This window comes from Notechis scutatus, chromosome 1 (assembly GCF_049901735.1).
Source record: "Notechis scutatus isolate UNSWTSFEM ecotype Mainland chromosome 1, rNotScu1.2, whole genome shotgun sequence".
Classification (NCBI taxonomy): domain Eukaryota; kingdom Metazoa; phylum Chordata; class Lepidosauria; order Squamata; family Elapidae; genus Notechis; species Notechis scutatus.
The window spans coordinates 70572320-70628793 of record NC_142009.1 but is presented as its reverse complement, the minus strand read 5'-3'; the positions used below and the strand labels follow the sequence as shown (position 1 = coordinate 70628793).

General features: G+C 37.4%; 2 protein-coding genes across 4 annotated transcripts; one reads left to right on the top strand and one right to left on the bottom strand.

The window, feature by feature from the left end:
- The first annotated feature begins 924 nt into the window (after positions 1–924).
- EXO1 (exonuclease 1) lies at positions 925–23023 on the top strand. The gene is made up of 14 exons (XM_026669319.2): positions 925–1033; positions 2296–2476; positions 3639–3758; positions 4598–4721; positions 6395–6532; positions 7854–8066; positions 11057–11244; positions 11745–11841; positions 13951–14179; positions 14595–14838; positions 17232–17709; positions 18220–18318; positions 21311–21498; positions 22760–23023. Exons 2-14 carry the CDS (start codon positions 2316–2318, stop codon positions 22905–22907), a joined length of 2427 nt encoding a protein of 808 aa, XP_026525104.2. The 5' UTR covers positions 925–1033; positions 2296–2315; the 3' UTR covers positions 22908–23023.
- MAP1LC3C (microtubule associated protein 1 light chain 3 gamma) lies at positions 13007–39140 on the bottom strand. Of its 3 annotated transcripts, none has more exons than XM_087967360.1 (5): positions 38576–38867; positions 38153–38208; positions 37783–37889; positions 35805–35989; positions 13007–13594 (listed from the first exon to the last, which is right to left on the bottom strand). In XM_087967360.1, exons 1-5 carry the CDS (start codon positions 38634–38636, stop codon positions 13578–13580), a joined length of 426 nt encoding a protein of 141 aa, XP_087823486.1. In that variant the 5' UTR covers positions 38637–38867; the 3' UTR covers positions 13007–13577. The 3 variants fall into 3 exon arrangements, with proteins under 3 accessions (XP_087823486.1, XP_087823491.1, XP_026525102.1); XM_087967365.1 differs by lacking the exon at positions 13007–13594 and adding an exon at positions 26143–26349 and having other exon boundaries at positions 38576–38784; XM_026669317.2 differs by lacking the exon at positions 13007–13594 and having other exon boundaries at positions 33402–35989; positions 38576–39140.
- Between the last annotated feature and the right edge of the window lie 17334 nt (positions 39141–56474).

Below are 56474 nucleotides of genomic sequence, written 5' to 3'. Positions count from 1 at the left end.
TTCCTTGATGTACACTGAGAGCACATGCACAAAAGACAAATTCCTTGTGTGTCCAATTATACTTGGCCAATAAAGAATTCAATTCAATTCTATTCTATTCTTTGGCACATGCTTGACTAGTTGCTGGATAAGAAAGTTGGCAAGGCTGTGGAAGAACAGAAGGGGTAGAGAAGAGCTAAATTGGATGGACAGAATTAAAGAGATTGGGCTCTCCTTTAAAGAATTATTGGGTTGTTGCTGCAGATATATCAGCATGGCAAGCACTGATCTGTCATTTATCGGGAATCAATAAGGCGTTAAATTGGTCTTCATCCAATTAACCAATTTAGGCACCCAGATTTTCTGGTTCCTGGAGTTTACCAAGAGGTTTGTAGATTTAATAGGTAGAAGGGTGCTTATTTATGAGATTCATCTATTGCACTGGTCGATCAAAGCAGACTCTAGGTGGCATACCGATACTAAATATTGAAAGCTCACAAAATGACAGTACTGATAAAAATAAAATAATCAGGTTAATATGTCCATCCACGACATCTTTTCCACCACTTGCTAAATGAATGTTTCTGTGCTGAATTAATCCAACTGCCAACGTTCACACATATTAAGCCATAAACTAAGCGAGATTGTGCCATACCGACCCATTAACATGACATCTGCATTTAATTTCTTGTTCTAACAGAACTAAACAGAACTCCAGTAGTAACCAACAGCCGCGCCATAACTTTACAAAGAGAGAATCCAGCCTCCCAAGCCGCCTCCCACTGCCTCGCGCAAAGAAAACGCTTGCACTACAACGCCCAAGATGCAGAGCGGTGAGCACCAAGGCTCGTTTCGACTTTTAGCGCCGCCTCGACTTTCCCTCGTTCTCGCGAGGAGGGGCGGGGTCGAGGGCGTGGGCGGGGTGGGGCTTGGGAAACGCGCGCGGGTTGAAAGGTTCGCGCGCTGGGTTGGTTTTGCCGAGTGGCTTAAAGTGTCTGTCGCCGGGTGACGGTTCGGCGCTGCCCCGATCCCAGCAGTTGCGCTCCTACATCAGGTACCGGGAGGTGGTGGGGGAGGGGGAGGGGGGGCGCAAGAACGGGCACCTCATTTTTCGTTCTCGGCCTTTGGGTTTCCCAAACTTCAGGAGCTGGGCGAGATAGCGTCCCTTACATTAAAAGGACAGTGAGATCGCCTCCCGGGATATTTCCAACCCAAACTACTGTAGATGTTACACATAGAACCCACTGCCTGTGTTTTAGTAAAACACACACACACACACACACAAGTTGCGGCTTTGTCTCTTTCGCCAATTGAATGCAAAGAGATTAAGCGCTGGTTGTCCTTTGAAGTCAATGGCGCGAGTAAAGAAAGTTGATGGGGAGAAAGAAAAAAAAGAAAAGTTTGCAATCTTTTATCTAGTGACCTAAGGTCTTCCTTAAGTCCATTGTTTTCAGCGCCATTTGCAGGGTTCTCCAACCTTGGCAAAGCTGGCTGAGGAACTTTGGGAGTTGAAAGTCCACAAGTCTTAAAGTTGCCAAGGTTGGAGACCCCTGAAATTTTAGAGCGCATGGCTTGCTGCTTCAGAATCTGCAGTTCTGCTGAAAACTACTTGTAGAGGATGTCTGCTCCAAAGGAAAGAATTTATCTGCTTTAATACATTTTTTTCTCCCCTCCTCCTTCTGAAGAAAGGGTTAATAATTTGTATTATTTTAGAGGTTTCGTTTAAGCTTGCATAGGGTTCTTTGGTTCTTTTAGGCATCGGTGGGATAAGGATAGTGAAGCAGGGAGAAATATCAACTTCAGTTACTCAGCAGCTTTCCGAATAAGTTGAATAGCTGTCACTCTTTGCTTAGATGTTGTGTTACTGCTAACCACCACCCCACCATATACTAAGTTATATCAAAGGATTTTGGAGAACATGAAAAGAGAGAAAACTATGAATTAGAGAAATGTGTCTTGCACCTGTAGCAATCTATTGTCCTGAAAGTTGATTCTAATATCACAAAATCCTCATGTATCAATTCTCAGCACAAGTAAAACAATTCTCAGCACAAGTAAATGTGAATGCAAGTTCTGTTGGTGCCTGCTACAACATACCAGTTGCCAGTTACTAATATTATTTTATATATTATTTTATTGATAACAATTTTCCAGAATTAATCAAATTAATACACCTTGGTGAGGGTGTAATAGAGCCTCTTTTGCGCTAGAGGTCTATTTGGAAGTCTTATCGATGTGTGTGCTGTAAAGTTTCCTGCCCCAGCTCAGGAACAATTACGAATCTGTTGGCTTTGTGTTTCTTTACTTTGCTTGCAGAATTCAACTGATACGATACAATGGGGATCCAAGGTTTGCTCCAGTTTATCAAAGAGGCAGCTGAACCTACTCATGTAAAGAAGTACAAAGGACAAGTAGTTGCTGTAGACACTTATTGCTGGCTGCACAAAGGGGCCTATGCATGTGCAGAAAAACTAGCAAAAGGAGAAGCCACAAACCAGTATGTGCAAAACTATTTAAACTGATAGGAGTGGTAAAATAGTTACAGATGTGGTAGGGGGAGCCTGTAACAATTTTTAGCCTTCAGGTTTTAACAGGCTTCTAGACCAGCTGGAAGGCTGCAGAAGGCTTTTTTGTGACATCACCGGGGAGGCCACACCCATTTTCAAAGATTTGGGGGTGCTTAAAACTGGATATTTCTGCATTTTAGCATTTCACATGAAAATTCAAGTTGCCGACCTTTGGTGATTTTGCTGCCAGATTTCAATGATATGCTTTTAACTGTTCTTACCAGATTTAAAGGGCAGCAATTAATCTTTTTCACACCCCTTTAAGTTTTCATGCTTCTTTATGTGTTCTCATGCCCAAAATTATGGTAACAAAAAAAAAAAACCCTCTGTCATTTTATCATCAAATTTTTGGCACAAACTTAGAGTGCTTTGGATTACAAATGAAAGATGCACACAGGTTGAAGATGCACAGCCTTATAATCTCTTTAAGCATTTAAATGGATTTGATGGCCTCTTCTGAGGCTGATAGGTTGTGAATTTTAATCCTAAATCTGAAATAGAGTTCACTGTACAGGAAAGATGGTCTCATTCTGAGAGCTACTTAAATGCTGCCCACCAATGTACTCCATCAGTAAGAAAGATTGGAAAGTTGAGCATATTAAGTATGTTGTTAAATGCATGGACTTAGAAAAATAATAGAACTTAATTGCTTTTTCATCTTAACTGCTTGTAATAATGTTAAACAAATGATTTCTAAATCCCATTTAAAAATAGCAATAGTAAATAGTTATGAATAATCAGTCGATGCATAGGATTACAGCCTAAATTTTAAAAAAAATGGAAAAGAAGATAATCTTTTTTTAATCCATAGGCTTTTCTTAAATTAATATACAAGATGAGATATTTTTCTCTAGTGTGATGTGTTTACTACCATTAATTAAGTCAGGTGACATTCTTTATTTACTTCTTTAAGCTAAGTATCTGACTTAGCACAAAATATAGTTAGTTACAGTGATATAAACTGCAGCCATGGCTGATCTTGTTGCTATCCTAATCTAGTGGCAATTTTGTTGTTGCAAGTGGAAGTTGGCATATATTATGTTTCAAGATGTCATGACAAATGTATGAGGCTGGTGTTTTTTTCCCCCACAGATACGTAGTTTATTGCATGAAACTTGTTGATATGCTTTTATCATTTGAAGTTAAACCAATTCTGGTATTTGATGGATGCACTCTGCCTTCAAAAAAGGAAGTTGAAAAAACAAGAAGGGAGTAAGTTATGTTTGTGTATACTAAGAAGCTGGGAATGTTCCTTTTTTATCTTTCCAACCCAACAGAATATTGGAAAGAAATTGGGATTTTGTTTTCTAGCAGGATACTACTTCAAAAACAAAGTTGGACCAAATTTGGTAAGAAGGGGCAAATCAGCAAAAGAAAGATTGAGATCAAAATGGGCTGGTTCTGACTGGGCATTACAGAGAGAGAGAAAAGTCCCCAAGGCATCCATATGAGTTGGGAAACATGTGTATGTATCTCCCTACTATTATTAAGTAATAACAATGAACAAGAGCTGTGATGACTCAGTGGCTTAATGACCTGACACTGGAGTTGGTCTCTGCTCCAACGGTACAAGTCATAACACTTCATGTCAGGTTGAGCTTCCATCACCAGTTGGTGCTTCATGCAGGCAGTCAAATTCCTGCCCACTCTGAACCTTTCCAATTGTGGCATTCATTTGTGAGGTGACTGGAGTGGGCTACGTATGATGCTGCAGGAAAAGCCACTCATCTTTCTTTCTGGTATAAAGACTTTCTGTGGTGCACCTTGTCCTACAATAGAGCTGGTAAACTGGCAGCCAAACTATTACTCTGCAATAGTATTATGGTCTTCTGGCTAATGTAACAACACCATATGCTAATAATAACAGTAATGAACATATTACTGGACTTTATATTGTTGACTATTGTTGTCTTTTATATCTGATTGTTAAGTTTTTATATAATAAATCTAAAAAAATGTAAGAATGTTTTTGGAGAGAATAGCACAATAGTCTGCTTACTTGTTATGAATGTGAGACTCTGAAACATTGTACTTGTTACGTTATTTTGAAGAAAACGACAAACAAATCTCCTAAAAGGGAAACAGCTGCTCCGTGAAGGGAAATTATCAGAAGCAAGAGAATGCTTTGCTCGCAGCATTAATGTTACACACGCAATGGCTTGTGAAGTGATTAAAGTAAGTGTTTATATTAGCAGGTTCCCTACTATGAATTTCACTTTCCATGTCTTCATTAAAACATTTGCTGTAGCTATCAATCTTAAGCTTGCATAACTTAGTTTGGAGCAACACAAATGAAATGTGTTTATTCTATTGTAATATTTTGTGGTGTATTCATAATAAAAGATATAATTTGAGACAAAATCATTTTTCCCCAATTACTAAATTAAGAAGTTTGCTATCATAGCTGGGGGAAGTATCTATCTCCACCCCACCCCATTTTTTTCTATCTGGGATACATATAAACCTAATACTCATCTGATTAATCTGCACTTCAGATGTCTTTCTTTTTTAAGTGCAGGTGTGATCTTACATTACTAAATGAACTAAAAATCTAGGATAACATTCTTCTGACATCTAGTATTTAATGCAGATCTCATTTAGATGAGATCTGTCTGCAGTCTAAAGTGTACAATCTAATCGCTGTTTGAAAGATTTGTGAGAACTATGTGCATTGCTATATATCAAGGATCTTCAAACTTGACAGCTTTAAGACTTGTGGACTTCAACTCCAGAATTCCTAAGCTAACATGACTGGAGGAGGAATTCTGGGAGTTGAAGTCCACAAGTCTTAAAGCTGTCAAGTTTGAGGACCTCTGCTATATATGAACATTTATGGACCATTAGTAACCTAGTACCTAGACTGGGTTCTTTTAGAACTGGAGGTGTGTGTAGGTTTACAAGGATGGCAATCGATAACAGCCTTTGTACAGTCTCTTCATTTCTCCTCTCTCCCTTCCCCCCCATATAGATTAGACCGGGAACATGTTCCCCAGCAAGGAAGTGTGTGTCTCCCTCCCCAAGTTTCTATGGGCTAAGTGTGTGGAGAGAAAATATTTCTGTAACCAAATAGTAAAAGCTGGTTCAAGAACTGGAAAAGGACAGGTAGTCTTCGACTTACAACAATTTGTTTAGTGACTGTTCGAAGTTACAACGGCACTGAAAAAAGTGACTTATAACCATTTTTCACATTTACGACCATTGGAAGCCTCCCTGCGGTCACATGATCAAAATTCAGATGCTTGGCAACTAATATTCAGGACGGTTGCTGTGTCCCAAAGTCACATGATTCCCTTTTGCAGCCTTCTGACAAGCAAAGTCAGTGGGGAAGCCAGATTCATTTAATTGTGTCACTAACTTAACAACTACAACGATTCGCTTAGTGATTGTGGCAGGGAAGGTTATAAAATGGGGCAAAACTCACTTAACAAATGTTTCACTTGGCAACAGAAATTTTGGGCTCAGTTGTGATCGTAAGTATAGGACTACCTGTATAGAGAGAGCAATTCATGAATTCAAGAAACAAGAAACTGGGGCAAAAGCAGTTGGATTAGATTAGATTAGATTAGATTAGATTAGATTAGATTAGATTAGATTAGATTATAGAAAGTTGCACCTTCAGCATGTGATTTATCCAAGGAAATTCAGTTTGAATATTGTGCCTGGAGTCCTGGAGACCTAGTATCTTTGTCCTAAACTCAAATACTAGCTTTCCAGGATCCCAGTTGCAACATTCAAGTTGCATCTAGCAGGTGAACTGTTCATTTATTACAAAGTTGTTTTATATGTTAATGTGTTGGTATTGTGATGAGCGTTTTTAATGTTGTGTTACTGTTTTTATTGGTTTGCAGGCTGCTCGAGCCCAAGGAATAGATTGTCTTGTTGCACCTTATGAAGCTGATGCTCAGTTAGCTTATCTGAACAAAGCTGGCATGGTTCAAGCTATAATTACGGAGGATTCTGATCTCCTTGCTTTTGGATGCAAAAAGGTAGGTAGTCCACATGGAAAAGCACTCCCTTGTCCTATCTGGTTCAGTGCAGGGTCTTCACTTGCTCATCGGCCTTTGCATTCCCTTCACTTGTCAGCCTTAAATATAGCAAAATGTTGTATCTTCAATTAGTTAAGGCAGACTTGAACAACCAACCTAAAGAGCCAGCAACATGGTTTAGAAATTGGGAGCATGCAATTTATACAAACGAACATGGATGCTTAGACTTCACTTTTTTTCCACATATGGGAGAATTTGCTTTCATATGCTTAGATCCAAAACTTGATGTTTCTAAAGAGAAATCAAAATTGTGTGTGTTTGCATATGAACATGTGCTTGTAAATATATGTGTGGGGCTTGAAATATTCAGTTTTGATGTTATCCTTACAAGAAGGTAGGTGACTATTATGTTCAAAACAAATCATTTATTAAGAACATTTAGGGAGTTCATGGCAGAAGTGAGAATAAAACTGGGGACTTTTGATTTATGGTGCATCTCTTTGCCACTACTTTGTACATCCTTTCTGCCCTGAACTTAGAAGTATTTGTGATAAGGGCATGTAAAATAGAATGTTCTACTAATTGCTATGTAATTAATGTTTCATTAGACTTAAAATTAAAATACAATGGGACTCTATTTTTTATTTATTCCAACTGTAAAATCCTCCAAAATCTTGCATCAATTAACTTAATATTTCCTTACATAAAAAACAGGCCAATAGCTTTTCTAGTGTGCAGTGCCAACAGTACAAACTGTGACCCACCAATTTACATGAAATGTGTATTTCTGTTCTTAGTCCTCCTTCTGCCATCTGCGGTATGAGGCGCCCACAGCATTGTATACTATGTATAGTATATGCAAAGTTTTCAAAACACTATAAAAGTGTTGTGTAAGCATGGTTGATATTTGTCGATATCCCTTGGCAGGCATTTGACAAAATGATTTTCAAGAAATATTTCACTACATATGAGGTGAGTGAGATTAGGTTTTCAACTGTAGCAAAAAGAGAAAGAAAAGATTACTGTATGTGGCTGCACTCATACCCTTAATTTAGATAAATGTTGAGTATATTGATACTAGATAAATACTAGATAAAATTAGTAATGTTCAATAGCCACTATTTCGTACATCATCTCTGTCCTGTATTTAGAAGTGATGGATGGGTTTTTAGGGCAACCAAAGCCCTTCCCTTTTTGCATGCACATTGAAAAGGCAGAAGTTTGAACACCCGATCCTACCTATCATTTTGATGCTGTTGATATACCTGGTGGATGTTCCGTGACTATACATATTCATTCTTGATTTTGTTTGCCTTTCAAGGTGTTCCTTAAAATTGACAAGTTTGGAAATGGCTTAGAAATTGATCAAGCTCGCCTCGGAATGTGCAAACAGCTTGGGGATGTCTTTACAGAAGAAAAATTCCGTTACATGTGTATTCTTTCAGGTTGTGACTACCTTCCATCCATTCATGGTATTGGCTTAGGCAAGTCTTGCAAGTTGTTAAAGATAGCCAATAACCCAGATATTATAAAGGTAATGTGTTTTTTGCATCTTGATTTATCTTGTATTTCCAACAATCTCTATGAATAATATGCAAAATCTGTTCTGTAGAACTTCAAAATGGTGCTTTCTTCTTATGAGGATTAAGGAAACAACCCCTTGAAGCTGCTTTATGAAACAATACGGTTCCCTGGATTCAAATGGTGGAGCTTCAATAGGAAAAGTGTGTTCACCCGAGAAAAACATTTGATTTGGGTTCAATGCCATGAATTCTCCCTCTAGTAGTTCTTCCCGTTTCAGAATCTTATTTTAAATTCCATCTCATGTTAACATTTTCAAAACCTAATTTCCTCACTTCGTTCATGATGGTAAAAATAACTCTACTATTCTTGATTCTGAGTAGATAATGCATTAGCAGGGAAGCTATCAAGGTAAAAAGTGAAAGTGGTTAGAATGAGGGGGGGGGAGTTAGACTAATTGTTGGTAGTCCACTTAAAGTGCCACCAAATCTCAGCCTAAGAGCTATCTACATATACTTTTAATTACTGCCACATCTGCTTTATCTTCAGCAGACCATCCTAGACTTTATTTATTCCAGCTGTTACCAACACCGAGTTATTCAGAGAGGCTCTATGCTGGTTAATTTGGCATCTTAATTTGCCATCAATTCTCAGGCAGGAGTGGGCAATCTGTGGCTCCTATTGAACTACTGTATTTGCCGGCGTATAAGACGACTTTTTTGCCCTGAAAAACATGCCTCCAATTGGGGGTCTTATAGTCGGTCGTCTTATACGCCGGCAAATAGTAATTGGGAAGCACTGCGGCTGCCCGCGGCTGAGGCACTTTTGCGCACCGTGGAAAGCGAATCCCGTGAAGCCGAAAGGAGCAGCCAGCCTTCTCCCAGCTCCCAAGGAAACGAGGCTCGCACCGCCCGAGCTCCGCTGAGGTATCCGGCTGGGGCTGTCAGGAGTTGTTACCGCTGGCGCGGCTCCAGTCCGCGTTGCCTCGGGAAGGAAAGGCAAAACCAGGAGCCGCTGCTGCCATTGCAAAGCGCCGCCGCGGCTCTTCCTTTTTGCCTTTCCCTTCCCGAGGCAACGCGGGACTGGAGCCGCGTGAGCCGCGCCAGCGGTAACAACTCCTGACAGCCCCAGCCGGATACCTCAGCGGAGCCCGGGCGGTGCAGCCTCGCTTCCTTGGGAGCTGGGAGAAGGCTGGCTGCTCCTTTCGGCTTCACGGGATTCGCTTTCCACTGTGCACAAAAGTGCCTAAAAAAAAAAAAGTGCAAAAGTGGAAGGCGTTGGAAGAGGGGCGAGTATATAACAAACTATATTTTGAGTGGAAATGTTGGGGGTCATCTTATACGCCGGGTCGTCTTATACGCCGGCATATACGGTATATCTGTATCCTGTATCTCTTACAATTAGCCATGTAGCTGTGCCTGCTAGAAGTTCAGCATCATCTGCAATACAGCTGGTTGCCTACCAGCATTCTGTGGCATAAAAGCATCTCAGATAACAGGTGTAGTTCTGATGCCTTTTCAGAGTTCTTTTAGGCCGGTTGTCACTTAATATGTATGATTGTAACTTTATCGCTTGTATCCTTACAATTTATATTGACTGTTTCCTAGTATGATTTGATTGCTTATTGTATCCTATGACTATGATTAAGTGTTGTACCTTAGATTCTTGACTCTTGATGAATGTATATTTTCTTTTATGTACACTGAGAGCATTTGCACCAAGACAAATTCCTTGTGTGTCCAATCACACTTGGTCAATAAAGAATTCTATGATTATTTTATAATAAATAAAATGATTATTAAAATGAATACTATGATTGTTTTATAATAAAAAAGGCCTAACCCCACCCCTTCTTATCAGGCCCCTAAAGTAGAAGAAGCATCTCATTAAATTGAGAAGGCTGCCTTTTTGCATAACCTTGGATGCTATGAGACAGAAGAATCTGTAGCTACAATTGATAAATATTTTTGTCACAGGCTGCAGCACTTTGGATACAAAGGGAAAAAGATGCTTGGATGATAAGCAGGTTGTACTTGTTGGCATTTCCTTAAGTAGCCAAGTCATTTCATAGTATCATCAGCTGTATGCTACAACACAGTTCCAGGAAAAGATGTGGCAGATATTACGTGCACATTCTCACAAGCTCTAAAGCATCTTTCCCCCCTACAACTCAGAAGTGTTGCACAATCCGCAGCTAAGAATTTTCCTCTGAGGAGTTCAAGGTCTCCCATGACGGATGTCCCTGTTGCTGTACATGCAATCTAACTCGGTATAAGTCATTAAGTTGGGATGGGTGGGTTTTATATTTATCGGGTATTCAGGCCATTGACTTAAAACATTTCACAATTTGCCTCACAACAACAATATGTGATGATCTGTAAGAGAAGTATATGGTTGTTTGTGTTGGATAATAATTAGTGAAGGTCTTTGGCTTTCACAGCAAATTCCAGACTAGTCAACACAGTGTCATCTACTTGTTTCTTGTCACAGGATAGTAGAAATTAAAATAATGACATGAAAAGTGTGGCTTGGATCTGGAACTAATTTTCCTTATTTCCCACTTGACCCTCCTTTTTTCATCTCTTTCTTTTTCTTTCTCTGTCTTGTTTGTTTTGAGCAGGGCAGCATAAATACACCTCTAAGGGATTTTTTAAAAAGTATTTTAATATAATTTGACAATGATAACATATTTTGGGATAAGTTGCTGTCACTGACAATCGTATCAGTGCTTTGGACTTTGCATGAAGAAAATCTAGAACATCTGGGTTATGAGAAAGGTTATTTTCTAAAGTCCAAAGCACTAATATGTAAATTCATAAAGGTATTAGTTTGGCTATTAACTTGCTTTCTGAACATCTGTTTCTAAGATCATTAGTGAATGATATGATAGGAGGACAGATGATTATGGAAATTGTTCCATAATTTGACTAAAAAGATTATTAATGAGTTAAGCACTTGTGTTTGCTATTACTCATGAGCACTATTTGTTTGTTTTCCTGATAGGTCATTGGAAAAATGGGACAGTATTTGAAAATGAACATTTCAGTATCCGAAGAATACATACAAGGATTTATTCGTGCTAATAATACTTTCCTCTATCAGTTGGTTTTTGACCCAGTCAGAAGGAAACTTGTTCCTTTGAATGCTTATAAAGATGATGTTGATCCAGAAACTCTAGTTTATGCTGGAAAGTATCCTTTATCAAATAAAAAATGTAATATACTCTGAGGGCATAAAAATGTCACCATCAAGTTGTTTCTATGTCAGTTGGTAAAATCTTTAAGCACTGCTATTGCAGAAAAGGAATTGTTTCTAGATCAATTGCTATTTAGATTTGATTTGGCTTATGTTGATCCCCTTCAGAATAGTATTAAGCTTGAAAAAATAGTAATGCTTTTTCAAATAATATAAGCCATTGTAGGAAGCCTGCCATTTCATAATCTCATTGAAACCTCCAGGAAAATGAAGTTGGGATTAGGTTATATGCAGTCTTAATCCCTCGGCTAGCTATTAAGTTATTTAAGTTTATATCTACTTAAAACAAAGGGTGAAGTTTGTTTTTCATCTGTTGTAAAACTGCATAAACATTTCTATGTGAATTGTGCAGAGTTATGAACTCCATAAAAATGAAACTATATTTTAAAAAAGTTCTAATTAAAAGAGGTGCTTTTTCTGAGATTGATTCACTTAGATACTTTGATGATGGGACTGCTTTTCAAATTGCACTTGGAAATAAAGATATTTTCACAATGGAGCAAATTGATGACTACGATCCTGATGTGTCACCGGTAACATTTTGTATCTAAAAAAATATTTTAATGATCTATCAAGAACAATTTTGTCCTTGTGTTTTTGCTTGACTTTGATCTCAGACTTAGATAAATCTGAAGTATATAGAGTTAGACATTTTATGCCAGGATTTGATACATTGTACTAAAAATCCTGTATCAAAACTACAATTTTAGATGATATATTAGTAAACAACCACTTGGAGGCACTACAAAACTATTTTTGTCCTTGTTGAGTCTCTTCAGGCATTAGTATCCTCTGCACTAAATATTCTGTATTCAACCCTTTAATGTGATTTGAATTGACAGGACTTGCCTGTTAGATTTGACTTTATAACTATCTTCAGTTGGTTGTCAATAGCCTGTAGGAAAGGAAGTTTTATGGACGCTTTGCTGATAAGACTTCTTTTTTTCTGAATAGTCTCATATTGGAGAATTTTCTGATTTTGTTGGTTTGGGCCTCATGTGAGGCCTTTTTTGTGATTTTTCAGAAATCATGGAAGATTAGCATAGTGTCAGAAAGAATTGGAGGACAATTGTTCCTACTTTCAAAAATAAGAGGAAAAGGACTCGCAATTTTAATTGATATTGATACAGGCAAAACTCCAGGGGAGACTATTAAGCAGTCAGTTTAGAAAATTGCTTTGAAAAACACCGTGACTTTATTAAGAATAATTATGCCAAGCCAACCTGATTTCCTTTTTTGATAGTATCCAGTTTAGTTCATCACGGGATGAGGCAGACGTAATATAACTTGACTTCCACGGGATGTGGCAAAATTGGGGCTGGTCTATTCTATTTTTGGATGAATACAGAGTTAATTAAACATTTGTACCCAAACAAGCATATATTGATGGCTTCAGTTTAAACTGGAAGAAAGTTTTGACTAAAATCCTACAAGTGTAGGTCCTGTGTTGTTCAGCATCTTTATACATGACTTAGGTAAAGTACATAAAGGTACCAGATTTGCAGACCACCTAAAGGAATAACAAATCATTTTAGAAAACAGTAACAAGATTCAGGGATGAAATATACTGTATTTCTGTGTGTTTCAATATTCATCTTCACTCCTCACAGATGAGCATTTTGCTTTCATTAAACAATTCTTTATCAACATTGGCTTTGAAAAAAGGCATAACAGTCTCTTCTGAGAATAGATATGTGTATAGTTGAATTGACATAACATATTGACGTTCTGTTTATTATGATAAAAAATACCACACAGCAACACCACATATATTATTGAATAGTCCATTCTATAATATATGCTGTTCAGAATTCACATCACTCTTGCTAATCACTCCAGCTATTCTATAGGAAAGAATATGTTCTTTTTAATTAGTAAACGTTCAGAAATCGTCCAAAAAGTTGCAAATTTTAGCTCAATCTTGATAAATACAGGGAAACAGTATATACATAATTATTTCTTATTTCTCATATTATAAAACAATTAGCTATAGATTGTTAATATTTTGTGTCACCATGTGCTTTGTTGTTCAAATTCTAATATAAAATTTTGGTTAATGTCAAAAATAAATTTAACTATCAAGATTCCGGAGAATCTTGACAAGGTGGAGCAATGGACAGAAACACAGCAAGATAAATTTCATCAGGACAAATGCAAACTCCTGAGATCATATTTGGCAACAGTTCAGTCAGTACAAAAGAAAGTTCTGGATGTCTTTGTAGAACATAATCTGGAGACGAGTTGACAGCTGCAGGACATGTAGCTATTTTCAAGTGGCTGGAAAGGCTATTGTATATAAGACAATACAGAATCGTTCAGAGTTAAACCAGTTTTGGCCAGTACATAATCTAGAAAAACTAAAACCATTGTATAAGTAAAGTGATTATCATATAGGCAACTGTATTTCAAGAGTTTCCCAATCAGAAAGGGGTTAAGGCACATATGAGTTGAAAAGACTGCAACAGCCAATCTTTTCGGTAGACTTGATCATGTCCTAGGTTCCTTTTGTTCAGTGTCCAATGGCAAGGTACCAAAACATGTTTGAGAAAACTCTAAACTAGTTATAAAGTTAGCTTCAGTGTAATTTAGAGAAACAGACAGTAATATAACTTTATGTTTTTCTTTCTGTTCTTTTGGTATAGTCTGTACTACCAAGAAGCCGCAGCTGGGATGTCAGTTACACTCATGAGAAGTCATCCTATTTAAAGAGTATTTGGAACCAGGACTACAAACCCTGTTTTACTGCAAAAATTGTCACAAATTCAACACCTTTGCTAGAGAAATCCACAACCCGAGGACTTGAGCGGCTAATTAATTTAAAAGGACTCAAACTTCCCAGCAAAATGCTAGTGGCAAAAAGACCGAGGCATGGTAAGATTGCTACATTTAAAAAACAATACCAACACACACACACACACACACACACACACACACACACACACACATCATTGTTCTAGTTTTACCTTTAGCATGTAAATCTTGAATGCTCAATACAATGGTTAGGAAAAAAATAAGCATTTACCCATAGTATCTTTCTTAATTCCTTATATGTATTTTCTATATATCACCCAAAGGTATCACTAATAGTTAAATATGTTAAAACAAATATAATTTGTTTATTTCTTTCAACTTTTCATTTTTTCTTTTTCTCTTTTGAGGTATAAATAAATAAATATGTATAAATAAACTAGTATACAGCTATTTGTTTATTATATTAATATCAAACTATAAACATGCTGATGTGGATCTAGTATAATTGAACTTAATTCATCTTTTATATATTTAGAAGAAGCATCAGAAGAAGAACTGTTAAGCCAGTATTTTTCAAACTCAAAAAAAACCAAAACAGAAAAATGTGATGAGAACCAGCAACTTTTTAGTGGAACATCTGCAGTCTGTGCTTCCCAGGACGCATGCAAAAATAAGGACAATTCTTGTGTTCAGCCCAGGCGTAGAAATAAATTTGCCACTATTTTTCAGAAGGAGACTGAAAATAGTGGTGCCGTGATTGTTCCAGGAACCAGAAGCAGGTATGTGTCTTTAAATTGCCTTCCTGCAATTTCAGTTATTTTTTTAAAAAGAAAATAATATTTTTAAAATCCTTAAACACTGTCAGCAGAATCAAATAGTCTAATCAGGACTACACAACATATTATCAAATATAATTAATATCACAGCTACTTTATTCAATATGGAGCTCTCCAGGTGAGACTGTGTGCTGGCTGAGAATTCTGGGAATTGCAGTGTCTACATCAGCATTTCTCTACCTTGGTAACTTTAACGTGTGGATTTCAACTCCCAAAATTCTCTAGCCAGTAAGCTGGGGAATTCTGGGAATTGAAGTCCACAAACCTTAAAGTTGCCAAAGTTGAAAAACATTACACAATTAAAGCCTTAAGGACACCTGATTGCTTGACATGTCAAAAAGTGACATGAGGGATCTACCTGTCAGCCCTTATAAGAATCTATAGATATGCAGTCATTTTTATGGACTTAAATGTCAAAGCATTTAAATTACAAGTTTAAGATAAGCTAATGAAGCAAAGGATGACTAATGATGAGGATGTGGCCATAAACACCTCAGGAATATTATTTTTTAAAAGTTAACTGCATAAACAAAAGTTGCCACTGTTTGATGGCAGTTCAAATACAAGTCAACTTTATACAAACAAGATTTTACTTTGATTTCTTCTGAGGCAACTTCCAACTGAGATTATTCTAAATATTCTATATTGGGTTATAGTTACTAAGTACTTTGCAGACTATGTGAACAAGTTCCTGTTACTCGATCTCTAGCCCCTGCCTACCCAGCAGTTTGAAAGCATGCAGTATTGTGAGTAGATAAATGGGTACCACTTTGGTGAGACAAAAATAGAGGCAGGGCATTGTGACATGAGGGAAGGTGAGAATGGAGGAGGAGCCCAGAAGAGCCAGCAACCTGAGCACCACAAATTGTTTCGTATAAAAGCTAGTTCAACCCCACAGTGCACCAAGGATAGATGTGCAAGTACAGTTCCAAACAAAATGAACTAGTGGTCTAAGCTTTCAGGACTGCATTGTGTCTAGCATGTGTAGATTTCCCTGACACTGTATACCATATGATGAATGAATAAATAAATAAACGGTGAACTACCAAAATGTGCAGTTAATTTAGCCTCCTTTTTATACCTTCCTTGCTCACTGCCAAAATACAAGTTTGCATACCACTTCCACAAATGTATTTATTTTGGCAGGACTGAGCAATAGAGTTACTGAGGAAAAATAGTGCAGCCCTTTAGTAGTTTGCCATTAATCATTCATTTGCTGAAGCACATTTCTTCTACCATTTGATTATTTAAAAATTTGCTCTTTTGGTAAAAAAGAAATGCTTGACTTCATTAGATACAGGCAATACTTTCTCCTGTTTATTTATGGTCTTATATATTCTGTGCATGAAAAAAAAAGATTCTGAAAATATTATTTAGCTTAGAACCACAAAATATTTTTTTCTTAATTGTAAGAAATAAACAAAGACTATGCCACCAAACACTAATATGCATAATACGTTCGTGTAAAGCTATTTATTCACTATAGAATGGACCATATAATGAATTTAGAAAGCATGTTTCACTGTTCTGAACCTCAAAGATTCTAGTTATAATGCAATTATGACAAAATAGATTTGCATTTGTGTTGCAATGTGTTCGACATAATTATTTGATTCATCTCCTGGCTTTCTGGCTGAATGACATGACTTTCATGCCTTTAGCACCTGTGTTATATATGCATCATTGGATTCATAGATTTTTTTAACATTAAAAATAGATATTAACTAGCATGTTTTGACATATTACATTAGTAAAACTATTGAGAGTGGTAAGAAAGCATAGATCTAGAGGTAGTTATAATTCACTAATTTCTAATTATTTCAGCATGTCCATAATTTTAACATAAGTTCATAATTTCCTTTTTCAGTTTTTTTTATAGTTTTTATATAGTTTTTTTTTATAAGACTATAACAGTGGCTAAGACGCTGAGCTTGTCGATCAGAAAGGTCTGCAGTTCGGCGGTTCGAATCCCTAGTGCCGCATAACGGAGTGAGCTCCCATTACTTGTCCCAGCTTCTGCCAACCTAGCAATTCGAAAGCATGTAAAAATGCAAGTAGAAAAATAGGGACCACTTTGGTGGGAAGGTAACAGAGTTCTGTGTGCCTTCAGTGTTTAGTTATGCTGGCCACATGACCACAGAGACGTCCTTGGACAGCACTGGCTCTTCTACTTGTAACGGAGATGAGCACTGCCCCCTAGAGCCGGAAATGACTAGCACTTATGTACGAGGGGAATCTTTACCTTTACCTTATAACATTTTAACACGATTAGATTGATGAATACAGCTTTTAATATTATCTCTCAATTCTTCCTATACTCGCTCAATATATGTTAGGTTTTTCTGCAACACTGGAGATTTGCCTGAGACTATATCAAAGAATAAAACTGACCAGCCACTACAGGACAACGAGGCTGATACTCCAGCTAAGGAAATAAACAAATTAACAGAACACCACAGTCTCTGTTCATCGGAAACTGGTGAACTAGAACAAATCTCATCAACACCTGGGGTAGGACAGTCCAGCTGTTTCACTTGGTCTAAAAGCTTTGCAGAGAAATCTTTGACTCCTAGCTTATCACAAAGCATAGCACTGCTAAAGCAGTATCAAAGACCCAGTAAAGACACCGGTAAAGACTATAGTGTAACTGGCTCACCAAGAACCTCACCAGCAAATAAAGAGTCTGATGAAGAGACATCACTTTTAAAAGAACCACGGTGTTCCTCAAAAGAGAATATTGACAAGCTGTTGCAAAGCAAGGTGGATACTTCAGAAAAATCCCCAGTGGCCAAGAAAAATGCTACTCCTGCCAAAGTAAGATTATTCTATGTTTTAGTTAAGTAGTTTATTAAATTGTCATGGCACTCTCAAAGGGATTGTCTGAATCTGTTCTTGTTTGTTGCAATAGTTACACATCTGGCTCTCCATTTATAAAATAACTTCTATTTATGAAAGTCTGCCTCCCTGATAAGCCTGTTTATTGTTGAAAACTAATACATTTTAATTTGATTAACTGTTAGACTGTCAGAACGTGTTAAGCTATGAGATATCTTCATTTTCTAATAGACATTCCGATAATATCATCATTGGTTTTAATAGGGCTGACTTTCGTGAAAGTTGCTACGGGATTATAACTGTTGTGTCACTTTGCTAGTTATTGGAAATGAATTTCTAATATCACTTTTAAGGATCATACTGGATTGAAAAATCAACTGTTTTACTGTACTTCATTTAGGCATAGCTTCAGGCATTTTACTCTTAAAAATAACATGGAGTTCACATTTAAGGTAAAATAATGCCTGTCTTTTTTTTTTTAAATGACAGGAATCTGACAGCAGTCCAGAACCAAATGATAATCTGAATTCTCAGATCCTTCCAGTTTCAGAATGTAGTGATAATAAGAGCACAGTTTCCAAAAATATGGTATATCTTTTTCCTCTTTTTCATTTGTAATTTGTTTTCTATCTAAACACTAAAGTATGGCTTGCAGACAGGATCTGTTTTAACATGCATGGATTAATTATAACATATTCTAGATATTATTTATGATCACCACCATCCTGTGATATAAGTAAATATTACTAATGTTCTCCCCTCTGTTACCTCAGAGTTCCTAGTACTTTGAAAGTACAGGTGTCCTTGATTTACATCAGTTCAAGTTACAACAGCACTGAAAAATGTGACTTATGAAAGTTTTTCACACTTACGTCCATTGCAGCCATCTCCATGCTCACGTGATCAAAATTCAGTTGCCTTGTATTTATGATGGTTGCAGTGTCCCAGGGTCATACGATCACCTTTTGTAAACTTCTGACAAATAAAATCAATAGGGAAGCCAGATTCACTTAACAACCTTGTTATGATACAGATACAGATAATCAGACTTGGAAGGGACCTTGTAGGTCATCTAGTCCAACCCCCCGCCCAAGCGGGAGACCCTACACCATTTCTGACAAATGGCAGTCCAATCTCTTCTTGAAAGTCTCAAGTGATGGCGCTCCCACAACTTCCGAGGGCAAGCTGTTCCATTGGTTGATTGTTCTCACTGTCAGAAAGTTTCTCCTTGTTTCCAGGTTAAATCTCTCCTTGTCTGGCCTACAGGAGTTTTAGAAAATAGCTTGACCCCTTCCTCCCTGTGGCAGCCCCTCAAATATTATGAACTTAACCACTTCAGTGATTCACTTAACAACTGTGGCAAGGAAGGTTGTAAAATGGGAGAAAACTCACTTAACAAATTTCTCACTTAGCAAGATAAATGTTGGGCTCACTTGTGGTCATACATCGAGGACTGCCTGTATACATAGGGTTGTCATATTACTCATGTTAAGGCTGCAATAGCTTCTTGCAAGTACCTAAAACTACAACTGATGTGAGCTTCAGACTTTAGGCTCTATCTTCTTTCACGTTTATTTTAAACGGAAGCAGTTTGGCATCATATCAGAGATGGTATTCAGCAGGTTCTGAACAATTCTGGAGAACTGATAGTGGAAATTTTGAGTAGTTTGGAGAACCGGCCAATACCACCTCTGACTGGAGATTTTACAGTATCCTTCCCCTGCCATGCCCACCAAGCCACGCCCACAGAACCGGTAATAAAAAATTTGAATCCCATCACTGTATCATATGCAAATTCAGTGAGCTTATTTCAACCAAAGTAAGCTTTAAATGAAATTTGAAAATCTTTGATTTGACCCTCACATCTATCATAAAATCATTAAACTGCCTAAGGCATTCCAGCTCAGGCTGCCAATGGCAGTACAGTTGATAAGGCATATATAATTAAGCATGTATGGCATGCTTTAAATCATGCAAATCTTATTGTTTCAGATCTCTTGTTATTTCTTTCACCTCTTGCACAAACAGGAAAGAGAGAATAAGGAACCCTCACTCCTGAAGCTCACTACAGAGGTCTAGATCATGGTTTCAGTCAGTTGTGCAATATTTTTTAAACTGAGAAGTTACTTTATATGCTAGAACTATCTAAAACACTGTATTTTATTTCATTTTAAAATCAGGTTTAGTTAACAGAAGTATAAGTTATATATATTTATAATGTTCCACTCTGATCATAAGATTTTGGATTAGGTTGAACACAGCTGGTTTCAGCAGTTGATCAAACATGGTAACATTGGATTTTTTTCTGTTTCTTTAATTTCGCTTCTTTAGTGGGAGAATATTCTTAATTTTTCTGTTAGAAATAATATAATTAGTCATTTGATCCCTACTGAGTAAAAATTCCGATACTGTGTTTAGCAGGAGAGAATGAACACTGAGCAATGAAGCCTCATAAAGACACATTGAAAAGATAGTAATGGCTGATATACGTTATTTTAGCTTTTGTGTGTGTGTATGATTTATTGCTTTTTAAACTTCTCTGCTGGAAGTCATTTTTAATAAGTTTTGCCTATAGAACACTCACAACGTCATTAGTTGATTAAAATACTTTATATTATTCAGAATTATACTGACATCTTGTGGTTAGTTGCCTCTTTTTCCTCATTCTTGAGGTATGTGTATATGAAGCCTTGTTTGCATAATTGTATTTGTATTTTAACAATATGGTTTTGTATTATTATATTGTTTTCAGTGTTTTAATTAAAGTTGCAAAAAAATAGCTTATCTCCTCCCACCCACCCACCCCTCCCTCCTTCCCTACCCCCTCTCTCGCTCTCCGCGTGCACACTTGATCCTTAGATTTTAATACAAGTGAAACTATTTCAGAAATATTTTGGGGTGAGTTTGCATAACAATTAGACAAGACTAAATGGAATTGTTTCTGATTATTATATTGTAAGAAACCCAACTATTTTCTCAGCATGTTATATGAATCATGTTCTCCCACTAACCTGGTTTGTTTCAATGTAGCATCAAATGAAAATCCAGTTGTGTGTTGCTAATTTGCGTTTAGAGTTAAGTGTGCTATACAAATCCAGTCTTTAAGTGTTTGCAATGACATGCATGTTCAACTATAAAAATTTCCTAGCTTTTACTAGCTGTGTTCACAAAAATGAAATACAAATCAAAAGGTACCTTGGAAATGTTTAAGTTTATTGCTAACTGAGATCTGAATTGATCTATAAATCAGTATTATCTAATTAAGGATCACACTTTTAATCAATACCTTGCTCATGGGTAGAATATGAACTCTGTCAGGTCATTGGTGCTCTCTGAGCTAGGCAGTTTCCTTGAGGCAGTTTCATTGCCAAGCTAGGTAATATGCTTGCACTGCTGATGTTACCTAGTTTGGTAATGAAATGTCTGCAAGGAAACCACCTAGCTCAGAGAGCACCAAGGATCCCGCAGTTCAACCCTGAAGTTACAAATACTTTCTTCTATCAATGTCTACTCTTTACAGGGACAATTTACAAGACTTCACTGAAACAAAACAAATTTTTTACTCTCTCTCTCTCTTCAGATTCCTGCATTATGTCGAACCAATTCTCTAAAATCTCCTATGGTGGCAAAACATAAATTACTGATACCTGCCAAAGTTAGTGGCTTAAGCAAGAAAATAACAAGTATAAAGAAAAAACAAGATGCTGAAAACAAGTCAGGACTGCAGGTGAAAATTAATGATCTCTGGAAGAGCTTCCAGTTCAAAAGGTGAATCTCTTTTAATTTAAATGTTCATTTGTTTTATTTCAATGTTCTGTGGAGAAAGGGAAGTATTGATGAAACAATATATGGTCCTAAAACATGGCATTAGCTTAATGACTTTTTAAACAGAATAGTGCATTTATAGTCCTTAAAGTAACCATTTGAATCCGCAGAGAATTAAGTTTGTCTGCTAATGGAGGCTGCCAAGAGTGGCTCACTTTAGATAAGGGGGAGAGGGAAACATACATATTTAAGATAATTCATTCTTCCTCTAATTTTAGGAGTATTTGTTGAATTCCATCCTCTTTAAATGATTAGGAATAAAGTATATACCAAGGAAACAAACTTTTATCCAGGGGTGGGATTCAACCTGTGTTACTACCAGTTTGGTAATTATGCGCGTGTAATACACGATAAGCTGTGCTGCCTGGACAGCTGATAAGTGCTGCGCGCGGGTGTGCCGTGTTTGAAAAACCGCTTTTTTATTGCTTTTTCAACCTTAGCTGTGCTGCGCAAAGCAGCTGAGGTTGAAAAAGCAGGAAATAAAGGTCACTTAACAGCCCGGGCGGGTGGATGGGCCAAACAGCAGCAGACACAGAACCAGTCCTGTGTCTGCTGCTCTTCAGAGCTACCGGTGCTATAGAGCCGGGCAGAACCAGTAGCATCCCACCCCTGCTTTTATTTCCTGCGGTTGTAGCTTTATTAACTGCAGAATTTGTCCGTTGGCTTAATCTTTGCATTTATCTACAGCTAATGATTTTAACTCTGATTTCTTTATATATTTCTTTACTCATAACAAAATAAACATGTTCTAAGGGATTATTTTTAAGGTCAGAACAAAAACCAAACTATCAGTTATCTTCTTACCAATTCCTCTTCTATGTCTGCTAAAGTATTAATGTTTATCTTGGAGACAGTTTTCAGAAATAACTTTTCATTCCTTCTAGCTTCATTATTTTCCCATAAAGCAATTTCTCCTTGGCTTTGCTGGTACCTCCAGCTGCTGGGGAATAAAGAGCTTGCAGCTTCTTGAGACAAAAGCAGTATATCTTCTTCCCATCTTGGATAACTGACTTTGGCAGGATTTACTTTCCGAAAGTAGTGGGGAGGTAATGGAGAGAGAGAGAAATCCAGCCAACCAGTTGTTTTTAATGGTATGCAGTAAAAATGTAGCTCTGAGGAGACTGACAATAAATTCAATTCACTTTAAACTTTGTTAATACTCGTTTATACCACTGTTAACCATACTTTTTTTTTTTGCTTGTAGACAATCAGAAATACTACCTTCCTGTAGAAAATCAAAACCATTGTCTCCAATTAAAGATAACAATAACCAACTCCCTCCAGACACATGTGATGAAACTTTTGATAAGTGCAATGGAAAATATTACAGTGAAGTGGTACTGCAGATCTGAGCAATTCTGTAATCCCTGTATAATTTCTGCATGGTTTTAGAATATTTCTGGACACAAAAAAAATCAAAGTAACGTGTGTGTGTGTGTGTGTGTGTGTGTGTGTGTGTGTATATATATATATATATATATATATATATATATATATATATATATATATATATATATATACAGACTTCAGCTAACATTATCAACTTCTGTTTGAAAGAAGCAAAATGAAACCATATTATCCTTTTTGCTGCATTGAATAAAATCTTTTGATACAAATAGATTGTTTGATTATATCTTATGTATGAATGCGAACAAACTTGGAAAAAGCAAACTGAACAATGAATAATTTAGATTACAAAAGATCGTGTTGCTAAATCTCTGAACAAAGTGGGTCCACATAATTCAATAAAAGAAGTAAAATCTGGAAAGTTAGGAAAACAGGTATTATATTTAAATATATCTAAATATTTAAGTTATATTTTATAATTAATAATTAATTTCTTATGCTGAATTTCATACAACCATAATCAAGTGGGGATTATAGTGGATTACATATAAGTCCTTGAATGATGCCAGTTCTTTAAAATATCTAAATATATGCATGTGTACTCTAAAATTGAAGGAAATGCTTCTCTCTTGTATCTCGACTGAAACTCATTATTTTCCAAGCAGTACTCATCACCCAATTTGCTATTAGAAAAATGAATGTTTCACATATAAGGCTCTTAAAATGCAATTACAGTACGTATCCAAGTTGTCAGAGAGGGCATTGCTGGTCAAAATCAATTTGATTGTATTGGTTTGAGTGCACTGAGAGATTAAAACACAAAATTTGGATTTAAGACAGTATCACTTCTGGTCCAAACTACGTGGGCACTAAACAAAGCCTGTGACAACATACAACCCATAGGCTGTATGCAATTTGCCAAGCAGCTGTCGGAGGTTGCTGGTACATTTTGAAAAATAATCCACTGCCACCAAATGCCATCAAGAAAGATTCATTGCCACCTGTTTTTTCCCCAGTCACTTTCATCTTGAGAGACAAGCTTCTCAGCATCTCCAGGCTTCACAGATACTGCCAACTCCAATATTGCCCCACACTTCTAGTACCAAATAGCTGACTGGCATGCCAGGTATTGCTTGTGGCCCACAATTCTATTTCCATTATCAATCTTGCCCTTATAATAAATAATATGCTATAATATAAGTAATATATTGTCAAGTTTGTTGTTCATAAATATCACTTTAGTTTGAGGTGTCTGTCTTAATGTTTTTTCAAGATGTGTAGGCCATTGGAGTTGGGTGGCCAATGCATTTAGATAGATAGAAATAAACAATAACCTAATAAAGATGGTAGCTGGAGTGTTGCACATTTGTTGGGTGCAGTTTGGGGTATTTTCAACCAGATTAGCTAGGTCTATTCTGCAGGCAAGGCAATCAACTTGTGGCAGCCTTCTCATGCCTTCTGGACTCCCTTTTGCTGGACAATAGCTCTATTGAGGGCAGCCTTCCTCATCTGAATTTCCTAAGGGAGTGTGCTGCTCTAGACGCTATTGAGGGCACTTTTCTGATATTTGGGTTGAAGTAAAATGCAAACATGTATCCTTTGTTTTTGGCTACCAAAAGTTTTGGCCTGGCTCTGTTCAGTTCTGTGCCAACTCATCCATAATGCTTACTGACAAAGCTGCCTTAGTTCAGATAAGAGGTATGGATTGCAACCAGAGTAATGTTGGACTAACTACCAGTAGTTGGGCTTGCATATCATGTGGAGCTGTAATGTGGCACTGCTGCTTGTCCATCCCTAGTTAAAACAATAGTTTAACAGGATGTATGCATTCAATCTCACTTGTTTCCAAGGAAGGTCATTCAGGATAGAAGAGGCAAGTATCTGAGGAAATAAACATAAAAATAATACTATGGTAGGAGAGAGATGTTATATATAAAGTAATTATTTCTTTTAAAAAATATTTATATTTCTCAGGTTTGTTTCAGCTCATCTGTTTCCATCTCCAAAGTCTTTCAAACTGCCAATTGGTACTCAAGGCAAAAATGTGGGCCTGTTGTTTCTGGACAACCTCCCTATCATGGAGCATGAACTGAGGTAACAAACCTGGCACATTTGAAGAGCAACTGCTTTCAAAGGAGAGATGAGGTTGCTAAGCAACTGGCTGATTGGCCAATGGGTCTACAGCTTAATCACAGTTCAGCTGGAGTGTGAGATGTCTAATATGTCAGAGGCTCAAGGCTTCAAAATTTAAATTAATATTTGTGTTGGATTGAAAGGAGGTTCACGGAAGTTAGCTGCGACGAACACATCCATCTTTTCAGAAAGCAATGCCTATGATAAAATTTGAAGGGGTCCTGTGGCTCAATGCTGAATTGCTTTTGGTTTCCTGTGTCTGACATATGGTCTACTGACACTATATTTCTTCCAGCAGAAGGATGAAAGAAAACCATTTTACTGTACATAGATTGGATGATCTGACTCAAATAGCTGCCTTAGTTCAATACAAAATCAGTATTATCTAATTAAGGATATTAAAGGGGTGGGTGAGAATTATTCTAGTCAGGATTCCATTTTCAGCATTCAGTGGCTAATGAGTATGCTCAGTCCTTATTTGTCTTTATGCTTTTAATTTTTTTAGTTAAAGTAAATTCCTCTAAAAACTTGTACTTCTCTAAATATGGGATCTCCAAAATGGATATCCTCCTCGTACCAATAGATCAATTGTTTGGCTATATAAACCTTATTACTCATTGTCCTATCACTAGAAACTATTCTAAATGGTTTTAGAAATGTCAAGAACTGCCCAAATGCCATTTTAGAGAAAATACATACTGTATTAAGATGAGTCTACTCATAAAAATTAAGACTCTTACACATTTGAAAAAGCTAGGTTGAGCGAAGCACTGCTTTTCAAAATGTTAAATGTGTCCTTTGGAGGGTTTGTTGGTTGGACATTCAACTGTTAGTTGTCTGTCGGTTGACTAGAACAACATTGTTGATTGCTGCACTGGCTGCCTGAACATATGTTGCACATAGAGATACCTCATTTTTCTGGAAATTTCAAAAGAAGTATTGACTGTACATATATGTACCATACATGCATATAGAATGAGGAGTAGGCTTCAGAATAATTGCACGAACTTTTCAAAGGATATGGTTATGATTCACTCACGTTAATACATTTGTCAGGGTTCCAAGTAATAAATCCATTGCAAGCAAGACTCCGAGGCAATTGAATTCCTCAAAGATTACTTTTATTGGAAATATATTGGCACATATCTGGGGAAAACCAATTCTGAAAACTCCCGTGGTTTTCACCTGATTAAAAGTAAAAGATTTTCTACTTTCTCAAAACAATCAGTCACATGGTCCAATCACGATGCAGTCCGACAATCGGGTGGCATCACTCTGCCTTCTTCCAACCAGGTGTGAGAATGTCCTTGGTTCCTAAGAGAAAGTATTTTGTTTTGGCTACAAAAATCCCTTTATCTCAAACCCCCTTCTCTAACCTTCAGATTCAGTGTGGAAAACACTGAATCAGACAAAATGGCTTCAGTCAGGACAGCTTCAGGGTTGACAACATTTATGTTGAATGCTTTGCATGTCTAATAAATGTATAGGTTCCTGCCTTTTGTTTCACCAATTTAATGCTAAAGATAATACTGTATGATCTATGGTATTTTGCATAGTTTCTCTGACCTCTTTTAAAGTGAGAGATGTACTGTACTTTAAATTTGCAATATTCTGTCCAAGGGTAAAACTATAATATTAGAAAGTGTACCAAATTTAATTTGACAATCTTTGACAATGATATTCCAAATATCTGTCTTTCCAAGATGATGCCAGGGACTGAACCTGGATCTTTAGTATATAATACAAATGCAATATAAATATACTACTTTGGAATAAACAGTTTTAAAATTACTTACTGTACCCTTTAATTCAGCTGTTCATAATTATTTAACTAGAAAGAGAAGCAAGATGCTATTATTAGTTGTTTGCTTGAGGACATTTGCTAGTCAGTTAGTAGCTCTTTGTTATAATAAATACCCTTTTAAAATAAAGAATTTACTGAAAAGGCTTCAAAAAATTTCTCAGGGACAATGTTCAGAAAACTTTAAAAACAGATAGCATAGGAGCGTCAGTAGCCTTGCAGAACTGCTAAAAACACCTAGACTGTGGTATCAGCTTGCTCAGGGTATTGCAAATAAAAGACCTATCCACTGTAAACAGTGGAATAGTACTAGACAAGTATTTAAATAGTTAGCTGAAAAGAGATTAGATACCTTTCTGTGTTGCTCATAAACTTGCGGTATAAGCAGTTTGCATGGCAACTTGCTTGCTTCATATGCCTTCGGAAAAATTGCCGTATAATTGCTTTGAATTTTTTTTTAAGTTGCTGAAGTATTTTAACGTGATGCAGAAGTCTGATAAAAACATGTAAGATGTGTTGGTGGAGGTGTTTTCAGTCCTAAATAAGTTTCCCTTAGCCTATAACTAATTTCAGCCTGTTGATTGAAATCCATTAAAGCTTATCCTATTCAAAAAAAAAATGCTAGCTTTTAAGATACTATATTAGTTTTTATTATTTTTAGCCTCTATAGACCAGCTCTTCAGTACAAGGTAACATAAATCTGATTCATATGCTTAGTTAAGTGTAATTTCTATTGAAATTTGTAAGAATGGTTGTTGATTGATTCTCTGGTTCAGTGTGGAACTATTATTCCACTAAGAAAAGTATTCAGAAATATTCCTATTTGCAGAAAGCATTTCTTATTCACTGAAGCTTCAATGGTATTGTTTCAGAAAAGCTCCCAACTCTACAGAAAAGATTTCTGAGTAACATAGGAAAGAGAATCAGCAACAATTATATCTTTTCCCATTTACCCACTAGGAAAGCTCTGTGGATCATAAACTTCATCTTGGCAAAGGTTGGCTCACAAAATCCATGCCTTTGTCTTATGCTTTGAATTAAATGTTTAGATATCTTGATATTAGAATTAATTTTAAAAATACTAATAGGAATCACCATTCAGTTACTGAAATTCAAAGGAATGTCATCAGGCTATCACACTTTTTCCTCCATCTATATATACAGTAAAGCTATGCATACTGTAAAAATGATTCTAAAGAGGTACTTTAAAATGTGAAGGACCACAACTGGGGTAGCATTTTCAGGCAGCTATATCTTCTTTTAGGCTCATGTAGAATCCTGAAAAAAGCCATAGCTATTTTAGAGATGCTATACTCACACTTCTGCACAGACCAAAACACTCTTCCAAATCATTTTTACTACATTCATTCACAGCCCTAATAAATATACTTTCATGAGACCAATTTCTGTGACTTTATTCTATAATATTTTATGATGATGTTTCATTTTTAATTTCAAGGATATAGATGATATTTAACAGGGTGAGCAATAAATAAAAATAAGATCACACATTTAGATGACAAAGGCTTGAGGGCGACCTAACAGTGCACCAGTTATATATAAATCAAATTGCTCCCTAATAGAACTGTATCATTGTCAATTTGCCTGCATGGGAAGTAGACAATTATAAGCAAGATCTGCCATTTTCTAGTCCATTTCAAGACAGCCAAGGCATAGGGTGGCACTTCAAGTAACCTAATTAGTTTCACATTCAGAAACACTCTAGCACAGCATGTCATCTTAACATGTTAAGTTGTTAACTTAAGTTTGTCTAAGTTTACATCCCTACTATTTTTTTCCAGCTCACAGTTATCCAAATAAGTGTACCAAAAATAAGTTAGCTTGGGTAACACAGTGTCAATCAGAACTTTTAATCAGGCCTAGAATCCCTGCTTCACCATTAAAATGTATTTTAATGAGAGTTTGCTATAGGAGCAAGTTCTATTGGAATACTTTGAAAGGTAGGATGAGTTGGAGGAGGAACTTGCTGAATTCTTGAAAATATAGAAATCTATATTCCATTCAATTTCTTTCTGAGAATGAGGACAACCTATGATATACTGTAAATAAAGAAGTTGCTGGCATATAAAGTATCTGCTTCTTGGATAATAGAACCCATATTTTCAACATTCTTTTTTAATGTATTTTGTTATTCTCTTGCTGTGCAGAAAGACTATTGAGAGAAGCAATCTTGGTGGGTCTGTTGCTTGCTTTTCCTTGAGCACAGTGTTTGCCATTTCCAGGAATTTTGGCTCTGTTAGACTGTGCAGGAGGCTTGAAGGAATATGTATATAAATAGAAGTTTTGGAAGAACCTTGATGGTAAGATAGTTCAGTGGGCAAATATAGCTTTCTGTCTAAAAAAAATCTCCTCAGCGACTTTATGTGAAGAGAATTTTACTATCGCTCAGTATGAGTTAATAATTAGAGAGTAAATAATCAACCCTTGCAATGTCTTTAAATTGGATAGCCAATGAAGATAGAGTGTTAATGGAATGGGAAAAAATAATCCTTTGCATAAGTTTATGATAGATATTGTCTTAAGGCAATTAAAGAACATTGCTGAGTGCTAAAAAAAAGGGTTGTTAGTCTCTTTAGGCAAAATGTGCCATACAGTAACTAGTAAGAAATATATCAAAACAATGTAATGATTCTTGGATTTGATTCAGCAAGCATAGCACAGATTTCAAATCACCACATCATGAACCTGTCTCAGACCTCTGGGACAGCTCTTGCACGTCTTGTTCTCTAGACTGGATTTATCTTTTCCACTTTTTTTTGTCCAGAATGTTTATCACTTTCCTTTGAGGTATTTGGAAGAATTTAATATTTTTATTCTTTTTCATACTATGATGTTTTGTTTTAATACCTTTGAGGGATTTCTTGCATTTAAAAAAAAGCCTAGTCATCAATGTTGCTATACAGATGCTCTTTAGTTAATACTGGAGTTATTGGAAAAGAACTATAAACTGTAGCTAAGTGTCCTTATTTCACAGTTATGCTTCTTGAGTATCATTATTTTTGATAGAACAGAGCTCTGCAATTCTGCCTAAAAATATTTTATTGGCGAGATTTCTGGATCCCATCCTGAAACAAGTTTGTCAATGCTCACCTATTGTTTCCCCAATATATGAAAGATCAGCAGTAAACAAGATTTTTGTTCTTTAGAGTAGAAAGGGCTTGTAACAGATTCTGGGGGCTTATTTTTAGCTCAGCTCAGCTATTTTAATAACTATTTTCTACTCCTTTTTGCACCTGACTCATTTAAAATATTTGGCTAGCTACCAAGGTCGTTGCCCTTCCAACTGAAGTAATCTCAGTAGCTAAATTGCTTGCTGTTTCATTCTGTACTAAGGTTTATAAACAGAATAGCCTTATTGATCAATCAACTGGGGTCATCTCTAAGGGAATTTCTTCATCGTAGCAGGTAATTGGGGAATACTATGGGAGAAAATAGAAGAGCAATTTTTGGCATGAAAGAATTAAGAAAAGAGAGTGAAAGAGGGGTCCTTGGTGCTCTCTGAGCTTGCTTGTTTTCTTGCCAATGTTTCATTATCCAGCTAGGTAACACCATCAGTGCTAGACTAAATCAGTGACTAGCACTGTTGATGTTACATAGTTTGGGTAATGAAATGTCTGCAAAAGCACAAGCAATCTCAGAGAGCACCAAGGACCCCTTCATGTCAACCCTGAGCTACAAATATTCTCCTTTATTAGAGTTGGTTGATGTAGTTTACTTTTGTAACACGAGGAGAATTAAATATATTATTCAGGTATATTATGATTTTATGATAAATATATCATAAATCATATTTCAAATTAAATTGAAATGCATTCTATTCTGCAGCATCCCCAAAACCAAGTAGGACTCCATCTGTCTGTTATCTGCATTTTCTCTGGGGGGGGAAATGTACTGCTGTGCTCATTCGCTCCGTTTACCTTGTACATCTGACTCCCTGATCCATCTGTGAACTTCTGTCATGAAGGCAAAAGTACAGGCAGCAGAAGCAGAACAGCCACTATGGGTGCAGCTGCTGCTGTTCATTAGCAAAATCTTCTGATCAATACTTAAAAGGTTTCTATATCACTGAAGCCTTGTCAAGTGAGGATTTTCTAAAAATACCCTTAGCAATTTAAAGGGTTAATTGCTGAGCCAGCCATGGGTTCAGAATGCATTTAAACTGATGTCTTAACAGTAGTGGTTTCTTGCAGTTATTATCCTGCAGAGCTCTTCATTTTAGAAATAAATTTGTTGCTATTTCACATAGCTGAAGTAAAATAGTTGTCTAGCACCCAAATACTGTATATTCCCTCTGAGCAGTAGGTAAAGCAATGCAATTTGAATGCAAACTATTTTTTAAATTGCCCCATTTAAAATGATCTCCTGATATAAGCAGGCAGACAGATATTACATTCTATTTCTGGTTCTTGCAAACTTATGTGTTTTGTCTAAATACAGTTAATCATCAGCTTATGACCAAAACTGAGCCAAAACTTCTGTTGCTAAGTGAGATAGCTGTTAAGTGAGTTTTGCCCTATTTTATGACCTTTCTGGCCCCAGTTGTTAAGTGAATCACTACAGTTAGTAACACGTTTGTAAAGTGAATCTGCCTTCCCCACTGATTTTGCTTGTGAGTTCACAAATGATCACATGACCCCAAGACACGACTATAGTCATAAGTGTGAAAAATAGTCATGTTTTTCAGTGCTGTTATAACTTTGGTCACTAAATGAAAAGGTTGTAAGTCAAGGATTACCTGTATTGAAAAAGCTCCTATAACAATTTAATTTTATGTTTTTTAAAAAAAGGAGGAATCAATCATTCTGTTTCTTCATTTAACAACTCTCTATGTATAGCTTAGTACAAACTGAAACTACCTCAAGTGTCTTAAAAAAATCTATTTTGAATATATTCCTACAGGTTTTATTCTAAAACAATGACTCAATGTACACATTCTGTCACTTCGGTATCCTCCTTTCTTCCTCCAATATATTCTGTACAATTTAGCTCTATTTTTCCATATGACTTGAAGAATTCAGGAGAATTTTAAAGTCTTTCATTTGGTCTTGTAATCTATAGCAGAATTTGAAGAGTTCCCCTGCTGTAGTTTCACATATAGTAATATGATATTTCCCCTGATAATATTGGCTACTGATGGGGTTGTGCTTGTATGTTATGAGTATGTTATTGCCCATTCCTGAAAATATTTTATTTTCACTGATCTGTACCAATTCCCAGCAATTTACAATGTAGTCATCAAATACATTATAATAGAATTTTATTATAGCATACTATGATAGTAATAAAAATATAAACATATAAAAGTATCCAAATCAAAAGCAAATCAAAATAAAGAAATGAACAAATTTATGGCATTATATATTTCAAAGGTTCTCCTAAAGAACTCCGCTTTCAATAGTTTATGAGAAATCAGTTATGTGGAAGCTTACTGAATGTAAAATATGTTTAGAAGTCTGCAGAACACTACTATCAAATAACTAAGGTTTCCAGGTAGTTTTCAAAGGCTGAATATATATATCATTATTCATATTTTCTAAAATAGTCATAACATGCATATGGAAGGAGTGGGATGTCTATTACAAAGTTGCATTCTTCGTTTTTCTAATTTTCCAATGGATGTCCCAGCGCCTTCCCTTTTAAAAATGACAATAAATCTAGACATTAGAGCAGCTATGATAATTTAAATAGGATAAGGTAACAATTTGTATCAGGCTTAGATTATTCTTTTCCCTACATTTCTAATAGAATACAATCCATTTCGATCCATTAATCAATGGTTTTCAGTTCCTATGGTGAACCGTCCAATTTTTCAGTAATTAACTACTACTCATTGTAGAAAGTAAGTTATCTCTAAATTGAACATAGTGTTAGACTACCAATGATCAACCAAATTTGGATAACACACCAGTGCTCTCTTTCAACTGCATATAATCCTACCTTCTTATAAGGATATAAGTATATGGTGTAAGTATATAAAGATATATTGCTAATGGTATAGGGTTTTCTGTTTAAACAGTGGGTTGGACTAGAAGATCTCCAAGGTCCCTTCTGATTTTGTTATTCTATTAAGAAGACCTTCATTCATGCATGCATGCATTCACATTCTATTTGTATTGTTCAGTTCCTTCATAACCCAGCTTTTATACTACCTTCACACATGTAATCAAACCCAGTATTTACATACAATTTGTATAGAATGTCATTCCCCCCCCCCCTAGATTCTGCTCTGTTGGGATTTCAAAGGGCGCTGAAGACCTGGTTCATTGCCTAGGCCTTTGGAAAGCATAACTGAAGAACCCTCTCCCACACACGCACACTTTCCCCCCCCTTTGTTCCCATCACATTTACACATGTCTGTCATCTTTATTTTTTGGGAGAGGGGGACAATTCTTATTTTAAATGTTCACCATTTGTAAACGATCCAAAGTAACTCAAGTTGGGCAGCATACATATTTAACAAATTATTACAGTATCATTAGAACCTATTGACGTGTATTACATTTAATACTGTTTTGGGAGTTTCAAGAAATTTCAACCAGAGTCCTTTAGTTATATATTGTTTAATTTTTCTTCAGTACATTATTTTCATAATGAAATCACAATATTTCAGTCTTTTACTCTCAAGGAAGAAGAGCAAATCATTCCAAAAATAGTACACTTAATAGCTTGAACCTACTATTTGACTCTCTTCGAGAAAAAGAAGAAAGAAAAACAAACTACAAATTGTTGCAGTGAGAAGTCCCTTCAGGAGAAATTATGTTTCAGCTACTCTGAGGCATCATATTTTACACACATTCTTGCAGTAATTCTAATAATATTAAATGTTGGTCTTGCCAAACAGATATTGTCTTAAATGCCATAATGGCTAAACGCTCTCTTAGTTGAACAAAAAGCAGTTTGTGTCACAAAATAGCAAAAGGCATTTAACAAAATACATATTAAAATGTGCACCCCTCCTGCAGGCGCAGCCATAAATATGGACTAGAGAAAAGCATTTACTTTAATGAAACTGTCATCTTGTTAAAGCAGAAATGCGTGCCGTTTTTAGAAATGCACAAGAAATTGTTGCACTACTCATAAAGGATATCCACAGAAACACAATTTTGAAGGACAGATATTTTTTTAAAAAAAACCTGATTGTGTGAGTTATCGCTGTAATTTTTTTCGATAGGTATAGATCCATTTTCACTTCATAAAAAAGCATCAAGTATAACTGGATAAAAAATATTCTTAAATTAGATTAGGGCAGCAGCACCCAACTTTTTGGGTACTAGGGACCAGTTCTGTGGAGAGAGGTTTTTCCACGGACCGGAGGGAGCATGGTTTTGTGTGCTGCCTGCATCCCGCAGATGGGACTTTGCTTGTTTGCACAGCCCTAGTGCCAGTCCAGGGACCAGGAGTTGGGGGGCCCTGGGTTTCTTTACATGTGAGCTAGGATTTGTCCATCAAATAAAGCTTTGTGTCTTCCTGTCTATGTTGCAGGTAAAACTCACAGTATTCTTTGATTTGAATACCAGCAACTCTGCTGTGTGTTCCTTCCAAAACTCTCCAAGATTTCTAAGTCATCTGGACAGTGAGAGGTACCAGCAGGATTTTAATTTGAAGGCAACCTTAAGTCAATTCTACTGAGATAGAATTATCTTAAGTATGGCATTGATACAAGAGTCTCAAAGGCATGATTTTATTAGCTGGCTTTAGACTAAGTAGCTTGTAATCCTGGTGCACTTTATGAAATACAACATAAGACTCTATAGCACACACATACATACACAATTACACATGCATATTCACCCACACAGCTCATCTTTATACTATAATCTTATCTTCAATCAAAGTTAAAGCTCAGAGCAGAGTTCAAAAGGCAAGAACACAGCCTTGTGATAAAGCTACTGTTCTAGCTTCTGGAGTTGCTGCCTCAGCACCAGAGCGGAGTTAGTCACATACAAGTTAAATAATTGCGAGATGCCATATAGGAATTTGTGTTCCTATTTAAGCAGCTGTGTTCTTGCATTACTTGACACACAGTCACCCCTACCCCCAACACAACTCACTTACTAATTTTCAGCTATTGATATCTAAGGAATGTGTGCGTGCAATAAAGTTCTCTGAAGGACTGATGATTACATGCCATCAAGTTGTTGTCAACTCTTGGTGACCATACAGATTTTCTTTATGATAATCTGTTCTTAACCTGGTCCCTCAGGAACTCTGATGGTATACTCATTGTTACGGTAACTGAGTCTATCTACCTTGCTGCAGGTTGCCCTCTTTCCTTCCACCTTTCCCAGCATGAGAGTCCATTATATTCCACCCTATTAGTCTCATTTTTACAAGCCGCTTCTGTGTAGTTGTCACAATTTAGTAAAGGGAGCGACTTCTAGTCTGTGGAAAGACGTTGTCCTGTAAAATCTACAGTGCCACCATACCTCATCAGCAATATTCCTCTTGGAGGAAGAAAGCAAATGGCTTTGATAAAAGCAGACAATATAAAAGCCAACGCTGGCTCAGCCTTGCAATGTTCAGCTAACTATGACAGCGTGCTACTCTCTAATGCACATGTTATTCTCTGTTAAGCAGACAATTCGTGTCCAGGTCATTTAACTTGGTTATAAAATTTCATCGTTTTCACTCATCTCCAATTACGGTAACCATTTTTAAAGCAGATACCCGATTTAAGGGTAACACTGAAGCGTATTACTACTAACTCCTTTGGCTGGCAAGGAGCCAAATTATGAAACTATGTGTCCATGTCATTTGTTTGGGATGGTTTATCCCACTCCTGAGTTCTTTAGTTAGGTCCTGTCAACTCCTGGGCCATTAATTTTGGAGAAGAGCCCACGTTAGACAGAGCACCTTTCATCTTCAAGTAATCTGAATGATGTACAGCTCGCTGTTCAGCCACATTGTCACCAAGAGAAGACTTATCTTTTTAGGAGATATGCCTTACATTTTACTTTGGAAGTAGTTATGAGATCTCCAAACATCTCCTGGGAAGCATATGTCATGTATACAAAGCCATCTTCATCTTTGTAGTCTCGGTATACTTCAGCCAAAGTGAAAGACATACTGGCTAAACTCTTGTTGTTTATCAGCAGGTAGAAAGCTTGGGTGGCACTCAATGCCATTCTGCTTCTGGATTAACAAAGAAAACAGACATTTTTCTAAAAGATGCAAATTCCTTCATAGTAGATAGATATTAGATTAGCTAGACACATGGTCAAGTGCAAAGTTGCCACCAGAAAACTTCATATTGTACTTTGAAAAGGGAAGGGAAGGAAGAAGATGGGTTTTTAAGTTGTCCAGACTATCCAAGAACAGGCACGCATTCCATTTTTCTGGGATAAGCTTAACCGTGTTTAGTGTAGCTTTTTTACATTTATATTAACGTTAGTATCTGTTTATTTATTTTGTGCCTTTGAGTCAGTTTTTGACGCCTAGTTGACTGCCTGCAATTTTTTGGCAAGGTTTTTCAGAAGTGGTGTGCTTTTGCCTCCTTCCTAGACAGCAACTGGCACTAAAGTCACCCAGCTGGCTCTGTGCCTACAACAGAACTAGAACTCACAGACCCCTGGTTTCTAGCCAGATGCCTTAACCTCTGCATGAAATTGCCTCTCAGATATTTATTTAGCTTGCTTGTCATTAAGGCATTTATGTTTAGATTTCACAGTGAGGATGGTACAGGAAGGTTACAAACAGCAAAGATAATTCAACTTGTTCCAAGAGTATAGAGATTGGAGAGGTTGAAGGTGGAGTTCCTTGCCATTTTACACTAATTTTAGCTAATTTTATTTTGCTGCTTAAATGCACACTACTTTTTTGTGGAGCCACAAAGCAATAAGCATATCATTTTAAAAAAAAATGTAGCGTACTTCTTAATCAAAACTTTTTAATATTTTTTTTTATAATTCCAAGGATCATACTCTTGTAGGCAGAATTGAATGAGTGAAGATTAAATATTCTGAGCACTATTTGTGAAATTCTATTGGGGAGCACATATTGGATAAGCCTTGAAAGTGGCAGTTAATAAACATTCCAAGTTTCTGTAATCTCACTTTGTAGTACTGCCTTATTTCACTTGGCTATAAGAGATTCTAATCAAATTTGATACCAGCAATAGTCATAGGAGCTTAAAGAGTTCTTGAAGCAGTAGAGCCGAGATAAAAATCATGTTATGCAACTAATTCTGCAGACCTGAAGGCTTTTTGGATTTATACTTAAATGCCCTAGCCAGCTCAGAGAAAGCAATTTTAAAAATGAAGGAAAATTTAAAAGTAAATTACTACATGGAATTAATAAAGAATCCATTTTTCCAAATCAAAAATTCATAGTTACATCCTAGATTCTGAAGAATAAAATGTCAATATTTATTTCAAGATATGCACATGCGTTTAGGATAGCTTTTCTTAAACCACTACTTTCCCTATACTTTGGGCTGATGTCAATATTGGAATTGAAAACTGAACACGTCTGGACTGCATAGGACTGGGGAAAACTAGCTGAGAATAAAAACAGATTGAAATAAATTTAAAGCACGACTGCATAATTTTTAACATTAAATCTTGGCCATTTGTTGTATCAAACTCTTCTTGGATGGATACATGGTTGAAACAGTCTAGGACAGGCTTTAAAAAAAAACAGAGGAGGGGGAAAAGGTGGGACTGTATTAATCTAGCATAGTTTTCTCACCATAGCTTTGTGCAAATAATGAGGAATACTTTGCAAGAGATCTCAAAGGACTGAACCTCATCAAAGCAATGAGAGAAAAGTCACAGAAAGGTGTTGGGTAACAGAAGCCATATTACTGCAAAGTCCCCAAGTTTTTTTAGAAGCCCTGTAGCAAAAATAGACAGGCACAAGGGGGTGTGCGCACAGAAGCACTGACAGCCAACAAATAATAAATCGCCTATCTGTGGCTTGCTACATACCTAATGATGGTTATAAACTGTGTCATAGTTAACTCTTGTGGCACAAGAAACTTTGTTTTGTCCAACAGGGGGAGGTACTTTTCTTTCTGATATCTTTCAACAATTACCTGATTCAAAAAGAAGAAAGCACAACACGTTTTAAAAGCAATGTGAAAGCAAGACATGCTACCAGTGGAAGCATCTACGACTAATCAACAGGAGACAATCCTAAACAGATTCGTTGTTATCTACCGAACGTAATGAAGGCAGCGATACAGCTGGTCAAGAAAACCTGCCCAGAGTCAGGTATCCTTTAAAAACCAAAAACCAGAAACTAGGCAAATGCTAGGGGTATTTAGCAGAGAAGAGGACGGAATGAAGAGAGACTTACTGGAACTTTTGTCGGGAACTTCTCACGAATGCCTGCTACTTCTTCCACTCGGGTGGCTGTGGGAAAAAAAAAAAAAAAAGACAAGATCCGTTAGTTTTCACCTAACGGGGCGTGAAGGTGAAAGACCTCGACTCCCAAGGCAGCAGGTAGCGGATTTCAGACGGTCAGCCCTGCAAAGCCGAGCTGCCACCGACGGAGGTCAGATCCCCGGAGGCGTTTTCCTTTTCTCCCCTCCAAAGAGCGGTGGAAAGGCCGAGCGGTGTTTTCAAGCAACCCCCGTCCCTGATCCCAGAGCAGCTGGTCCGTCCCACGGAGATTAGTGGGCTTTCCTCCAGAATTCGGGGCGAAAATAAGCCGCCAGCCGGATTTCCCAAGCGATCGCGACGTACGTAGGGTTTATAAGCTCAGTTTCCGGCCGCTTACCAAAACTTTTCCTTTGCTTGAACGGCCTGACGGGCTGGCAGTTCTGCTGTAAAGGTTGCATTTTCCGACGTTTTGCAAAGAGCCCGCCTAGAAAAACAAAAAACACCACCACCCCACTTCGGCCCCGCGACGGCTGCGCTCCGACTGTACAGCCGGGGCAGAAGAGAGCCCCCTTTTTAACGACCGGCTTGCGACATCCACGTCACTCTTTGCCCCCGAGGTAGGCGTCGCCCCTCTTCCCCCGCCCCCTCCCGCGTCTTGCCCCGCGGGCGGTCTAGTCGGGGACCCAAACGCGAAAAGTGGGTGTTGGAGACAAACCCCACCCCTCAAAAAAAAAAAAAAAAAAAAAAGGCCGCTCGGGACACGTGGGCCTGCAGGGTGGCAAGTCCCATTCTTTCTCTGGTCCAGTGTAGCCCACGCGCAATCTTCGTGTCCTTGCAAAGCTTGTTGAGGGGGAGGGATCGCTGTGGGAGAAAAGTATTCGCTAATAAGAACAGTTTGCCGTTATGATTTTTTTTTTTTCTGGAGCGGAGGCTCTAGAGCAGGGTCTCCAACCTTGGCAACTTTAAGCCTGGCGGACTTCAACTCCCAGAATTCCCCAGCCAGTTTTGTTGAAGTCCGCTGGGCTTAAAGTTGCCAAGGTTGGAGACCCCTACTCTAGAGCCTAGACCAGGGGTGTCCAACCTTGGCAACTTTAAGACTTGTGGACTTCAACTCCCAGCAAAGCTGGCTGGGGAATTCTGGGAGTTAAAGTCCGCCAGGCTTAAAGTTGCCAAGGTTGGACACCCTGGCCTAGACCGTTTTATCCTGCCCACTCTGCTGCCGGGAAGTACTTTCTGGTGATGTAAACATCAAGATGAACGCCTGACACCTCCCCCTCCCCTTGAGATGGGTTGACTTTCCTCTCTAGTTACAGTGGGAATAAATCAGCTGTTGAGGGAATGAGGGTGACTTTAGTCAGTTCGTCTCCGGAATGCTAGGATGGTTGGTTGCTGTTGATGGCAAAACCATCGCCACCCGTTTCCCAACTTTTGAATATCTATGGACAGACTTAACTGGGTAATTGTCACATGGACACAGCTGGGTAACCTGGGGTGGTGGTGGTCATAACAAATAACTTTTAATTTAAAGGAAAAAGCTATTTATCTCACAGGGTTTCCTACAAGAGCTGTATTGTTCAGGGGACTGTAATTTCATCTGTTGTGGCTGCAGTCCTAGCTGCATTGCTAAAATTCAGGTTAATTATAGCGCTTGTTCTGCTCTGAGGAAAGCCCCTTTGAATCCAGTGGCACAGCAAATAAATACAGGATTTCCCCCTTAATCATTGAAAGTTGTTGAGAAGCAGGTAAGTAGCCTGCTGTTACCTGGCACGTTTCATTACCAGGTAGGTGTGGCAGATGTTAACCAAACTCCGATTTCACCTCCTTACAGTATGTTGTTAAACTGCTTGGCAATGAATGGGTGTAGACCAGGCAGATGTTTCAACCAAAAACCATGAGGTTCATCTTCACCTGGTGCTGACCAGTTCTTGATTTTCCTTGTCCCTTTCTCCACCATTTCTGCTGTTAGTGCAAGTTCTTTCATTTCAACTTTTTAAAAAAATTCTTATCCACCTTCTTTATCCAAGCTTCTTGTACTTCTTTGGCTTGTCCCATAGCTGTACCCAGAATGCACTTTTTTTTAAACCTCTGGCAGGTGTTGACCAGTTCAATGCAGTCTCTTGATGGATTGATAGAAATGTTTCTGATCAAACTGAATTTGGAGATTCCACCTGTAGTGTGCAATTCGAGGTTTGTAATCGCTGATCATTTGATTATAGTTGTTATTTCTTGCATTATTATCTAGTCCCATCATAAGCTCATGAGAGAGTTGGCCTAATCTTATGAAAATGGAAAGGTGAAATAGGCATAGGTGTAGACTGGGTGTAGACTGTTTTACTATGGCAATTGGTCCATGGGCCACATCAGTGAACACAGAGTAGAACACTGTAGCATCCCATAAGGTAAAAGCTCAGAAAAAAGCAGTAATCCCCCAGTTTGCCTATCTAAAACCTACCCTGATGATAGGAATAGAACCGCAACAAAACCATGTTGCCAGACATCAATTCTTGAAAGTGGTCCAGGTGGTGTCAGAAGATGTTGAGATATATGCAAGCACAAGCAGAGACAAATTACCAAATTGTACCGTCTACTAGACCATCCATCAGAGCAACTAAAACTCGCCCTGAAACAGCTCTAGATCAATTTCCTCTAGAGATGCTTGGAGTTGTTCTACCAACAATTCTGTTGGTTGGAGCTTAGAACAGTGGATGGGTTTTATTTGGCTTTGGCAACACTATAGCAATTTTAAAGCATCTTGGTTCTTAGGGTTCACTGTGGATCTTCTCACGTTGAGAAATAATGCAGTTTGTTGTTTTGTCAGAAACGCATAACAATAACATATATCATACATGCATACATACTGCATGAGGAATGGTAAATCTCATGGAAACCAATGAGTTGATCTGAATGCCTACTTTCAATGTTGGCATTCACATTGCCAAAATTATTTATTTATTTCTGGAGAATATAACTAATTGTATGTTACCTTTTGTGATCTTAGGGGTGCGCTGAACTGCAACTCCCACTGCCTGAATTAGAACTGGAATTGTACTACAGTTTGGGGAAGGCCACCTTTCAGCCTTGGGTTGATGTTCTTTGTCTTTTATTTATTCAAGCGTATGCCATGCTTTATAACTTCATGGCACTTATACCTTCATGGCACATAAGGATTCCATTCCTTATATTTCTTTCAGCTCCCTTTACTTTCTGTCTCTACATCTATCTCACTGTTGCATTAGTGTTTCCTGTTCAACTGATCTTATCGTTTGAAGCATCCTCTCTTTTGTGGTACATTTTTTCTTGGAACCTCTCTCAAACCATTTGTAGCCATAGAAGCAACCCAGGATTATTTTTCCACACAAAGAGCCTGATACTTTTTCAGGAATTGGAAGGTTATGCCATCCCTCCGCTTATCAGACTGGGTGTTGAATGACATGATGTAATTACTTTAAAATCCGTCTTGCATGCACACAGTACTGAACAAAATGTTCCACAGAGATTTTCTGGAAGGCAACATTTCTAGTCTAGTAATCTACTCCAAGCTTGTAATAGCAAAATAGGAAGTTTAACTGGCACTGACTTGAAGAACTCAAGATTGTACAGATACGTTCTTCACTGGGAGACCCAGAGAGAGCCCCAGTCTTTGGAAGAGTTATGACAAATATTATGGGAAGTATTGAAGGTATGTATCTTCCTGGATGCAGCCAAATTTATTATAGGGGTTGAGGGTGATGAGAAATACTGTATAAGAGATGAACATTTTGACCTTCCTCAAAAACAAAACAATAATAATAACAATAATAAGGCCAGGCAGCTGGAGGGACTCTCTTAATATACCATCACTCCATGGGTTTCATTTCCAAGTTTTATTTCCAAGTTTTCCCTGTCCTTCCCAAAATACAGGAATCAACACAAGAATACTTCATTGTGATCAGACCCATTCAACAAGAATTGGTCTGACCACAAGAATAGTTACAAGTTGAAGCCAGACCTACTGATCACTGAACTGAATCTACTTCCTCAATATCATTCTCAACGTGGTCAGTTTTGAAGTGACCAAAGCCCCCTCCCCTTTTAAACTAGTTGCAGTCATCTCATCATTTGCAAGGCTAGAGAGTCACTCTTTGCCCCCCGAGGCAGGCGTCGCCCCTCTTCCCCCGCCCCCTCCCGCATCTTGTCCCGCGGGCGGTCTAGTCGGGACCCAAACGGGAAAAGTGGGTGTTGGAGACAAACCCCGCCCCTCACATTCTGTAAATATTTAAGTATAACTTTTCATGTGACAGCACTGAAGAAATGACACTTGGCTACAATGTAAAGTAAGTATACAGCTTGTATAGCAGTGTAAATGTGCTGTCCCCTCAAAATAACGCAACACACAGCTATTAATGTCTAAACTGCAGGCAACAAAAGTGAGAACACCCCTAAATGATAATGTCCAAATGGGGCCCAATGTGTCAATATTTTGTGTGGCCACCATTATTTTCCAGCACTGTCTTAACCTTCTTGGGCATAGTGTTCACCAGAGTTTCACAAGTTGCTACTGGAGTCCTCTTCCACTCCTCCATGACGATGTCACCGAACTGGTGGATGTTAGAGACCTTGCGCACCTCCACCTTCCATTTCAGGATGCCCCACAGATGCTCAATAGGGTTTAGGTCTGGAGACATGCTTGGCCAGTCCATCACCTTTACCCTCAGCTTCTTTAGCAAGGCAGTGGTCATTTTGGAGGTGTGTTTGGGGTCGTTACCATGTTGAAATACTGCCTGCGGCCCAGTCTCTGAAGGAAGGGGATCATGCTCTGTTTCATTATGTTACAGTACATGTTGGCGTTCATGGTTCCCTCAATGAACTGTAGCTCCCCAGTGCCGGCAGCACTCATGCAGCCCCAGACCATAGACATTCCCACCACCATGCTTGACTGTAGGCAAGACACACTTGTCTTTGTACTCCTCACCTGGTTGCCACAACACACGCTTGACACCATCTGAACCAAATAAGTTTATCTTTGTCTCATTGGACCACAGGACATGGTTGCAGAAATCCATGTACTAAGTCTGCTTGTCTGCAGCAAACTGTTTGCGGGCTTTCTTGTGCATCATCTTTAGAAGAGGTTCCTTCTGGGATGACAGCCCTGCAGACCAATTTGATGCAGTATGTGGCATATGGTCTGAGCACTGACAAGATGACCCCTCCACCCCTTCAACCTCTGCAGCAATGCTGGCAGCACTCATTCATCTATTTCCCAAAGCCAACCTCTGGATATGACACTGAGCACAGGCACTCAACTTCTTTGGTCGACCATGGCGAGGCCTGTTCTGAGTGGAACCTGTCCTATTAAATTGCTGTATTATCATGGCCATAGTGCTACAGTTCAGTTTCAGGGTCTTGGCAATCTTCTTATAGCCTAGGCCATCTTTATGTAGAGCAACAATTCATTTTTTCAGATCCTCAGGAGTTAATTGCCATGAAGTGCCATGTTGAACTGCCAGTGACCCGTATGAGAGAGTGAGAGCGATAACACCAAATTTAACACACCTGCTCCCCCTTCACACCTGAGACCTTGTAACACTAACGAGTCACATGCCACCAGGGAGGGAAAATGGCTACTTGGGCCCCATTTGGACATTATCACTGAGGAGTGTACTCACTTTTGTTGCCAGGGGTTTAGACATTAATGGCTGTGTGTTGCATTATTTTGAGGGGACAGCACATTTACACTGTTATACAAGCTGTATACTCATTACTTCACATTATAGCCAAGAGTCATTTCTTCAGTGTTGTCACATGAAAAGTTATACTTAAATATTTACAAAATGTGAGGGGCTGTACTCACTTCTGTGAGATGCTGTATATACCCCTTTACAGTGCTTTACAGCCCTCTCTAAGCAGTTTACAGAGTCAGCAAATTGCCCCAACAATCTAGGTCTTCATTTTACTGACCTCATAAGGGTGGAAGGCTGAGTCAACCTTGAGCTTGGTGAGATTTGAACTGCCAAATTGCAGGCAGCCTGCAGTCAGCAGAAGCAGCTTGCAGTACCGCATTCTAACCACTGCGCCACCAGACTCTTAATAATAGGAGTATGTGTGATCAAAGCAGAAGACGTTCATTCACTTTTTTCATAAATTAAGTCTCACACCTACAATTTGGCTAACTTATCAAATCATAAAACTTTTGTTGTTTGTTTGTTTAACCAGAAATTAGCAGCAGTTCAGAAATAGACTGAGAGCCATATAGAAACCTTTCGTGATTCCTTGGCTGTAGGTTATTCATTTGGACCTGTGGCAGGAGCAGGCACTAGACTGGGATGGATGATCTCAAGTGTCATCTGAATCATCTAAATATGAATTAGGGTTAAAAAAAAAAACCCAGCAACAAGTATTTCTTTGAAATTGGCAAATTCACTTTCAGGAATAATAACTAGGTGCATACAGTGTATGAGTATGACAAAGTAATTTTGTATGTAAAAGAAGAGAAATCAGGAAAAAAAAGAAGTTACTCAAACTGACAAATGTTGATCTGATAAAAGGAACAGTTATCTTCTGGAATTCTTCCACTCCATTTTTTATGAGCTACATGTTTACAACCTACAGAAAGCAAATATTGCAGGCATCTCATATCTTCAACACAACCATATGATAATTATTGAACTTAATGTTTCTGCCCTTGGAAACAGAATCTGTTTGATGCTTGTATGTGAGAGACTAGACTTGCTGATGATAAGACATGTTTAGATTTGGTCAGAAAGCTTCATGTTTTTCTATTTCCCCCCTTCTAATAGCTCATAACAACAACTCTTCCATTCTGCATAGTAGCCCGTCGAGCAAAAATAAACAACTTTCTGAAAGATTACTTATTTCATTCATTCTTAATTCACTCTATTCTCTTGTATTCAGATTATATTACTTTCTAAAATAACAATTTCAATCCATTCAAAAAGGTTCTGGAAATAATGGAAAATAGAGGAGTTCTTGCTGTTGTTTCTGATGCCCTGTGACAATGATAATAGGAGGGACTCCTTCCTCTCCAGGGGCAGAGAATAGTAAGCATGCCAACACAAGAATCTGCCTGATGAACAGCTCCATAACTAAATGACAGTGTAAGCTAGGGCACTGGTTACCACATTACATGGGCACTCCAATTAAGTAGAATTAGTTTAATAAAACACAACTAGCTGAGAAGCAGTGGGAAAAATTGGCAGAGAAGCAGAAGGGCCTAACTGAACATTATGAATATCTGTGAAGCTCAGATGCCACACTATCTCATGAGCTTCACAGGTATTCATAATGTTCAGTTAGGCCCTTCTGTCCACCCACAGTTTGTGTCTTTTCCAAGGCCCATGTATTTCCTTCCAGAGACATCCTGACCTTAGAAAGCAGGATGAGTATGTTAGTATTTAATGCAAAATCTTTGTAAAGCTTTTAAAGGGAAAACGCTGGTGTATAAATACCTGTTCCTAACCATAGAACTTGCAGCTGCTTCCCTCACTTCTACCATAAAGAAATTAGACAGTATGATCTTCCCCTGACTTGTGTATCTGTGTCCAGTACCTGAATTGTGTGTGAGGATAACTCCTTTTTGTCTATAGGTCAGTTCAAGGATAGTTAAGTAAAAGAAAACTTTTTTTGCAATATTTAATGTTTCTCAGGTAAAATCAGATATGTTCATGTCACAGTTGAAAAGAGTTGAATAAGTTTTGAATAAGCACTTGTGTCATCTAAACGTTGTCTGAAGAATTTAGTTTTCAGGATCTGAGGATTTCCCAAGAGTTAAATTGAGTTGAGGCTGTAAACTAAGAGTTGTCAACTTAAAAATAAATAGAATTCCCAGATATTTGTTAAAACATGATGTCAGACTTTTTTTTTATTGCTTTGGGTTTTTCCTAAGTTTCCTAGCCTTACTTTTTATACAGTCTTTTGTCCCTAAAGCTCATTTTACTTGCATTTGGGAAAGATCACAAAGTAGGAAAAGCATGTCAAACATTATTTCTGGATTCTTCCAGTTTGTGTTTGTTTGAATGTGCCTGTTAGGAAGTATAGGATGAGCTGGATATCCTCCCCTGTGGATCTGATTATGGAAAGAGGCAGAGGAGAGAAGAGAAGGAAGCTTAGAAAAGAACAGTTGCCACCATAAGGATAAAGTTAGACTGATAGACAGAAGCACAACACCATGAACATAATTTCTTTTCAACATCCTATTGGTTGGAAAGAGTAAAAAAGGAGTTTATTGTATAAAGGGAATTATAGGGCAAATAAAGGAATGTTACTATGGAGAAATCTAGATAAAATGACACAACTTCAGATAAAATCAATTCAGTCACCCTCTTTAAGTTTTAGCACATGTTAATCGCAGAGAGGATTCTTGGAGAGCTATCATCTGGTTCTCCTGCTTAGAAGTTCATAGATAAATTTCCTTTTTCTTCCTTTTTAACTAACAATTTTGTAATGTTTGGTTTTTCTAGTAATTATGTAGTTACAGACCATTCTGACTGTCCTCCTCTAGAATTATTTCTAGTTTCCTTTTTTCAACATTGAAAGCAAAGCTGGATAAAGTAATCCAACTGCACAAAGAATGAGAACATCAACCATTTTAGTCTCTTTCCTACTAATCCCTAATGGGAATTTGCCTTTTACATAATGTCTGTATGCAGCATCTGTAGTTTCTTCAAGTAATCTTGTGCAGTCCCAAGACTTCATTCCAGTTAGATGATGCCAGCTTATCAGTGAAGGAAAATGTCCCCCACCTTATTTATATAATTATCTGATTCATCTATGAAATTATTTTAGGAAAATATTTTTTGTCAGTTTTGATTGGTTCCCCTCTGATCCCTCCCCGTACAAGTCATTTCATAAAACTTGGCTAAAGATTATTATAAAAATAATCATAAGTGCTGTGTAATATAGAGCTGTTGTTGTGTCAAAAAGATATGAAGAGAACCCCAGTGTGGACAAAGCCAACAACACATTTTAAAAAGTAGTTGACCATTACAACCATAGCATGGAATTAATATCCTACTGAAAAGTAAACAAATATGCAGCTACTTCAACCTCTGTAAGAAAGTTCCATAATTGAGATATTACCCATTCTTTAAAAATCCCTTTGACATGTCTTATATTACAATTATAATGTAACCTGTCTGAGGATCTGGGTTTGAGATACACAGTTTTTGAACAACCTTGTATTTTGTATGTTACATGTTCTATCATTACACAGGAAGTGGATACATTTCTGTCATAGAATGGGAAAGTATATAATCAATGCTTAACTTGTTTACCAGGTCCAAACAATGTTTTGAATTTCCAGTTCTTTTATAATCTCAATATTGGGTGTGGTTTTTTTTCTCTAAAATGTAATTCTGCTCTTCTGAAAGTGAATTCCAGTAACTTTGCTTGGTGTAGGTATGTTCCAATCCAAAGACTTTATGTGCACAATATTATTATGTTGTTAAATCTCTCCAGAACTTCACATGTTGTTGTCTGAAAACAGTATTTTCTTGTCTGTTTCTACTTATACATGTGATTGTTTATTATCCCTGTTGTAATAACTGAAGAAAGTGGCTGGAAAGCTGAACTTGCTGATAGCTCCTGTGATAGAACTAATATTTGTGCCCTTTTCAAGGTTTTCTTCATAAAACTATATCGCTCCTCATCCATGTAATCCAATATTACAATCAATTCATCTCTGGATCCTACTGCAGTAACTCATACTATTATGATTGTAAGATGCTACTTCCTGTTTTCTGTTAAGCTTAAATGCAGCTCATATTCTTGTTGTCTGCTCCTCGCTCAGCTGTTTTTCTATGTGCAGAGGGATACTTTTAGCAAAAGAAAAATATTCAAACTATGCAATACATACATATTCAAAATATGGTCCCTCTTTATCAGAAATGATCCATTGCACTACCTCTTCTCCACTGCTAAGGATAATGGCAATGTCTTTGCACATTGTCTCTCATGTCTCTCTAACAGCATTGCCAGAGAATGTGATGCATACGCTGTATGCACATTTTAGGTTTTTTTTTTCAATCAAACCCAATTCTTGGAAGCTACCCGGACAAGTCTCTTCAGTGTTCTTGGGAAGGTTTTTCAGGAGTGGTTTGCCATTACCGCTTTCTAGAGCTGAGAGAAAGTGATTGGCCTTGTGGCCTTGTGCCTAAAGCGGGCCTAGAACTCATGGTCTCCTGGGTTCTAGCCTAATAACTGTTTAAACTATTTTTTTAAAAAAATCTATTGTATTTTTAAAATAATGGCAAAAAATGGAGAGACAAACAAAACACAAAGGTAAAAATATATACATTCCAAACCTTAGAACATACTCCCATATGAAAGGATGCAGCTGAGATATCAGAATACGGTTAGATCAATACCAGAAAACAGTTTTACAGCCATAATTTTGAATTTTTAATATTACAGTATCTCGGTAAAAAAAAAACCTCCCATCAATCACAGGAGACTCCATTTTAAATATTTTTTTGTTTTTGTTTAGGTTCTTCTGACAGTTGTTGTGCCATTGGAAATCTAACAGGTGAACTATTTTCCTGAGTGGAAAGGAGTTGTATTGAAATGGCTGTCCTTATTGCCCCATTGAGCAATTGGGACAAATGTGAAAACTTTGTTGTCTGAATCTTCTTTCCAATGAAATTGGTGATATATCAATATAGGAATATACTGCCAGATTGTATTACTTGTTGAAATGAATAATGTAAATTCCTCACCATTTTTCAGCACACAACAATTGTCAGAATCAATAAAATAATTGTTAGGAGTATTCCCAAATCAAGATGGCAGCTGTGATTGCATGATTGACGTCTCATCTCTTTTAACATGCATCATATACTCAATGTTTTTTTTAAAAAAAGGAGCAAGGCTTTGATAAGTATAATCAGTATTCTATGGACAGGTTGATCTATATCCCTCTTATCTTCAATTTGTTTTTCTTAATTATCATTGTTCCAAACAAATCAATGTATGATACTTTTAAAGAGATTTGTTTTTCAATTTTTGCTTACTTCACTAAATGACTCTGAGAAATTTCACAACATATTGCCACATTGTATTTGCGTAAAAATAGGAGTGATCTGGCCAACACCATTGTTTCAGGATAGTAGGACTTCTATAAAGTATAAAAGAACCAGATTAGGGCTGCTAAATATTTAACTACTTTCAGGTGGACGTCAGCAAAGACAAAATAACCATGACCGTACTCTTTTGCCTAAATAGAGTTGATTGCATTGTTTGGACATGTTAGACCATGCAGTTGTAAATACCAGAATGGACAACTTGAAATTATTTGTTTTGAACATTTATGGATTAAAAAAGTACCTTTTCTGATCAATGATTAATTACCATTAATTGGAAACAATCATATAAAATGTGCTATTAATTGCCCTATAACTAGACTTGCTCCTGATTAAATGGTTCCTTTGATCCACCCTTACTAAATTTTGAGATTATTCTTCAAGTAAACCTGACCATTCCAGAAAAATACTGCATATCAATCAGAGTTGGATTTGGTTAAGACCACCAGGAGGTACTATAATTGCAGGTTAGATTGAGAAGATTTAAAAAACAAATCCTGAAGAAGGCCAGGGACATGCAATTTCCATATTGTTGTCAAGAAAACAACATGAAGTCATAATGAAGTCACCAGAGATTAAGCTATCATAACAAGAATTAATTATCATTGTCATTTGAGGAATGAAAGGGAATGATTCATACTGAATAGAACCAATTCAGTGCTAGGCCTGTTGCCACACACCTTATATTTAGGCCAAGTTATCTGTTGCACCACACATTAGAGAACCCCATCTTGGAGAAGTTATCGTGGATTAGCAGTGGTGGAGTCAAAACAATGTCTATGGGGATTCTCAGTCATCTAAATCACGGTGGACCCAAAGGTGCTTTTTCAAGAGGCAACTGGACTTCCTTGTTTTTCTCGAAAGATGTCTTGCTTCTCATCCAAGAAACTTCTTCAGCTGACTGGATTCATTCCCCTCCATCTAGTCAGAGCTGAAGAAGCTTCTTGGATGAGAAGCGAAACGTCTTCAAAGAAAAACAAGAAAGTCCAGTTGCCTCTTGAAAAAGCACCTTTAGAGTCAGAATAGTTATTGATTAAACCTAATATCACCCAATTTCACTGAACTTTATTGGATGCATGGAAAACCTCAGATCCTCAACTGTAGCATTAGGCAGCAACAGCTTTAAGTAAACTTAATTGTGTAATTGCTATCATCATCCAGGCCTGTAAAATAGGATGGCATTAATGCTAAGACCTATTTTCAAGTTCTATGTATTCTAGAGGCAAATGTGTTCCTTACTGGGATGGAACTGTTTATAAAACAGCTCTGTTTGCCTGCCATATTTAATCATGATACAGTTGTTCCTGATACATATCACAGAAGGTTCTCAATAATTTATTTTCCATAATATGCATATCAGGATCTCTGACTGTTAGACCTTTGAAGTGGTCCCGACAGGAAGCATGACAATAAATATTAGCTCTATCCAAACATCTTTTTTTTTCATCCACAGTAAAATGATAGTGAGCTTTCTTCTTCCCTTGCTGCAGATATAATCAACAGTGGAGTAATATATCAATGAAAAACATCTTATACCAGTTTTCTCTAAGTATAATATTTTACAATAACATTTATTTTCCATTGATATTCCCATTGTTGCTTGTTGTTTGTTGTTCCATTTAAATTATCAATCGTTCTGTGTCTTGTTCAGTTTCTGAATCATATTTCAGTAACCACTGAAATACATTATACAAGTTCTAACAGAAGTATGATGAATTTCATCAAGGAGAAATGCAAAATATTTCATTTGCACAGAAAAAAAAAAAAGAACCAAAGGCCTGAATGTGGATAGACATTCATACAAAATGAACAGAGATCACAAGCTCAACATGAGCCAACAAAAGCAAATGCAATTCAAGATTGCAAGATGCATCAGTGGAAGAATTTTTTCCAGATCAAGAGAGGTCAATGTGAGATGATTCTGCATTGATTAAGCCACACCTACAATATAACATTCAGTTCTTGGCATTGTGTTTTAGGAAGAACTTTGATATACTGAAGCATTTCCAATGGCCCACAACCAAGATGATCACAACCAAAATCTGTTGGATGCATTGAGTAGGTTTATCATGGAAAAAATAAAATTGTGGAAAAACATGATTGCTATATTCAGGTATATAAAGCGCTGTCATACATTACACTAAGTTGGCTTTAGTTTTATTCCAGACTATAAGAAACTATGGTTTCAAATTACAAGGAAGCAGAATATTGGGAAAATTTTCTGATTATACAAGTCTGTTCAATGATACAACAGACTGATCTGGAAGTGGTGAGTCTTCATTGATTAGAAGTGTTTATACAGAAATTGAATTACTTCCATTTCATGCCAGGAATATGGTAGCAGCAGATTTTGGCACTAGGTAGTGGATTAATCTAAATATTTTCAAGCTCCTTCTTGCTCTTACAGTCCATGATATTATGATTCACAGTCTATAAGGGCTGTTTGGGACTTTTCTCCATTTTCCCTCAGACTTCTTATTTGAGGCATTTTTGTCATTGACTTCCAATCCAGCCATGTTGTTGCTTTCTAGGCTCTCTAAACAGACTCTGTATCTTCCTGCTTTATTAATTTGTCATCTCGCACAGTCACAGCGTCATCACATGATGTATCAGGACTTTGCCCCCCTTCACTAAACCGGGTGGTGGTGGGGCCAGCACATGACATATCTTGCTCGTGGGCGGGAGTTTGACACCCCTGTCCTAGTCCATTCCAGACAAGTAGTTGTTCAGTCTTTTAACAGATAATCAGAGTTGGAAGGGACCTTGTAGGTCATCTAGTCCAACCCCCTGCCCTACACCATTTCTGACAGATGGCTTTTCTTAAAAGCCTTCATTGATGGAGGACTCAAAAACTTTGGAAGGCAAGCTGTTCCACTGGTTAATTATTCTATTAGGGAATTTCTCCTTAATTCTAGGTTGCTTCTCTCCTTGATTAATTTCCATCCATTAGTTTCTTGTCATTGATTGATTGCCATGGGTTTATTACTAGTTCTGTTTATTGAAAAAATATCCTATTCAGGCTATTATCATAGGATTCTGTCCATATCAACCGCCTTTCTATCCAGATTCTTTTGGGTATAATGATCTTATATAGCTGTAAATGCAACTGAGGGAATATTTCTCAGGATGAAGGAACAATAGTTGGTTGGAACAGCTTTATCTTTTCTTTAAAATGGCTGGCTCCCCATAAAAGAGATGACTGAAGTGAGAAGGTCCTATTGCTATGTATCTAGGCTTCAATTCCTCCCAGGTTTTTATGTTCTAACAGTTTATGTCCATAGCTAGTTGTGACTTCTTGCATAACTAGTGTCCCACAATATAAAATAGGTCACTATTTTTCTTTTCTGAACAGGAGACCAGCATGGCTTTCCCCCACCTTGCACTGCTAAAATGAAGTGACTTCCTCATAATGTGAATCCTTTCCAGAAGACGATGCTTGGTGGAATGAACATGATCTTCTGCTTTGGTTCCATACAATAAAAACTTTATTACAAACTTACCCTTATCTAATATTTTACATGACTTGCTGACTGGGAATTATGGAGCTGCAGTCTAACATTAAAAAAAAAAAATCTGGTTGGCCTTAAATCCAGCCTTTATTAGATTATATAAAAACATTTTACTAGTTTTCCAGAAAATATTGGGGAATGGGATTCAGCAACTTTTGAGCTAACGAATACATTTTATAAAGAATATGTAAACATTCCCGAGCCAACTAGGAGATACTAGAATGAATTAATAAATTATAGGATGTCATTTATTTCTCTCTCCAGTCCAATGCTGATTTGGGAATGTAATCTCCTCTCAGCATAGTAAATTCTTTAAGGAGATTTTGCACCTGTTTCTATTTTTGAATGTATTTGGATCATTCCAATCAATGAGAAGCATCTGGTACTAAGATTGCACTTCAGACAATCTGAGCACTGCTTAAGTCTGGGTACTTAGTCATGTCATGGGACTAGCCTGCTAATCTCAAATTTATCTCTGAGCCTCATGCTTCATACCCTGACTGTGATTTATGCAATTTGGTCCAGCTGTTTTGATACTGCAAGATATCCAGTAGCTACAAATTATCTAAGTAATCTGAACAACGTGTCATGGTACCACAGATTCTTTCTTTATAACACTAATAAGGGCTGGATTTCTTTGAGGTTCACTAGTTAAGCTCAGTGACACATCTCAATTCTCTAAATTGTAATGAATCATGGAATGGCATACATCGACTTGATCACTAGGTGGCACAACATAATCGTTTACTAATATTAGGAAGGAGGATGCTTCATTTTTATAAATTGGTATCCAAGTATATTTTTCTATTACCTGTCTAACACTAGAGATACCTCCTGCTGATATAGCTGTGGCCTACTATACTTTATATTGAAGCCTGGACTACAGCAGTTTAAATGCAGGCTGAGCTCTAAAGAGAAGCATCACTTTTCTGAATTTTAATATTGTGAGTATAAAGTAACTTTGTACCCTTTCCTTTCCTTTTCCTTTCCTTTTCAAGAGGCAATATTAATCTCAGTCAAGAACTGTTCAAGTTTTTCAAGTCTCTTGAGAAAAGCTAATTTGCACATAGATATCTGTCATTTATTTTTTCATCATTTGAGTACGAAACTAAATACTGTTGAAATACTGGTTATTATCTATATTTGATTTATATTCAAATTGCACATCAAATATTCATCATATGATGAATCTATATAAGCTTTGAACTATAAAGATGGAGAATGTGTGGTTACTCTAGAATATTACAGAATTATAATTTCCAGCATCTCATTTGGATTTCTCGTTAGCCAATGTTGCTAAGAATTCAGTGGCATTTTGAGGGTCATATGTTCCCCAATCCTACAATATCTATTTAACTTGAAATAAAAACCACAGTCTTGGTCATTTATTCTTCCTCATTCATTGTCAGAATACATCAGCAGGCTTAGGGTCTCTCTAAGGTTTGTAGAACACAAAATGTCTTTTTGTGAGCTCATGGAAAATATAGGGTAATTCGGTAGCTTAAATGGCTTTAAAAGGCAGTTGAGATGATTAGATCTAGATGCAGATCTACAGATCCCAAGTATCAATAGTTATTGAGAACAAATGCTAGGAATGACGTCTAGTAGGCTTTGTATACGCATCTGATTAGATAAACATTTAGACCAATCCAGCAAGCAGTTGTGAAAGTAACGGGGACTGAAGAGTACCATTAACTTCCTGATGAGTTACTATCTTGTTGTTGATGATATTATCATTTAATATCCTCTAACAATTCCCCTTTGTCTTGTGTGTCACTAATATCCAAGTTTTCCTTAGAAACCTGCCCTATTTTCAATATATCCCATAATACTTCTTTAATTGTAAAGTTAATATTTATGGCATTCTTTTAAGGAAGTTTTCCACAGCCTTCAAAGCAGACTTACATAGGACTTTCTCATATAATTTCCACTGCCGGAGAGTCCATTCAACTTGGTACCCCTCTCTTCTTCTACCCCTTCATTCATCTTGGTACCCCTCCTGATCCATCCAGCCTGTTTCCAAACCTTGCACTTATGTATCCATTTGATCATCTGCTTAGCTTTCTGGGGGTTGTATTTGTTTATAGTAGACCAGGGGTGTCAAACTCAAAGCCCGGGGGCCATATCTGGCCTGCGGGGTGCTTAGATCTGGCCCACAGGGCTGCCCTGGGAACCGCAAAGGACCAGCCTGTGGTGAGAACACACGCCCCTCCCAAGCTCTATTTTCGGTTGCGATGGCCTCCTGCAACCTTCTGCCAGGGAAAACGAAGCTCGAGAGGGCTGTATGCGGCTCTTCTGAGCTTTGTTTTCACTGACAGAGTGCTCAGATCACCACAGGCAACATGAGTGATGTCAAGGTGGCCGTGCCCATCCTACCCAAGCCCACCCAGCACCCTGAGGTCAAATATAACCCTGATGCAGCCCTCAATGAAATCGAGTTTGACACCCCTGTAGTAGACTATAGGATGGAATCAGTGATGGGATTCAAATTTTTTTACTACCAGTTCTGTGGGCATGGCTTGATGGGCGTGGCACGGGAAGGATACTGTAAAATCTCCAGTCAGAGGTGGATTTGCCGGTTCTCTGAACTATTCAAAACTTCTGCTACCGGTTCTCCAGAACTGGTCAGAACCTGCTGAATACCACCTCTGGATGGAGTGTGTCGGTAGGCTAGGTGTGTGTGGGAGCAAACTGCTACAAAATTATTTTGTATGAGGGGCTATGAAGGGGATTTCTTATTAATCCTAGGACCAGCACAGATGCACTACATTGCAGATCAATGACACAATAAAAAAGTTATTGTACTATTTGGTTTGGATTCAGCATGCAGATATAACAGGAATTTCTGAAAATAGTTCTGCAAAAGACATACATGGAAGTGGTTTATATTTTCTTTTATAGGGTCCCTATAGGGCTTAATGAGAAAAAAATAAAACAAATCAGAAAGGGTGTTATTCTAAAAATGCTGTCACATTTAGGCAAATAAAATGTTACCAGCTGGGAAATGATACCGATCAACTTTATGTTACAAAGCTCCTCTGAGATTTTTACACACTAGCATTTCCCCAACAATTGATATGCACAGCGAATATAGCACAGTGCTTGTGAAATATATAAAACTAATGTTTACATTAACAGATGGCTCCCAGACTTTGAATTCCTGATAAATTCAGTTCGCATTGATTTTTTAAGAACATTCAGATCACGAAGAGGATATGTTTTATATGTAATTTCATTTTTGTGCAGGAGACAATTGTGAGAGATATTTAGGGAAACAGATATTTTTCTGTGGTGGAAAAATACAAAATTAAATATATCAAACTAATTTTGAAATTCTGTTGCCTTTAGTATTGAACATGTATTGAGTATTGAGCAAGCATTGCCATGAGCTCAGTGTTTTTCGGATGCCTATGGTTTAGCAAAGGATTTGTTGAACAATCCGCTCATTTTAAAACACTTCTCTTGACATGTTACTCATTGTGGACTATGCTGTCCTCTTTCGTTTTCACCAGGCACGTCATGATACATGTGAATGGTTTTCTACCTCTGCTTGGGTATTTTCTGAATGACCTCATCCAAATGGCAATGTAAACAAAACTCTGCTGTGTATAACCTATGATTAGAATAAATGATCCAGAACTGTGTCTTAGTGTGTGCAATTGCAAACTTACATTGCGCCCAGCTTTATGCAAGCAGACTTTCATCAATGCCAGTA

What these genes read in the sequence shown, in the direction of transcription:
- MAP1LC3C (XM_026669317.2), bottom strand. Translation starts at nt 38,636, where the DNA reads ATGCAACCTTTACAGCAGAACTGCCAGCCCGTCAGGCCGTTCAAGCAA. An exon ending in CAAGCAAAGGAAAAGTTTTG is followed by an intron (nt 38,209 to 38,575) that starts GTAAGCGGCCGG and finishes TTTTTCCCACAG; the next exon opens with CCACCCGAGTGGAAGAAGTA. An exon ending in CAGTTTATAACCATCATTAG is followed by an intron (nt 35,990 to 37,782) that starts GTATGTAGCAAG and finishes TTGTTAATCCAG; the next exon opens with AAGCAGAATGGCATTGAGTG.
- EXO1 (XM_026669319.2), top strand. Translation starts at nt 2,316, where the DNA reads ATGGGGATCCAAGGTTTGCTCCAGTTTATCAAAGAGGCAGCTGAACCT. An exon ending in GTTGAAAAAACAAGAAGGGA is followed by an intron (nt 3,759 to 4,597) that starts GTAAGTTATGTT and finishes GTTATTTTGAAG; the next exon opens with AAAACGACAAACAAATCTCC. An exon ending in AAAATGCTACTCCTGCCAAA is followed by an intron (nt 17,710 to 18,219) that starts GTAAGATTATTC and finishes TTTAAATGACAG; the next exon opens with GAATCTGACAGCAGTCCAGA.